Source organism: Pholis gunnellus (assembly GCF_910591455.1).
Source record: "Pholis gunnellus genome assembly, chromosome: 3".
NCBI lineage: Eukaryota > Metazoa > Chordata > Actinopteri > Perciformes > Pholidae > Pholis > Pholis gunnellus.
In genome coordinates this window covers 23,234,711-23,306,082 of record NC_136529.1, presented here as the reverse complement: position 1 = coordinate 23,306,082, position 71,372 = coordinate 23,234,711, and the positions used below count along the sequence as shown (strand labels likewise).

At 43.7% G+C, this 71,372-nt stretch overlaps 4 protein-coding genes across 4 annotated transcripts; 3 read left to right on the top strand and 1 right to left on the bottom strand.

The window, feature by feature from the left end:
- Window positions 1-19,919: 19,919 nt before the first annotated feature.
- Window positions 19,920-43,840, top strand: frmd4ba (FERM domain containing 4Ba; the record flags this gene model as incomplete). The annotated part of the gene is made up of 23 exons (XM_079156770.1): window positions 19,920-20,081; window positions 23,785-23,850; window positions 24,087-24,181; window positions 24,394-24,486; window positions 24,831-24,915; window positions 26,262-26,318; window positions 26,904-26,926; window positions 30,996-31,079; window positions 31,773-31,838; window positions 32,275-32,332; window positions 32,948-33,034; window positions 37,921-37,997; window positions 38,553-38,691; window positions 39,681-39,822; window positions 39,930-40,063; window positions 40,155-40,271; window positions 40,600-40,828; window positions 41,021-41,077; window positions 41,182-41,317; window positions 41,886-42,050; window positions 42,264-43,021; window positions 43,114-43,246; window positions 43,606-43,840. 23 exons carry the CDS (start codon window positions 19,920-19,922, stop codon window positions 43,838-43,840), a joined length of 3,198 nt encoding a protein of 1,065 aa, XP_079012896.1.
- Window positions 43,841-49,922: 6,082 nt separating this feature from the next.
- arl6ip5a (ADP-ribosylation factor-like 6 interacting protein 5a) lies at window positions 49,923-53,354 on the bottom strand. The gene is made up of 3 exons (XM_079186175.1): window positions 53,153-53,354; window positions 50,815-51,032; window positions 49,923-50,467 (listed from the first exon to the last, which is right to left on the bottom strand). The coding sequence occupies exons 1-3, from the start codon at window positions 53,329-53,331 to the stop codon at window positions 50,292-50,294; spliced, it is 573 nt and encodes a 190-aa protein (XP_079042301.1). The 5' UTR covers window positions 53,332-53,354; the 3' UTR covers window positions 49,923-50,291.
- A 159-nt stretch (window positions 53,355-53,513) lies between these two features.
- trnt1 (tRNA nucleotidyl transferase, CCA-adding, 1) lies at window positions 53,514-59,578 on the top strand. Its single transcript, XM_079157050.1, has 8 exons — window positions 53,514-53,592; window positions 53,783-53,912; window positions 54,791-54,984; window positions 55,449-55,587; window positions 55,684-55,810; window positions 55,920-56,113; window positions 57,300-57,553; window positions 58,846-59,578. Exons 2-8 carry the CDS (start codon window positions 53,783-53,785, stop codon window positions 59,089-59,091), a joined length of 1,284 nt encoding a protein of 427 aa, XP_079013176.1. The 5' UTR covers window positions 53,514-53,592; the 3' UTR covers window positions 59,092-59,578.
- A 272-nt stretch (window positions 59,579-59,850) lies between these two features.
- Window positions 59,851-61,790, top strand: avpr2b.1 (arginine vasopressin receptor 2b, tandem duplicate, 1; the record flags this gene model as incomplete). The annotated part of the gene is made up of 2 exons (XM_079157052.1): window positions 59,851-60,721; window positions 61,282-61,790. 2 exons carry the CDS (start codon window positions 59,851-59,853, stop codon window positions 61,482-61,484), a joined length of 1,074 nt encoding a protein of 357 aa, XP_079013178.1. The 3' UTR covers window positions 61,485-61,790.
- Window positions 61,791-71,372: the final 9,582 nt, after the last annotated feature.

The window sequence follows — 71,372 nt, the reverse complement described above, 5'->3', positions numbered from 1 at the left end:
TGTATGTAATTGTTTATGGGCTGGTCACATGTATCCAGAGCAGTGTTGAGTTCATCTCATAGTCAGCTATGACTGCAGGGCTTGTGTATGACAAAGGCAACAGAACTGTTTTAGAAAAGATAGCGGATAGGAAAATAGAGCTTTAACCATGATAATCAGTAGGACTCTATTTGCTCTCTCTTTCTCTTCGTTGTCTGGATGTTTGGGGTTCGCGGTCAGACAGACCTTGAACTTAGAGCTTATAGAATGTAGACTATCATGCAGCATGCAGTCAGCTCTTATCTGATTGGCTTGCCCTGATATTCTTACCCTTAATCTGATTTATCTCACTCCTCATGCCTAAACCTAACCAAACCCAGCCAAGGAAGACTACAAGTAGCCTCATTAGATGGAAAGTGCCATGCAAGCCAACTTTATTTATACAGCCCATTTCATTACAATGAAAAGTTAAAAGAAAAAGAAAAGAAGACATTTGATGGTGGGTCAGGCCTTCACTAGGAACCCAGGGAAGATTTTAGATGTAGTTTTATACTAACAAAATTATAGTCTGTTATGATTTAATTTGGCTATAAATATGTTTAATTGAGCATACTTCTTGTGTTCATATTTGATTGACATTCAAATGAAATAAAATCCCTCAGGGGGTCGTCTTATACCAGTTTTGGCTCAAGATCATGGATTGGGTTGAAATTGTATTTGGCATGAAATCCTACAATAGATACGTTTTACATTTGCAGCATGCTGTGTGTTTCTATTGTTGCTTTTTTCAGCTGACCATTGCCACGGCTAAACATGTTCACCAGAGGGAGCCAAATACAAATAAGAAGGCAAACACAATGAACGTCAACTTCACTTTGAGTTTCTTTTCTGGACATCATTAGAATATGAAATAATCACAATTACTAATGAATTTCAGTAAATGTTGTTGTTAGTCCCAAAACTGTTGGCTTTGATTTTATTTAAACTATATCAAAGACAGTAGTTCTAACCTTTTGACCGATTAATACGAAGCAATATGTCCTCGCAACCAGTCATCAAAAGTTGCCTGTCTATTAAGTTTTAATATATGATGAAAATAATAGTATAAGAAATGTTTTGAGCAATTCAATCAAAGTGTGTTTTCCCCCTCTCATGCTGTGTTCATCCTATTCATATGAATAAGAGAGGCCTGAAAGGGTAAAACTACAGAACTACACATCTTCTCCACACGGTGGTACTAACAGCTACTCACTGTACTGACAAGTGGCCTCAATATCCTGTTGTGTGAAATAGAGTTTAGGGCATTTATGTGGAGCATAGAGATGTAGTTACATAAGAAGAAGTCTAATACATGTATCTTGTGAAATACTACTTCAAGTCTATCTGACAAGACTAGTTCATAAAATTAATGAGATACTTGGAGATTTATCAAAAAAGAAAACACATGTGGGAATAAGGCTGAGAAATGTGAGCACAGCATCTTATTTTGTCCGATCTGTAGCGTCTTCTGGTTGGTTTACGAGTGACGCCATCCTTCCTCAGCTTCCTGATGACGTACAATGTCTTTCCAGCTGTGTCCCGATGTTCCCAAAACAAAATGTGTAAAAGGTTTCGATTCTCTCACAGTGTGATCACATTAGGTTTTGAGGCGAGCGGCCAAAGAGAAAGTCAAAGTCATGAGACTCGATTCTGTGGAAACCTCACATCTCGGTACAGTAGTCCTACGCACACCCTGTGCAGTCTGCCCTTTAGTTCTCCTTGCATGATAACCTAATTACACCAAGACAACGTGAGGAGTCAGGACACTCAACATACCGACTCAAGGTCCTCTCAGCAGCTATGCAAGGCAAAGTCGCTCAAAGGACGACACGCATTGTGAAAACACCACAGAACTACATTCTTATCTAGGACACAGATTGCAATAAATAGATGGAAGGGGAATGCTTACTTTATGATTTAGACTTCCACAATAGACGCTGCTTGAATTTGTGTTGCAGGATGATATTTGTCGAGACGATTTTCTTTATTTCACATACGATGTGTTTCGGATTGAGTTGAATATTGCAACAAAGTGAATTGTTTACAAGATAGGTCCCCCGCAGGAATGTCCTCCAGACAAGACATTAAAACCTTTGAGAGTATTGATATCTCCATATCTAGCGCTGAGATGAAGCATACTTCAAGGAAACCCAATGTTTTCCGGGCGTTTCCCTCCAAGAAGTCTTGGCATGTGTCCTGATGGTGATGTTTTCACAGGTAGTTATATATTTTTTTGATGTTATTACAATGTTATTGTATTGTATATTTGTTGAAATGATTACATCAGTATGACTTTTTTGTGATAGTTCCAATGACAATAGGTTGTTTAAATATAAGTCAGTGATGGTTTGTTGAAAACCACAGAATGATGATCCATCGGCCAGTGTGTTTTTTTGTGTTCATCTTCTTTCACATAAGCTGCAAATGTTAGCACGCCCAGCTTACCACTAGCTTGCTTGCTGGCTACATGGAAACCTACATTAGCTTACTTCCAAAAGCAAAGGGGCATGCTACGAGCTAAGGGAGGGTTTTTACAAGATGATACGGGGGGGGGGGGGGGGGGGGGGTGTAACACACGGTCAAGAGAACTACTTAATTCGTTCACCGTGACCTGGAAAATACTAAAGATGCACTGAAATGGCCAAGCTATCTGGAGGAATGAAGACTGGTGGCAAGAGGACAACGGCACAACAGCTGACCTGCTTAGAGGTCCGATGCGAGGATGAGATGGGATGGATGGGCCAGTGCTCACTTATTGTTGATGTTACTTATTGTCCTGCATCCTTTGTTTATGAAAAGCCATTCATGGATGCGTAAAGTTTGCTTTAAAAGGAAAGCATGAAAGTTGGCAAGAGTTAATGTCCGTCAAAGCACAAAAGAAGATGGCATACCAGTCCATCAAGGTCAAAACTGACGGGAGGGGGGCAGAGTTAATCTGTCCTGGGGGGGGTGGGGCAACTAAAGACCCTGAAGACAGGATGCACATTGACAATGGGCCAATGACTGTGGGACAGTGTATCAGTCAGGGCCCGCTGTCAGGAGGTTAGCCCTCTCCATGTTAACATCTGTTCCAATGCACAGCATAATCCCCTTGGACTGAAAATTCATAGTTTCCTCTCTCTGCACAAACAAAGGTCCCCTCACTTGGACCGTTTGCATTACCTTCTGTTTAACTTGAGCCTCAAATCTTTGGTTTTGTGTCGTGTTTCGTTAATTAAAGGACTTTAATGTTTTCTCATCATCTTCTGAGAAATAATACATCTAAATGCTAGCATCTTGCGAATAGATGTCACTAAAAGTTAGATCAATTAGATTATTTTTCTGTACTTCAAGTTTATTTGCACTGCATCAACCAATTCACAGAGAATACTAGATGTATTGGGGGGGGGGGGGGGGGGTAGTTGGTGCACACATGGCACTGGGGTGAGCCTAATCATGGGCTCGCAGAAATCCTCACAAATGGGGAGGGGGATGGGGTCTGTCCCCGGGGTGACTCATTTAGACTTGGAAGAAAGCATTTTGTTCCAGTAACAAACTCAATCTTTGCCGAGACGTGAAGATTCATCTTTTTGTTTTTTTTGTTGCACAGCTGAGATAGCTGAGGAAGCGTCACCTTGTGTCATGCCCACGCCGCTCGGTCCAGCTGGTTCATAATAAACGGGACAGTTACATTCCTCCCATTTCCTCACGGCTGCAGATTCTGTGGATTACTGATCTTTTCCATTGTTCAGCCTGTCATTGACCCACAACGGTGTGGCACTCCTTTCCTTCCCCTTACAGTGGAGTCACTGGAAAATCCACTATATGTCTAAATGTTACATGAAATGTTCTAACCAACCATTCTTGCAACTCACAATGATTCTGACTGTAAAGGTGCTTGTCGTACATTTTTTCTTTCAATGCATTCGGAGTATTTTGTGAATAGACAGACAGCTTATTTACAACAACTAATCAAAAAGCTTAGAATAGAGACTAAAAGCAGTAGCATAATCTGTAACTCTAACATACATCGAGTTAACACTTTACACTGACAGTGTTCGGTAAACTGTATATTGAACACAACGAAATGCAGGATTGTCCTTGAATATTAAAAGAACATTTGACTCACAGAAGTCTGTTAAACTATGTACTAAGTCGGGGTAAGGAGTAGCATAATAGATGCAAAGCACATTCTGGTATTAATAACAACGATTATACTTGTGCAATGTCCGATTCTTTTCATTTTTGGGCCACTTGGGGGCAGTGCACCAAGCTTTAAACATCAACATTAACATTGTATCACCTTATCAAGTTGAGATAGCAAATGCGTTAGCAAACAGTTGCCTATTTACACATCCAGCAGACGCGTCATTTAGGGTCGTGTTTCAGGTCAACTGATGAATGTAAATATACGTTTACAAGCTGGTCTTTATCTGTGTCTGTCTGCTGTTTGGTGAAGGTAGTGAACCGTAAAGCAGCGGCCTGCTGCTGCTGGAAATGACAGCGATGAACCGTGAGAGTGAAACTGATGACAAAGTGAAAATCATGAGTCAAGATGCTCGGTAGAGCTGTATGGTCGGGTGGTAATTCTCAGTGGGATTATCACTATAGAGAGAACCTCTTTGCTAATTTAAAAATATTGATTTTAAGCAGCTTTAAAAATATGGACGTTGTATTCCTTATAATGCAAATTTTTAAAAATGCACTGCAGGAATGTACTACTGTTATACTGTTATACTGTTATACTGTTATACTGTTATAAATGGGCTATGAAAACGAACTCGGTTGTGCATCCCTGTGTTGCATAATGACAGTAAATGATCCTTGATATTGGGCCATTTCGCCATCTCAAACTCATATTCTAATACATTTCCCCATCCAACAACAGAGCAACAGATAATATCTTATTACGACTGAGAAAGATATCCCATAATAAGTCTAAAAAACACATCCATGTTGAGCACATTACAATTTGAGGCACAGCAATATAAAAAAGATGGAGAAGGCACCAAATCCACACATCTTAAACTATAACACAGGACCAGACATTGTTGAATAGACAACAACTCTTGACAGCGGTGTTAAATTTAAATATTTAATTGATTTCCGCTGTCAGCAGAGAGCTCTCCTCCGCTGTTGGCCAACCGCCACGCGCTGAGCGGCGCCGGGGGACACGATGTCATCTGTCCCATCCTGGATCTATGGAGCAGCGGAGAGGAGGAGGAGGAGGAGGAGGAGTGTGTGTGGACGGATGGGACTGACTGGCTGACTGACTGTGTGGAGAGATACGGCTGTTATGGCAGCGGCTTCGCTTCCTGGACTTTGCGGATGAACTCCGCGGAACCACCTCTTCATCCACCACGAGCCTTTTTCTTTTTTTAATTCTGTGTCATACTCATCTTCTCAGTAGAGAGAAAGAGAGAGAGAGAGAGGTGGATTCGTTTCACTGACCCGGTGCCGGCTGCGACGCTCCGCGCGCACAGACAATAAGTGGGAGCGCTCACATCACAACAAAAGACGCGAGGTGAGACACGTTTCTATCTCGTTCAGATCACCTGTAACTGCTTTCATTTTCAATCACTTGCACACGTATTGCTCTTATTTGGTGCTTTAAAACGTACATTTGTGTTACATGTGCCAATTAAATGCTCTTATTTTAATAAGAATAATACATTTTATTTGTGGAGCCCTTTAAAAGGTACTTTACATGACAAAAACAGAGACAAGCAATGACAATGTAAACAAGGCCGATAGATGACGTTATAAAAGTAAGAAACAAAACATCACATTTCTGTGGAGAATCATGTATTTTGTGCTCATGCCTCAATCAACACCGCTCATTTCGCTCTATTTGAGTAGAAACGTGTTCACGCCTCCTGTGAACTGGCAGCCTACATGTCTTTTACTTGACTTCTGTTGCCTGAACGTCAGCATGTGTGTTGAACTGTTGACATGTCAACAGCAGTGCTTTCGCCGGTGGGAAACTCATATTTGAGTCTTGGACTGGTTATTTGGCCGGTGGGAGAACATCGAGACTGATGTGGACGCCACAGTGATGCACCTTAAACTGAAAGGACGGGAGGACAAAGATGTACTTCTGGTCTGTTTTTAAAGTAAAAACAAAAGAGAATCCTCTTTCTGTCGCTCTGTGGTCAGCTGGTCTGCTCTCCTCTGTGTGAATATCCTGTTTCCTGGACAAAACAAACAATGGGGAGGCAGGCATGGCAGGCATATGATATCCTGTGTGTGTGTGTGTGTGTGTGTGTGTGTGTGTGTGTTTGTGTGTGTGTGTGTGTGTGTCTGTGTGTCTGTGTGTGTTGGGGTCGGCAAAAAAACCAGGATGAATACTTTCATACAGAGCTTTAGAAATATATATCATACATTCAAAAAAAGAAAGTAATGACACACAAAGAAACCCAGTGACACCAGTCGTGTGAGTGACAAAGAACAAAGACACAGCACTGGTTTGTGTCGGTGATGATATTAAATTTGTTCCTCATGAGAGCAACATGTGCTGTGTCCCTTTCTGACAGGCACACACAAAGAGAGAGAGAGAGAGAGACGAACTGCAAAGGCAGCGCTGCTTTGTGTTGACTTTGGTTCTGGGATGTTCAGCTGCTTTTAATGGGGTCAGCTCTTCCGATTCAATAAAGCTATTAACCGCCACAGAATATTCCAACGCCGCTGCTCGGCCCCGGCACAGATACGAGCGATTTGCCAATCAGGGTCCATTAACGACCTCATCCACACGCGACCTTTCGTGAGAGCAAACCAGATTAAACATCCACATCCAGTTGACCTGGGGGAGAGTGTGACCTGAGCTGTCGACGAGTTCCCACCTCTCCTCGATGCCCCTGTTTTGTGTTCAAAGTTGTTCGTCAGCATTTTTCTTCTTCTTTTCCCACACATCTTTATGATGCCTCTCTCCGCAGAGAGATGAATGAGAGCATGAGTCAGTTAGGCTACGTGATACTGTTGTCACGCCGGTTCGTAATACGAAATCGACGCTTCTGCTAGAAAACGAGATCCTGCCGGACTGGTTCTGACAACAGATCTCCTCCGCTCACAAAGATCAAACCCTTGATCAAAGTCTAGCATGTGACAGGGGTAAGTGGGAATCCTTGCAAGATACACATCCTGTTTGTACAGGTAGCAGTATGTACATATTGTATATTTACTTCTATTAAGATCATGAAAATAACATAAAAACTTAAAGGGGTACTTCAGTGATATACTATTACACTTACATAAAGTTAATATACGCTCAAGGGACAAATTAAAACAAAGAATAATCAAAATTTAAGAAGCAGAGTCCAGGAAATCTTGACTTTTAGCCTCGGTATGAGTTAAGCTCCAAAATATTGAACCCTTCAGTCTCACCCTGATGACATCATCAGGGTGAGACTCCAGAGCCACAGAGTACATCACTCAACTCCCTGTGAAATTGGTGGAGTGACCCTCTTCATAGCAAGACCGCGTCACTGTTGCAGAAGAGCAGCCCCTGCTTAATGCTAAGCTACCGCGAAAATGCTAAGCTATTGTAACAGGGACACAAGTGGAAAAGAGTCATAAAAGCAAACTGAATCAAATAAGGCTGGGTTTTATTGCTCATGAATTATACTGTTAATTTGTAAGAGGACAAATCTCTAAATTCTTCTCTCTAAAGCTTTAAGCGGCTATATAGCAAAAAGATGATTGACAAGTGGTGATGAGAAAAACACCAGTTCACCGAGTGCGTAGCTGTTGACAGAAGGAGGTTATTGAATGCCACTTTAATATATGTAAACAGGCTTGGTGCCCGAGGCCTCATTGAGGGTCAGGCAGGGGAGTGTTTTCTAGATACTGTGTTTGTGGGTCATCACTAATCAATAGGCCTAGCAGTGGAAATCAATTCATTTCAGTCCAGAAGGGACGTCTGCAGCCTCGCTCGTCGAGTGTGTTTAGGAACACGATTTAGTCCATAAAGTTAGCTGTTAATGTCGCCGCTGCTTCCAGTTCCTTCTGTAACATAATCACTGCAAACGTGGTTCACACCGAAAGTTGAGTCAACAGGAATCTGTTCCTCGTTGGCTGCGAACCAACTCAGCAGAGCGTAGGCACTACATCTCTTTTCCTTGTTTCATGTCTGCTTCGTCCCCTCAGACAGGACATCCTGAGTAAAACAAAGAGTCTGGCCCTCGGTTTCTCGTGCAAATCACAGACATTGCGAAACACGGCACTTTCATTGTGTGTTTACGAAATTTATGATTCTTGCATACAAAAGAAATACCGCATGGAAAGTGTTTTATGGGAAAATGCTGTTGTGTTTTGTTTGATTTTGCGGGGTTTGGTCCTTTAATGTGGTGCTGTAGTGAATAATGATGTTGAGGGTTGGTTTTTGTGTTTATTCCCCTTCAGAATACAACAGAAAACATTAGCATCAGCCCCGGAGAGCGGCTCTCAGCTGGTTGCTAATTCCTCTGGGAGCTGGTTTCCATATAATTTCGATGAAAGAGACTGCATTAAAACAAGCTCCAATCTGTTTAAGGACAGACAAATTCCCCTCAAAATGCAGCGCCCAAACCCGCTTCCTTATGAATTATGTAAAGAATGGACACAAGGATGGATTTATAGGTTACCCATGTGTATCAGTGGCTATTGACCCGAGCACTTCAGAGTAAAAGCCCCTTGTCCCGGGGGAATGCTAGTGGGAAATTAATCACAATTCCAACAGTGCATGCTTTATGTCAGTACAACAACCTTTACAAATTAGTTTAAACACAAGGCTGGTTATACATAATCACTTGTGACAACTGGCTTAATGACACTGAAAGCAAATATAGTAGACTATTTTTAGCGCTTCACTCTTCAATAGAAATATTTATTTGTGATTTCTGAAGATGTTAATGTGTAGAGGTTATGTTCAGCTTTGATAGCAACATAATATGTATTCAATTTAAGTGACAACATTTTCTTCACACACATACAAAATGAAATAAAGACGTAAAGTGTGAAAAGTCAAATACAGCTGCTTACACCTTATTAAACAATATTTCAAACTGAAGATGGAGAAATAATTATTCACGATAGATCCTGTAAAAAACATGACGTCCGGTTTCTGTTCCAGAAGAAAACCACATTCAAAATGTCATTGGCATTCATGTCAATCATTAAAAATGCAGCTGTAAGACATAAGGTTCACTCAAAGTGTCTCTACAGGAATGGTACATTTTATAAAAACATTGTAATATTGTCATTTATTTGATATTTATTACAGAGCAGCCTAACTCCCACAAACCTAAGACTGGTGGGGTCAAAGGTTAGAAATTGCAGTGAATAACTTGGCGTGAATGTCAGATTGTCAGGAAAGTTACTAGAAATTGCAGCCCTTGCAATTCTGATGTCGGAAAGGTGTGGGAGGAAATGTTTGACAATCTGACCCGCATTTGATGGAGTCTGCCGGCCCTTAAGTCCCTGAGTATGCCTCAAACAACGTGCTTGTCGGATCGGACCCCTCACCTCTCTGACACCAGTATCCCGTCTGCGTCCATGGTGTGAAGAAATAAAAAAAAATTCAAGAATTGTACTTCTTTCTCAAGCTTTCGTTTTTCATTCTTCACACAACTTTTTACCCCCGTTGGTACGATTAATCGTGTCCCGCTACTCGCCGTGACAGCAGGCTTTTTTCGCCCCGAGTGTGGCCTTTCAGAGCAGGTACAAACTCTTTTACCTCACCTTTACGACTTAGTACTTATATTTGAGTCTCCTGTCATGTTTTTTTACCTGCAAAGTTACAGTATATGAGTTTAAGGCAAAGCTGTAGGTTAAAACAGGGGAGGACAGATTTTAAGGAACAAAAAAGTATTTTGTTTTTCAAAGGAAACATCCTAATTAAAAACAATTGTTGAGTCCCTCCTGATGTTCACCATCTACATTTCCTTGTTAACCCAACTATTCAGCATCTAAAAATCTAAATGCGGTGCGCTGCTGCACAGGCAAGTGAGGTATAGATCCCAGCAGGGGGGAGCACCTGCTTTCTGGTGGGTTCATCCACAACCTCAGGCAGCAGAGGCAGCCTTGAACCCAACAGATCTGTGCAGCGTTTCACTCCAGAGCAGAAAATCCCTCTTTTTGTTGTTTGTTTGTGTTCTCCTCCTCCTCATGTGTCTCTGGGATGTAATTGCTGTGAGGCTGAGAAAATGAAAATCACAACAAAGCAAAAACCCTCCACCACCCTGTTCTCTGTCTGTGCTGCTGTTGGCCTGCCTGCGAGGGTTTCGGAAAGAGGAAGGGAGGAGGAGGAGGAGGAGGAGGGTCTTCGCTGTAATTATGCTGCTTGTGTGCCTCTATCCATCCATCCCTCTCTAGTGATCGCTCTCCAATTTTTTTATTTTTTTTTTACCCATTTTCCTCTTAAACTTACACAAACCTACACAGATCACATGCACACACACACACACACACACACACACACACACACACACACACACACACACACACACACACACAGCAGGAGAGCTGTGTGGTGAGGATGCTGAGGGGATGTTTGAAAGCCTGAATGGTAATGACCGGAATGAGACTCCCTCCACTGTGAGCGTGGGTGTGTGTAAGGTAAAGGAGGAGGGGGGGGGGGGGGGGGGAGGGCTGGACAGAAAGGGCCCGAGCTGCTATTATTACCCTCTCAGGCACGAACGGAAAAGGTACCAAAAAAAAATGTGCAGACGTACCCCACAGCCTCGGATCCACAGTGATCGATAGTGCTCGACTTTGTTTCACATGTTTAGAGCCAGAAGCGATGGGGGCACGGTGAGGAGAAACACTTCTCTGAATGTGCGATGCTCACAAACCCCCCACAAAGTCATTTCCTGTTTCTTTATCATTTTCCACCCTTGCCTCAATGTTTAAGTCCTATTGCCCCCGCAGGTGTCATTAAGGTGTGGCGCGTATAGGTGCTCATCATTAATGGAGTGTTGTGTGAGCTTCCTTTTTCACTGGGTTAATACTGTAAACCAACACCTAGGCCGACACTCACTCACATCCCCTGCAGTTTAGAAAGAAAGAAATCATCCAGCTGCAGTCACCTTCACTGCTGCAGTTTTGGGACGAGGAGGAGAAGCAGGAGGGGGGGGGGGGGGGGGGGGGGGGGGGGGGGGGAGTCATTATCACCTGCCCTGTGGACCGAAACCGAGCACCCCGCTGGTCCGCTCAGGCCGCTCTGAGCTCTGTGACAGGGACGGAGAGAGAGACTGCATGTTAGCCGTAACATGGTGGACAGACGTAGGTGTGTGGTGATACAATGGCGAGGAGACTGTAGGAAAGGCAGTCTTTGAACTTGGTTGCATCTTGTTTCCTAAGAGGCTCGGCTACTTCCTTTTGAAATACATAGATTACCTATATGAGTGTGTGTGTACCCTTTCATCTACTGTACTGCAGTCCATTGTGCAATGTATCCTCAATAGGTTCTGGCAACAAAACCACTTGGTTAGGTTTAGGAAAAGATCTTTGTTGGGGTTAAAATAACCACGGAAGTGGCTTTACTTTAGTACGGAAGTTAGGTGACAAAATAAATCAAGGTTGACTTCTTGTTTCACAACGGGAACTAACAGCGACCGCGGTTTTGGTTTGACCCATTCACCTCCCACCACAACTGTGTGGGTCTTTACACTTCCTGCTTCATGATGAAGTGGATTACATACTAATGTGGATGTTCTGGACAGTGTTTGGTGATACTGCGCACGGGACTGGAGGTGGTTTGCAGGGCGCTGCTGTAACAGGTGTCAAGCACACCGGGAGGAAAGATAATACTGTATCCCCAGGGGAAGGCAGTGGTTGGTTAGGCTGGGGGATATGGGCAGATACATTCATTTGTGTCTTCCAAACCAGATTGGGAATGTTTACTTGACAGAAAAATTAAATTAGTTGATTAATTTAAGTCGATCGACTGAAAATGTATCGAATTTTGAGTTATCATAAATCTCCTTTTCCAAGCAGAATGCCACACATTTATTGCTCCAGCTTTCAAATGTGATCATTTGATGCTTTTCTCGGTAAATTCATCGTAAATTCAATATATTTGGACTATTGGTTTAGATAAATGTAATATGAAATTACTATCATTAGTCGCAGCCCTACTCGACAAATTGGATAGCTAAATGGATGTATGAAAAAATAATTGCCAGCAAACACAACGCAACATTAGCGTTCATTTGGCGTTGTGAGTTTAAGTCCAACATTCACTCACCTTTTAGCTCTGTTTTGGTCTCCTCCAACTCCTGATGAAATTGTCTGGCTCTTTTGTTGATACCTAGATTGTCCAATTTGTTTCACTCTGTAGTTGCTGTAGTTTGTCTGTGTGACATTTGGTGATGGGGCATAAAACAGCTGCCTGCTGCGAGTTGAAAATAACTTGATGAGAGCCGTGAACAAGAACCAAAAGACCAAATAACTAAGTTGCGAGCCTGAAAACCAAAACAACGAGCTCAAAAATACTAAAACGCTCCGTAGAGCAGCTGGGGAAAACTCGGTCACTAAGTCAGGCGATAATTCTCTGGGTTTGTTTTGAACGACATTTATATTATTACATACTGATTTAGACCATTGTAAATATGGAAATATTTGTGTGAAGCTTTAAGTTCCTATAGCCTGTTGTTTTCAGCCTCTTTCGTTGGATCTTTACCTACTTTACCATAAAAACTGTCTTTTCTAACCAATAAAATATTGAAAAGCAGTGAGACGTGTTTTCCATCTGCAGTGTAGCAGCTGTCTCAGAATATGTGATGGTGTAGTCACAGTAAAAGTACTGAATTAGACTTTCTAGCAGCAGTAAAGCAGGAACAGATGCTCTGTTTCCAGGCCCTTTCTTCTACAGGCTCTACTTATAAATCCCCATTTGACTCCCAGCGAACTCACCCGCCCTTCGAATCATGGCACCTCCTGAAATCACTCTGACAGAGCTGGAATCTTTGAGAGCTTTCAGTCCACCGAGAGTTTTTGTGTTCATACACAGCAGGACAAAAATAGAGGTTTTCTGCCATATTGGTGGCTTAATAATACTGACATGAAAGCGGCAAGGTACACGGGGCTTTTACACGTTTTGTTTCAAAGTGATGTCTGCTTGTGCCACACGGGTTCTGCAGTGTGTCTACACACAGCACATTGGCTACCGGAGTGCAGTTTTCAACATACAGTATTTGGATCAGTGGTTCTCTGTTGTCTGGCCATAAGGCCATGTTTTTGATCTGATTATCAAGTCAGTAAATTGGATTGAGAGTGATAAGCCAGGGGTGCTCATTACTGCACATCATCTAAATGCAGATATCAACTACCAGAACTCTGCTAATTGCTGAGGTGAAATGGATTTAGACACTCCAGTGTGTCTATACAGCATGTAAATGTAGTGGCTTAATTGAAGGGGGCTATAACCCTTGCAGCCCCTTAACATGTGTGAAGGGCTCAATTTCTGGTATCAGATGAAACCAATTTCCTCAGTTCTAAAACCAGATTACAAAGAGCCTATATGCAACATGTTACCAATCAAAGTGAACAGCCACAAATAGGATTTTATACTTTTACAGTGAAGCAAAACAGGGAGTACCTTATGTTTTTAGCCACGGTAGCAGTGTGGCTCTAGAGATGGCAACTATTGGACAAATATAGATAAAATCGGACTCTTCATCAGGTCGGTGAGCCTTCGGTTCACAAGCAAATATCTGCAAAACTAATGACACTAATGGCCCATCCCATCTGGCAGGAGGCTGAGGTCCATCAGGACCAAGACCTCACGCCACATGAACAGCTTCTTCCCATCCGCAGTCGGGCTCATTAACAGAGCCCGGGACCCCCACTGACAAATTCCTACCGGTCACTCCCCTGCATCCCTTCTATCCCTTCTATACACTCGACACTTTACACTACACTCTCACTTGTTTATAGTCCTGTTATCTGTTCGTTGTTTATAATCCTGTTATCTGTTCGTTTGTGCACTTTATTATATACTTCACTTTATTATATGTCATGTCAAATTCCTTGTATGTTCAACATACCATGGCAATAAATTCTGATTCTGATTCTGATTCTGATTCTGATTGTGACACCGCCATCAGCCTTATTTGTTCTTTTGTGTGTAGCGCTAGGTAGCAAATGTTAACATACTAACATGCCAAACCAAAATGGTGAACATCGTAAACAATATAGCTGCTAAACGTCAACTAAACATGAGAATGTTAGCATTTAGCTCAAAGCAGCACTGTGCCTTAGTGGTCTAACCGCCTCACAGAGCAGTTAGCATGGCTTTACACTCGTTCAGCTAAAAGTTGAGGTTCAGTTTTCGCTGTGTGCTCTGTAAACTGGTATATTAGGAAGCTTGATATAAACTGAGGTCTTTTCCTGGATCCCCACACAGTCTCCCTGAGGCATCATTTACAATCATGATAGAAATGAAATTTACATCACTTCTGTTTTTCAAGGGTTGTAAATCTTCTGCATTTACTAATTCCCAGCATAGCTCACACAGCTTTATGCTGGTATTCACAGTAACCTATAGATAGTTTGTCACATGACAGATCATTTATAAAAGTTATTATTAATAAACATGCTTTTTAAATATCTCCTCAATCTCAGATCTTAAGCCCTCTTTGTATTTATTCTTTCAGAGACAACATCAGTTTAATACTCCAAACAATCTTAAATCCTTCTTTATTTTTTCTCTCCCTGCAATAATTTCACCCCCTCCGCCGCCTCAAGGCTCATTAAAGCCCCTCACTGGTGGTGTCTCTTCCCCTCCCCCTCCTCTGCTTCATCTCCCTCGCTTTCTCTTTGTTTCATTCGCACGCCCGTGGAGATGCCCACAGTGGCCATTCATATTTCCCATCACTTGGCTATGATATTGAAAACTAATGACAGAGGCTCTTTGTGCTCCTTCTAAGAAATGTCTGAACAAATCTGAGCACCCACTGTCCCTCGGGGAAACATTTTGTTGCGGCAGACAGTGTGAGGCTGCTACTCTGGCCTCTGCCCCCCCCCGCTTGCTCCCCACTCTGACCTCCTCCTCTCCATAGCATCTGGTTTATACACACACGCATGGTTTGTCACGGCCTGTGGCCTGCAGCGAGCCCCTGAGCGCCGTCCCGTACAGCAAGAGGAGCTGACCACAAGTCCCCAGACGCGACTGACGAGCCTATATGGGTGGATGGCAGCAGCCGGGCCCTCGCCTCTTTCCCTGCCCTCTTTTCTTTTTCTACCCCCCGCCTGGCCACACAAAGCTGGGCTTGACTGTGTCGCCGAAACACACAAAAAGCTTTTCTGTCTCGCCATTCATTTGCCAAATGGAGTTCTATCACATGGTGTTAATTGGCTGTAATTAAGATGTTTTGTGTTTTTTTTTTTTTGTTGCTTTTTTTTAACAGATGCAGTGAAAATTTTCTGTCAAGATGTATAATGGCAACCATTCACTCACTGGCACGGCTGTCGAAAAATCCGACGACCTCAGGGTAGACGTATTGTAAAAAGGAATTGTAGTTCCTTTTGTGTTGATTTAATGCCGTCAAAGCATGTGTCTAGGAGAGAATTAGCGACGGCAAAAGCAGACAGAAGCCATGGTATTTTATTTTCTGGCTTGTCACACGTCAGGCTTGCAGTATACCAAAGCTCATTACGTAAAGAAAATGTGGGACATAATCTATACATGAGCAGAGATGGCCCTCTTTCATGTTTTATGAACATAATCTATTCATCTATAATGTATGACTACAAATCGCCCTCCCAGTTTCGTGATTTCTGACAGCTGTGTCCACCTGCTCCATTTCTAACCACGAGTGACAGTCAGGGAGCATGACAAGCGAGCAGGCAGGGTCCTGTAAGGCAAGCACGTTATGACTTACCACAGTCCTGCATGTGTGTGTGTGTGTGTGTGTGTTAGGGAGCGTGCCGGGCACACTGCACAGAACAGCTTCCATTCAGCGTGTCAGCTGCAGCCTCAGTATGTGGCGTAGCTCGTCAGCTGCAGGGCTGTGTGGGTGACAGCTGTTCTCCCCGCTCCGCTATGATCACTCGGAGGCCTTCCCCTTTTAGACAATTAATCTACCGCTTACTGTACATGGTAATTGCCGTCCCATGTTGAAGTGAGCCCAGGGACGGGGGAAGTGTGATGATCTTGGCAGCGTGGCTGCCCCTGTCATGCCCTGCCTTGTATTCTCAACAGATTCGGGCCTATTAATACCCAACTTCTGGGACTGAACAAAGCAGTGGGCTAAATTGTAACAGCCTGCCTGTCTGTATTCCTATTAAAACTTTCAATTCAGGCATCGCAAGTAGAATGAGGCCCTTCTGTTAGGGAGAAAGGGCATGACATTGGCATAAAGATAATGAGAAACCCCTCCAGGCAGCATCATTTACCAAACAATTTCCAGCACTAAATGTATTTCCCCTTTTTAGTCCCAGAGGGTCGTGTGAGACACTCGATTTCCCCATCTGCTGGCTGTAAAGGGGCACTGCAGCGTGAGCAATAAGTATGTCAGCCGCCACCGCACACCCACAACAATTGGTTGTGCTCAGCCAAAGGGGGAAAGTATAACAACAACTGGAAAAGAATGAGCCTTTAAGTGAGCACAGTCTTGGAGTGACACCCGAGTGACATCAGAGGGGGTGACGGGACTGCGGTGTGAGGTCATGGTGTTTACAGCCGTGGTGCCAGGCTGGAGACAAAGAGACGACGGAGACAGCAGCCATGTATACTGAGTTACAATGAACGCTGCCTGTATAAAGATATTCATAAGAAGAGCACTTCAGCCCCCCCCAAAAAGCTGGATGTCAGGTGACGTAGCACAAACAGCGACAATGTTCGCATGGGGAGGAGGTTCAGTTTTGTTTCAATTCACAATGTTACAATAGTGATACACATAACACATGTTATGAGTAAAAGATGCTAAAGAGAGCACTGAGACATGGACACTTGTAAACAGGCGACTTGAGGATCAGACAGCGCTTATTGTGCGTCTCTCAGAGTTAGAGCAGGCAGTTAATTCCCACTTTCCCATGGGACGCCCTCTCTGAGCGTAGACTCCCACAGATTGATTCTAGTCGAGGTCGTTGCCTCTTCCTACATCTTCACCCCACCGAAACCCCCCCAGTATGGAGCGTGGAAATCAACTGGGATTATCTGCCGCCTGCAGGCATTTGGCATACGTGCCTGTGTGTCAGTTCACTAGAAATGTGCGCGGCTCCAGAGACAATGCCTGCATGCCCTTACATTGAAATATAACCAATGTTTTGTTTGTTTCCTTACACTGCATAGATTATATTCAAGTCATTTCACAGATTTTTTTTTAAATCTTACTTTTCATTTGAATGTTAATTGCTTATTTATAAATGCAATACATAAATCATACAGGTGGAATGTTGGCAGCTATTTAAAAAAAATCTTTTTACGACTGCATGCAAGCTCAACTCAGAAATACTGTGCTGCAGATGCACCAGAAACCCTGTGTTTATGAACATTGTGTGGACCAGAACACGTGGCGATCGTGTGTACGATCAGCGGCTTGTGTCCACCATATGTTTGGCTGTCTTGGCCACTGTTGCTCCAGGCGGCTGTGGCCTCACACATCTGTCCATGTTTATCATGGTTTGCTGGTTGCGCTCTATCTATATACCTTCAAATCGGGTCTCTGGTGATGAATCCTCTTTTCCAGAAATAGATCCATCCAGTTCTTGCAGTGGTGGATTACAGCATCAATAGTATTTAATCCTGTTAGGACATTTTCTACACTCCAAAGGAATGAACTTCTAACAGCACATTTGCTGTGTCAGTATTATTTCTGGTTTAACTCTGTACATTATTTTTCTTAAAACGGCCGCCAGTATATATTAAAAAGCTTTCAATGTCTATTGGATTTAAGATAAAGAGTATGTCAGGAGATTCACTGCCAACAGAGAGTGGGATTTATTTTCCAAAGATTTAAAGGAATCTGGCAATTGAGTTGCTAGAAGAAGAAGAAGAATTACAGACATTGTGTTTTTCAGAGCTGATGATGGAAATATCTACGCAGTGAGCCTCCTTGTATGCTGTATTGTAGTTTTCCATTGTTTTTAAATGTGCTCTATAAATATGCTAAACTTGAAACTTGAGCCATCTCCCTTTCTTCTCATTTCTGTTCTGAATTACACATGCACAGTTCTGATCGGGCACTTGAGACAAACATGGCGTCGGGTAAAGATCGAGTTTATGAGCTGTAGTGCAGAGTTTAGTTGGGTGGCGTTAGTGAGGATGTGGGTAAGCTCCAACAATTGTTTTGAGTTTGAGAACAAGGTGAATAAAACATGACAATTAACTAAATTGGTCCTCCAATTAATTTTAGCATCTGTCTTGCAGTTTGAGCCATTCCACAACATTCTAACATGGCTGCTGTCAAAGATCTCTTTTGAACTGTTGCTTTAATGTCACTGGATTCATATTTTACAAGTTGGGGCTGAAATCATATTGTCTGCGTCTGCTTCAGCCATGAGGGTGGCAGCATATCGATATCCTCAAATGTATTCTTGGCAAGCAAGCAAAATAAGCGTATTGCACGAAATGCAGAACTATTTTTTTGAGAGTACAGCACATACCCGATCCGTTTGTGCCCGGATGAATTTGATAACTGCTCATAATACCTTTTTTTTAAAGACTCAATGTCCCAGCTGCCACAGCTCAGTATAGCCAGTTCACTGCCTGCATCGGTAATTGATGTGCTCATTTCCAGATTTATACGCTCACATGCATTACTGCATGCACAGAAGCAATTAGATGCCTGACGGGCGCTGTTGCTTTTGTGTATTATTTGTTTGTGTATAGCGCTGGGTGACTGAGCACATACGGAGAGTTCTGGAACTGACTGTAACAGCTTGTCACTGTCTGAGCAGCTCCACTGCCCCTTAATAATGGTTGAGCCAGAAAGCATCACTCATTTACTGTCCTTGCCATGTTTTGGGGAATTATTGATTCAAAAACAACAAGTCTGCTCGTCTAACCTCAAGTCTACATCCTCTGAGACAATTCAATGAAACAGCCCCATTGGGACTGAGGACACTCAATAATCAAACAGCAGGATATTGTTTCCACTGAGAGCTGTTCCATCTTCTGCTTTTCTCAGTATTCTCTGACTTGTTTATCTGAGTCAGGTGTTCGGTCCGTGTGCCACGTTTGCTGATTGCTCGCAGCTGTGCAAAGGAAGACGTCTGGTCGCGAGTCTCAAGCCTCCGTGTTCTTACATCAATGCCTCTCTTTAACGTTTCTCCCCCCTGCAGTTTCACTTTTAGTTTTTTATCCCCGTCAGTTCTGCCGTCCAAATAGGACTAATTATTTTGAGTGTTGCTGCACAATATGATGGGTGGAGATGTCTGGCCTCCTCAGGAAATTGCTCTCACATCCCAGACAAAGTGACAGACCGTTCCCACTCACGTTTGCAGACAATGCATTTGAAAATTGTGCTGAAATTAAACAACAAAGTAAAAGATGAAGTCATTTGCCTTAGCTGAGCAAAATGTAGGGAGCAACGGAGGAAAGTGTTTATGACTTTAGAGGTTGAGTGGCACGGCCGAAGTTTGTTGTGTTTGTGTGTTTATGGGGGAGACGGAGCCTCTGCAGCAGGGGCCTTGTGGTTCTGTCCTGCCCTCCCCTGCACTCCCCTCACTATGAGGCAGTGTTTTGGACCAGGGCCCAGGACCAAGCCTGAGGCACGCTGCTGCACTCCAGCCTCTCCGGAGCGCCGACTCTCACTGACATCACATCAGCTGGTGAGACATAGTGGACTGTGTGTGTGTGCGCGCGCTGGGGTCTAGCAGCTCCTTTCAGCTTGTTGCATCCGAAAGCAAAACAAAGTGGTCTGCGGATCATCCTCTCTCTGGTTTTCCCGAGCTGTGAGCCGCCGTCAGTAGAGGCCGTCAGGGAGAAAAAGGGTTGGCCAACCATGGCCGTGCGCATCATACGAGGGATGGAGGACCTGGTGGCATCGGGCAGCCAGCTCGTCTGGAGCCTGGCGCATCAGACCCTGAGGAGGTGGTACAGTCGTGGGATGATGCCATGCAGACGCTTACTAGAAGCCTGGTTCAGGATTGGAAAGTGCTACCAGGTATGACAGCAGCATGGATGCTTTCTGTAAAAAGTAAATGAATTTAACTATAGCAAGTTTAATCGATTGCTTTAGTGACAGCATGTGGGATTAATTACTGAGCCCCAGATGGATTTCTTTAATCACCCATTGCATTTTTATGGCTTCGATTGCGCGTAACCTCCCTTCAACTTTCTCTCGAGTTAAGTGAGCTTTTTTTCTCATCTGGCTCATTAGTGTATGCATGTGTTTGTTTGTGTGAATATGAAGACACGCAGGCTGCCTCTTGGTGAGTCACCAAGCCTGTTTTTCTTAACGAGGGTCTTTCCCGCAGCACATATGGCAATCATTAAAAAAAAAGCAGCATGACCAGCCGTTTGATCTCACTGTCTGGCTGATGAGGAGAACTTTTAAGGTTGTCTTTGAAATGCATTGTTGCTGGAGCACCTGAACACCGTCAGGGCGTATGCTAGTTGAATGCCTTCTGTGTAAACTTGAAAGTGTTCAGGTTCCTCTTCTTTGCTTTTTTTCCAGCACTGCCACCTGCATATCTTTGGTAAAAGATGGCACTTGGGTCTTTTTTTACTAGTTAATTACAAAGGAATAAAGGAACAAAAAGCTAGAAATATTAACATGGTGACATGTAAGAACAATGACAATATTTAGATCATTTCTCTCAGGTATGCAATACCCTTTAAAAGCTCTTGAAAAGAGTTCTAAGAAGTACCACAAGTACCAAATCAGTTTAATCTGTTTTCCCTTTTCTACCTTTCAGAATTACCTACACATTAGTAGAAGAAGGCCTGTTGTAGATGCATTAACGTCATATTGTAGTTGGTCAAGTTGGGGCTAATTGTAACTAATTGTTTTGTTTGTAAAATCTTCATTTAAAAAAATGAGTTCTATCTAAAGATAAATATAGTAAAAATATACAAAATGCCTTTCTGAAACGTAGCGGAGTAGAAGTTTGAAGCAGTTTTAAATGCAGGGTGGGCCCGGCTCAGCCTGAGCAGGTCAGTGTGGCTGGAGGGGTCATGTGAAGAGGGAACCCATCGGGGCCCGTAATGACAGAGCTTAAGGGGGATGACCTCCCTGACACAGTCGCAACCTTTTCTTTTCATCATCTGGGACCTGGGAAGGTCCGCTCTCTTCAGCTGGTCTGAGGGCAGCGATCTCTGTCAGCCCTTTGAAAAAAAAAGAAAATTGGATAAAAGTGTCTTTGAAAAGTATAGCGGCTTTGCCAGTGCTGCTTATATTGAACAGTAGATTCCCATCAAAGTGTTTTAAGAACTCATTTCATGTTTTGGGAATTTTTTGAAAGGTGTTCAGGAGGCGTTCAGGAGAGAAGACTTGGATTTGCACAGATTTTGAAGGTGAATCTGAAATGCAATGGCTGGCTGTGAGCTTGACATCAGACTGATAACTAGAGGCCTTTGTCCATTTATGTTTTGATGTCACTGCCCTGCAACAATGCAGCATTGATAGATGGGAAAAGATTGTGCCATGGGACAGTCACAACAATGAAAGGGGTACATTAGTGATTAATCCCAGATTAAACTATGGAACACATAGCCACATTTATTTTCCTTATCAAGACGAATCAAGGTGTGCATTTCACTGAGGTGAGCTTCAGTAGTTCTTTATTTTTCCTTGTTTACATTTTTTTGTCAGCAACAAAGATTCCTGCCTCTTCTGGACCAGTGAGATATGGAGCTTAACAGAGTCCCGCTGTGCAGCCGGGTATGGTGCTGAAATATGCGGGGGGCTTCAGTGCAAAAGTTAGCACAACAGCAAATTAGCGTGACTGCAAATAAAACCCTTTTGTTGAGAAGTACAGCTCTACCCCCAGAACCGTAAATCACACTGCGGTTTGGGGCGTCGAAACACAACACAGTGGAAAAGTAGCTTGTGCAGTTTAAAAGTGAAACGGCATGCTCTGTTGTGGTGCAGAGAACAATGTGTCCTCGTAGAGAGTGAGGCTTAACGCCATGCCAGAAGGCGTCTTCCCGCCCCGCGGTCACGCCGGACGTTGACGTGACCCTCACTTTCCAACGCAGAGGCCAAGCAGTTGGATGCCACATGTTTTTCTCTGAAGTCGCAGAAACAAAAAAAAAAAAGGGTTGTCCCGGACACATTCCAACAACAGACCATTTAGGCTCTGCTCAGTGTCACAGAGCTCAGACAGTAAAATACTCGAAGATAAAGTTCACAGAGGGATGGAATAGGATTGTGCCTTTTTTATAGCATGAGCAAGCTCCTTTTCCGGACTCTGCACTAATCTCTCATCTACTGAAAAGCATATTTTAACACATCAAAACTGCTCTGTGTAGAATTAAAAAATGATTACAAAGCATTTTCTAAAACTGTCTCATAGAATAAGTGTTGATTTACAACACAGTACAAATGAAGATTGTGCTTTTAGCTCACTGTTGTCTGCCTTTGTCTCCTTTTTGATACTGCCACTAGGGGGTGCCAGAATCAAGGATATAAAGATTCATATAGTGGCTTTAAGTATGTGAATTTTTTCTTTTATATTAGACCAGACTTTGTCTCTACCCATGTGGTGAGTTGGTGGACCATTACCACTGATGTGGTATTCAACAAAAGATGTGGTACAATACATCAAACATGTCATACTATCACTTTTGAGAGTGGAAATGACACAAATGAAAACTTCAAATCCAGGGGTTTTGCCGGGTTCATTCTTTCTTACTTGGTCTGGTATAACCAGTAGCTGATGGTGGCTAATGTCAGCTAACGTCAGCAAACTTCATACAAATGTTGAACTATTTCTTGAAACTTAAGAATGCTGTGGTACTGAATTTAATTTAACCGACAGCAGGATTGAGTGAACAGCGTATGCAAATGTAAAATGGGTTTAGCCTGCTTGTCCAACTCTGGTGATAAATGCCTCAGGCACAAACTTTTATTAACACAGAGAACAATAAATTCACAATGCTACATTACATATGATTTCCTAAGTGATTTATGACATTTAGTATTGACACTACGTTTCACCCACAGCACTGAAACAGATTATATAAACACCACGACATCTGAATTTGTATAAAGGAGTTAGAATATTGTAAAATATCACCTTGGATTGTTCACACACTGAAATATGACTTGACTAATATTCATCACCACAATAATATTTCTACCTCGTCCTGCAGTGAAAGGCAGTTCTGCTGACTGCAGCGGGATGAATCCTGAAGCCATTCATCTTAAACAATGCAGCGGGAATTCAATTAAACCAGGACTTCATTGTCTTTCGGTTTTGTTTCTTACCGGCAGAGGAACACGTTGGATGTTGACATTTCAGGGATTTTCATTAGACCGGCATTGCTGCAGAGGAAGGATATGTGGGCGAGAAAGACAATAGCATGTGTGGAGCCTTAACTTCAGAGTCTTTGTTTATGACTCACGGTGCTCCTATAAAGAGCTGATTTATGAGTCTTCACCGTTTTTTTTTCTTCTTTCATTCTTACAAATAAGGACGATGATGTCAGCAATGACTTTGATGTTTGGAAGCGTGCGTCCCATATGGACACCTAACGGATCCTCTTATTCATTCAGCACAAAGTCATTTTATTCTCTGGGCTACAATAGAGGAAGAATGCACAGTTTTGAGTGGAGAAGTGGAGGTGGAGGTGGAGACAGTGTGCTTTACCAGCGACCCTGTTGCTTTGCAGGAATTGTCTTAACGTTGTCCGTCCTCCTCTAGATGACCGAGGGCCGCCTGTGTCAGGTTCACCTCCTCGATGGCAGGAAGCTGGAGCTGCTGGTTCAGGTAGAGGACACTTACACTGTTGGCCTCCTCAGGCCCCCTGCAAGATTATGTTGATGTATTGAAATTCTGTTGGATTTGATGACGTGTGTTGTTGGATTATTGTAAAGAATCTGGCTCCTGCATTGCTTTTATTTCTTGTCAGTGTCACATGTGCACTTGCTTTACATGTCATACCTGTTTACCTTTTAGCATTTATATCTAAGCTGAACTCCTGTGTTTTAATCTCTACTTTCCAGCCCAAGCTGTTGTCCCGCGAGCTGTTAGATCTGGTGGCCTCGCATTTTAACCTGAAGGAGAAAGAATACTTTGGGTTGTGCTTCATAGATGACACGTAAGTGCATTTCCTAATACTTTTGGCATTTTAAAGACAAAAAAAGTGCAACGTCCAAGTGGTGCGTGTGTTTGGTTTTATTACTTCTTCTATTAATCAAAAGGGTTGGGTTGATTTAGAACCGACGCCTTAAGAGAGGACAAAAAAAAGAAGAGAGTAAAATTACGATAGCAGTATTCCAGCACATGATTTGTTCTTCTACCCCTGACCAGTGGCCAGAGTAACTGGCTCCAGCTGGATCGTAAAGTCCTTGATCATGACTTCTCCAAGACTTCGGGGCCTTTGGAACTCAAGTTCCTGGTGAGGTGAGTGTTCTCACTGCAAAAGCTTGCCAAATGAGGAATACTGCTTTATTAGAAACACCAGCCTATACTGAGGATTGTAAATGTCAATGTTTTGTGTATTAGACTGAGTTGTGAATAGTATATGGACCTAATATGAAACAAGTTAGTGTCGAGAGCTTCATGGCCTCAGAGGCTGGTCCTGACCAGCAGGTGGCAGTGATGGAACACAGTTTACACAGTCTTGCTGTGTGATTGTTAAACTATATTTGACACATTGTGAATAACGCTGAGGCATCAGCAGAATGCATTGATGTTCTATCTCAAGTGAACGACCTTGCTGACCCGATAAAAACAACTTTTCACAGGTTTTATATTGAGAAGATCACCTTCTTGAAAGACAACACGACAGTGGAGCTGTTCTTCCTGAACGCTAAATCGTTAGTGTTTAATGTAAGTGTTTTTAAACATTTATTTTCTACAAAACTTGAATGGGATATAGGCCTACATCTTTTTATATAGTCCTTGTAACCAAATTCGGCATGTCCTTGAGTTCCAGATCATTGAACACAACTGTTTGCCTTATGAGGAGAAGTCTAATCCAACTATTGATCTGCCATCATTCTTGATTTATCATTGACTCATAAGACTTCATTCTGCTGGGGGTTGAGAGTCAGATGATCAATATCTTGCAAATTGTTTTTTGTACTATATTTCTGTATTACACACAACGTTTATTCTAAATGCGTATTGTTCATCTCCTCTATTTTCACAACTTCATAGCCTAATCTGGCCTCTTTTATCTTTATACTGAATTATTGTGCATACATAACGTTTGTAATGCAGTATTTGATTCATTCATAACATGCTATTTATTGAGGAAATGCACGTCTTTTTAACCTCACAACATTTACATTTTGAAAAACTCTTGACTGCATATATTAGATCTCAAACGGTTATCCTGTATGCTGCATTCAAATGCTGTTGGAAATATTATAGTTTTACTTAAAGTTCATGTTCACTGCCATACAAGCAATATGTTATTGTTTAATGAAGTTGTTTGGCATTGCTTTTAAAATATCCTACACTATAGTAACAGCATAGCGAATAGTTACAGGTTCAGGTTGTCATTTAGATAAGATTAGGTAAAATGAGGTTTTATATTACAAAATCAATTTGTTTAAAATGTATTGCGTATTATAATTATCATAATAGAGTGTAAAAGCAAAGTTAGATCATTCAAATGAGGGTATTGGCAGGACCACTGATTCCAAGTGTTCCCTGTAAACACTTTGATAGGTCGGCAGGTAGTTGTTTTAGGAGCATTTAGGATTGTTCCAACCGTCCGAGGAGCACGTGAATGCACCATGTGATCAGACGTTGCCGTGTAGGTTTTTTTTTCGCGGGTGAGAGCAGACTGGTCACCATGGGAGACGGAGACAGTTGAACCTGCTTTCGGACTGTACCACTTTACCGAGGGAGGGGGGCTGTAGCTTCAGGCAGGAATCTCCAACTAGCCTTCCTATTCAACCACTGTGTGTTTTGTCGCATATAGAAAGTGTAATGCTCACTCGGGTGCTGGAGTAACTGGAGTAAACACACTTCACGGACAGTTTCACACACACACACCGTATTGTGTCTCTTCGGCATTGGTTCAGTCGGTAACGGTGGTGGGACCAAGAGGTACGGGACGGGAAGATTTTCTCTCTCCAAGTCAAGTGTTTCGGACACAGGGAGTGCACTTTGTGTGTGCGTGTTGTTTTAAAAAGACTACGTTAATTTTACCTATTTTACAACAGGAGACCATCGAAGTGGAGAGTGAAAATGTTTTCAAGTTAGCCGCATTCGCATTGCAGGTAAGAAAGAGTTTGTGTCGCATGCTTCCTAGACTAGATATTTTGTGAATGAAGACTCAACATTTGAAAATGTCTCCTGCTTTGGTCGGGACTATTGTTAAATATATTTTCTCTTTTATATTACTATCGGCCTCTTTAATGTACTTTTGCTTCGAGGCAGTGCTAACTTGAGTTATGAGATAAATTAAAACGTATTTAAATGATCTTATCGTGTTACGTTAACCCCTTGTTGCAGATTGTGCCTGAGGGTAACGTTAGCTAACATTAGCATAACAGTTAAGTTAAGATAAAATAAAATAATATAATTCTTTATTAGTCCCACAGTGGGGACATTTACAGTATTACAGCAGCATAGTGGATAGTGCAAACAAGAGACATAGTAAAAACAAGAACAAAACAAGTATTATAAATAAGTAATAAAACAGTAAAGAAGATATACTAAGTAAAAAAACTATACAGATATACAGACAGAATCATTTTTATTGCACGGTGTAATTATATTGCACAGATTTTTACTGGGTCATTTTGTAAGTTGTGCATTTTCTCATAGTGCTTTTTACTAACTGCAGTGTTTCTCTTTTTAAGGAGTTCAAAGGAGAATACACCAGGTAAGAAGTTATCAATCTTAAAACCTCTTTATGAGATACACGTAGAAAGGTGTGTGTTACCCAAAAGGTTTTTGTAACAACACCAAGTTGTTGTGTCATTAAAAACATGTTTAGAAGGAGCACATTCAGGGTAAATTAGCTGAGAAGGAAAAGTAGTGTCAATGAATGTCAGGTACAAAATGCTATGGTAAAGGTAAAGTTACATGTAATAACATTTTAGGATATTTTTTGCCAGCAGTCATCCATACACCTTTTCATAAACTCGTGCAGTTGAATGTGTTTGTTTCTGTACTGTGACAAAGAAGGCAGGGTTTGTCAAGTTGTTTGGTCAGTGCTCAGTCCACAGAAGATAAACTGTACAGCGAGTTAATGTTCAACTTGACTTGGTCGGATTTTTATTTTAACGCTGTACTTCCCTGAGATAATAATTCCCTTGATGTGCTCGTGTGACATTGAACTGAACGCCCCCCACCCCCGGCTGGCTCGCTGCCATCCCCTCACGGTCCAAACATTGCCTTTAAAATCAAAACACTCTTGTTCTCTTGTCACACCGTTGACTATCAAGGCAGACGCATCGTGTTGACACTTTCAACAAAGGCAGACATGTTGTGACTGCATGGCCTTCTTTATAAATGTACTCTCAAACACAGCATGTGTGCCGGTGGACACTGGTGGGAGAATTTGTACAAAACCTGGAGAATCTGTGCACTAGTGGAGAGATAATGTTTTCATTGTGGGCCGTGCTCTCAGAGGCTTGACCTGCCGATAAGGTGCGCTGCTTTTTTTTTTGTTGAAGGGCATTGGCTGTGATTAGTAAACACTGCTCAGTCTGTGAGCGACCGACTGACTGAGCAGGTTGAAGCAGCACAACCTGTGTGTTTTTCCCAGTGCTCTGCCTCTAAAGGCCTCTCAGTCCATTATGTGCACACAAAGATTTGTGCCCTGTGAGGAATTGCACGTGAATGGTTTGAATGGCCATACCAGGCAATGCTGAAAATGCAGTTTGACCCCCTTGTCAATCCATTGCCTTTGTTCTGCTGCAAAAATAACCAAAAAAAATAACCTGGTTTCACCTGCTTGTGCTCTCATTGACCGATATTTACAGGCTAGATGGATCTGATACATGTTGGCCGTTATTCTTTTGTACGGTTTTATGCCCGGGTGTTTTGATTTAAAGCTGCTTCAGCCTGAAGTGTACTGTACAGTCTGAACTTTCAGTTCATGTGGGAGTGGGGATGGGCTGTACTTTGTACTGACTCTGAAAGCACAATAAAAGACAACCTGCCAACAACTCTGGTAGAATCAGCGTGGAGGGGAGTGTGTCCAAATCAAGTTGTCTTTTTCTTTATTTCCGCAAATACTACTTCCCCCCTGCGCATTCTGATTATAGTTTCTACATACTAGGTTTTAGGACACTTTATAGCTCACAATGAAGTTGTTTTCCTCAACACTGCTCTACTTGAATGTACCGGCACCAAACTCTAACACTCTTATCGTAGCGATGCATCCCCCCCGCTGTCCCGTGGCAGTATTTCTCATTCCTGTCTGCAGTGTCCTTTTAACTAGTTCTTTGAGAGAACAGGCCCAGTAAATCCCCTCATAAAGCATATAATATAAATGTGTCTCCTCTCCACTGTATCAGCAAAGGGCCCTGGAGCAGTGAGATTAGCTGTGGAGGAGTCAGGGAGACCTCCTCCTCCTACAGTCAGCTGCCTTAAGAGGGATGAGCCACGGCCCACTGTCCAATGGCAGACAACTTGGCGTCAGGAGGACTCACTGTTATTGTGGTGGTGTGGGCCAACCCCCCTGCTGTGCATTGAATACATGCGCCATCAGGTTTCACATTGTACTCGTATCAGAATTCTCCTCCCTCAGTCAGTATTGCATTGTGTCTTTACAGTACTGAGTCACACCACCTGCAGGTTTAATCCACAGCTGATTGCCACAAGTTACAAGCTGAAAGTTGATGAAAGAGTTTGTGGAAATCACTGAATTGCTTGTTGTCTTTAGTTATGCGTCAGAGTAACCGAGCAGGAATTATTCTTGTGATTGTCGTGGGGCGACTGGCTGAGTGGAGAGCAGGGCCGTCTTTCAATCAGAGGGTTGGTGGTTCAAACCCTGGCTCTGTCTCTGGCACCACTAGTTGCAAGTCGATGTGTCCTTGAGCAAGACACTTAACCCCGAAAATTGCTCCCGTAGCTGTGCCTACGGTATGATAGCATCTGAAATGTAAGTCGCTTTGGATAAAAGCGTCAGCTAAATGACTGTAATGTAATGTAATCAACTTTAAAAGTGAGCTAGAGACATTGTCTTTCCAGCTATGAATACACTTTTGTAGTTTTAAATCCACTGTGATTTACACAATGTCAGTTGTGTTCAAATGTTCCCCACACTGACCAATACTACACCCGGACAGTTTTAGTCCTCGGTTCTATTTGCAGGTGTAGCCTGTAGTTAGTGGTTCATTCACAGCAACAGGCTCTCTCATTGTGCTCCCTCCACAGTCACCACTTCTCAGCCCCGCGGAATATAGCTGACACATGAGTATTATCTCTCCCCACGCTGGGTAGGCTGCGCCTGGGCCGGGTGTAGGAGTTGCCCCCGCGCTGCAGGCTGCAGGGGAGATAACCCACGTAGTAATGAGTTCCAGATTGCTGACGGGGCAGCGCGGCTTTCGGAGTAGATCACCCAGACAACGCCAGGCCCCTGCCTTCGCCATAAAACGTACGCCATCAAACACGCGGCAAAAAGTGCCGTGGCAGCAGAAGTCAGTCAACCCTAGGAGAGGTAGCTACAGGGAAGAGTGATTCAAGTGCCTCTGCCCTTACAGCGCAGCGGCTCACCCTTGTTTTTGTTTAGTAAGCTGCTTCACATAACTGGAGCATTATGGGTCTGTCCTACCATGTCAGCGGCCGTTAAATTCCATTCATCTTTAAAGAGCAGGACTTAAATTGATGTCCGATACGTGTTTGGGGGTTGCTGGTAGAATACCTGAGAGTTTATATCATGTACAGTCTGACCTACACATCTGCGTTCCGTCTCAGAGGCCACCGACTGTTTTGTAACCGCGCTTGGGGCTCGTACAATGCTTTTCAACACAGGGAGAGGCTGCCAAGTGCTTGTTGAATGGCTTTTGTTCAGGTCTCCAGTGGACTGGCCCGCCAAGCCAGAGCCCTTTCTTTTTGTCCAGCAGAGAACTGTAGATCCAGTACTCCCTCCTACACGATGTTCGAGTGACCCATAGTTCACTGTCGAAGAGCTTGACGGTGACAAACAACACAATGTGTCTGAACAGATAGGATGGCCAGTTTCTCTGTTTACTACTTAGAGTTTGTGGGTGACACCGATCGAACCCGTTGCATCCGTCATGGTGTGAATCAATACAAAGTAGTTTACCTCCCAGTACAGAGAATAGCTGTGTGGAGTGCGTCGCTGCTGAGAACCTACATAAAATGGCTTTGATGTATATATTTTTTAAGATATCTTGCCAGGCCCCCTTTTCTTTAAAAGGCTCCCTATGATTTAATGGCCCTGCATGTGCTGTTATAAGTCAAGTCTGGCAAGACATGAGTGAAGCTCATGTTTAGTCTCTTGGCAAGTAGTCCTACTATTTATAGACAAGAAAGATAAAAACAATGTCCTGACACTGCACCTTTTTCTAAAGGTTTTTTTCAAACATGAATTATCGCTGCCATGCCTTAAGACAGAAGTTCAAAACACACTGAAAATACGAATGTGAAGAAATGTCCTCTACACATTTTTGGGCTTTGAGTTGGGATTCCTGTGTAAACAGCTACCTTCACTTTCCTTATGGTCCACATGCTGGTGTGAAGCACTCTGTTCAGCTCATAACAGGGTAATATAGTTGTCTAAATGTAGAGCTTATCATTGTATAGGGGAGTCAGTAATTACACCATGATAACCTGTCTCTCATCAATCAATGTATTTTAGGTGTTGTGTCTCACCCAGCTAAAGCACAGATGAGTAACTAGAAAGAACTCTTTTCTTTGTGAATGAATACATTTGCTGTTTCTTAACGTGTGTGTATGATATTTTCTTCTGTTGTCAGTGCTGAGACTGCCAGATCAGACCTGAAGCAGCTCCCGGTTCTGCCCACTCGAGTATTAAGAGAGCACCCGTCTCTCAATTACTGGTAAGTTTAGCCCTTTTCTCCACAAGATACTCTTACAATTCAGTCGTCAAATAGCCTCAGTGGTCAGCACCACTTCTTTCCCCAGAACAGCAGCTTTGAGTGGAACAGTGTCAACAGAACGGTCTGGTACTTGGCAGATGGTTTTTCCTCTGATGAGGTGACTAATTAATGCCCTGGGTTGTGTTAATTACGTTTGCCCATTAGCCCTTGTGAGCGCACAGAGAGGTGCTGACAGCCACCGGCTATCTAACGGATTGCTGTCTGTCTCTTCAATCCACACTCACTGCTGTTTTGTTTTTTTCCTCTCCTCTGCTTGTCCTCGCTTCATCTGGCTAAATGCTCATCCGAGGCTGCTACATTCATTTTAATATCATAGTCTTTTAGTGCACATGAACACGTCTCTCTCTCTCTCTCTCTCTCTCGCTCTGTCTCTTTCTGCCTGTTAAGCCGTGCTTGGTTTGCAGCCTCGCTATGCTATTAAAAGGGATGATTACAGTGGCGAGTAAATGGGATGCATTTGCAGGGGAGGTAGATGAGAGCCATCAGCGGGCCAGTAGGCCAGACGGCATTTTCTGCATGAGCAGACAGAATGTGTGTCAAAGAAAGAGCCCTCTCACAAAACCCCTCTGTGGCTGGAATGTGCAACACTTTGATGGATTCTTCATTAAATTATTTATCTCTCCATTTTTGCAGCGAGGACAAAGTGATTGAACGTTACAAGAAACTGAAGGGACTGACCAGAGGACAAGCCATTGTGCAGTAAGTTTAAAAACAACTACATTTATGTGTTTTTTTTTTTGATGAACCTGTGTACTCCAGGCCTTCCTGTTTAACCTCGCGCGTCTGCACCGTGGTGCCTGTTGTTGTAAGAGGTGGCTGTCACCGCGCCAGAATGTGTCATTAATTAGGGGAGGTGCTCTTAGACTCGGCACCCAGCCAGCCTCGGTCCTCCGCTGTGCTTTTCGTGGTACTGTAACTCAGCGCAGCCCTGGGTCATTTAGTCCGGGATGATTTGTGCCCTTGAACTGATCAATGGACTCTCCCTCCCTCTGTCACTGACCTGAAACAAATCGATCATCTTGCCATTGCAAATGACTGCGGCTTAAATCCCACTCCGTCTGTTGTTAAACAGCCACCGGTTGACAGTGATGGAGTGTGAATGTTAAGTGTTAACCGGTTCCCTTCTTCTCTCAAGGTATCTGGCCCTGGTGGAGTCCCTGCCGACATACGGAGTCCATTATTACGCAGTGAAGGTAAGAGCGGTGCCAAAGTAGCTTAACCTCTGAACAAGCTGCTGTCAACGTGCCGTCTTCATTTCTTTCTGCTTAAAATTTAGCTCAGCAATCTGACCTTTATTCACCTAAATGTTTAGCGTAAAGCTTTGATCGTGAGGCCTTTTCCTTTAAAACGCTGTGCTGCAGCTAAAGCTGTAACACATGTTACTGTAGTAACAAACAGGACTATGCTCTACCTGCTTGGGTGGGATAGAAAAATACAAACTGGCTCTGTACAGAATGGCACCTTGAATATTAAAAAAAATAATACATCCAGTAAACCACGGTAGCAAATTTAGTTAGCATGTTTTAGATGATTCCTCCAACCTTCCTTACTTTTACTTGCTTCCTCTGACTTTCCCAACCAAGCCTTATTAAATCAAGGTGTCTGAGGAGATCAAACAGTGGTGTTAAAGTGACTCAGGCAGGCTTGCAGAGATTTGAAGGCCTTCAGTGTATTTGATCTCTTCTTTTGTTGCTATTGCTGTGAACCTAATGGGATAATTGCTTTTGTAACAGGCCTTTCTCAAACTCCCACCAATAAAGCTACCTCTAATGAGTGGTGGTGTGATTTGTGCGTGTGCTTTCATGCAGGACAAGCAAGGACTACCGTGGTGGCTGGGGGTCAGCTACAAAGGGATCGGCCAGTTCGATTTGCAGGATAAACTGAAGCCGAGAAAGGTAGGCTGACCTCTTTTTACAGCTGCACTGTTAACGCTAAATTCCTCCAGTTAAAACATATTTAGTTGTTTCTTTTTGTGGAGTATGTTGTACAAATTGTAAAGCCCTCTGGGACTAACTTGAGGTTTGGACTCGAAACTCAACATGGTTTTCTTACAGTGACATTTAATACTCGCATAAGAAAAAACAAATAATCCTTTAAAGTTATTGGCTTTTAACTTCCTTGTGGAAGTATTTCGGATTGAGCACTGTTTGTGAATATCCTTGCTAATTGAAAGCCCAGCTTTCATCTCCATGCCTCTTGTTAGCTGGTTAATGATCCATCACACTGTAAATAAGTGTAAGGAAGACCCTGGTTCCCATGTCAGTCAGGAGAACGAGGAGGACAGATGGGAAAATATGTTGGAGTATCAGTATGTGCAGCGTGCAGTCAAGGCTGTAGGTATAAGAGCAGATACAGTACATTACTGTCAACAGTGGAGGGAATTGTTACCGGGTTGTAAAACAGCTCAACAAAGTTTAAAGTGTACTTACACACAGCATAGAATAGTGTAGAATGTATTCTTTTGATTCATTTGGGCAGTGTTCTATAAAGTATAGTAAAATACCATTTCTTGCAGGTACGTTTGTATACTATAACTGAAAAACTTTGTACCCCAGGTGTCAAAACTGTACCCTTTTAAACAAGTAGCATTCATTTCACATTGAAGGAAAATAAATCAGACACAACTTTCTTAACTTGATGTTTATTAAGCTACTCTTCTAGTCTGTAGAAGGCCCATCGTGTGCCTTTCATGGTGAGTCTATGTGAAGTACTTCCAGTCCCATGCACTACTACTGTTTTAAGTTGGTACTTTGTACTGAACCTTGTTATGTGATCGTGTTACTCACCAGCCTCTTTCATTAGCCTCGCCGTAGCTGCTGTTACATTGGTAGGGACCTGTTGACTTAGCAGGGTGTGCTGTTTCTCTGAGGCATTAACGGGCACAGCCCCACCATGTCTCTCCCCGACCCTCCCGTGGAAGCTGTAATTATGCTTCTCTGTGGGGAGCAGCAGACCTTCTGGGACTCTGGGGGGGTTGGGGCTGTGCCAGTCAGGTGGGTGGGCGTTTAAAGGTTGGGGACAAGATAGTGGGTGTTGGATGAGTTTTTCACTTACTGATAATTAGAAATGTATGGCTACTTTCCGTTTGCCTCTCAGGGAGTCCTCTATATCTGGAGGATATTGATAGTGCTCCCTGCCTCAGTTCACAGCCCCTGTATTCACCCCAGCCCAGCCCTTCTCAGCATGCTGCCTTCATTATGGTAATCTATGTGTCTGTGTGTCTTGGAGGGAACACAATTGATCAAACAATACAAAACAGTAATCTGCGTATGGGGGCTGGGGTTTAGAGGTAGTACTGGTGGGAGGACGGCAGTTGTGTTGATTCTTTATTTTATTTTTTCTATATATTTTTTTATTTAGTGAAAATCATTGACAGCAGCTACACTAGCTTAACCTCACATTATCTCCCCCTGCATGCATGCCAGTTTCATCACTCTATATTGAATAGCCCGGCCCTCAAAAGCCCACTCGGCCTGCTGTGTTTTAGGAATAGTGGCACATTTAGTATCGTTGAATACTGTCGTTTCCATCACGCATTAGATGCAGTGTATGTAAGTGAGCACTTTCTACATAGACAAAAGGCATAGGCGAAGTATTCCAAAGATCTGCAGGGGACAAAGAATGAATAGAAGATGCCGAGAGGAGAAGCAACATGTCGTGTAGGAAGAGTATAAGTTCAGCTATTTAGTGTAAGGAACACAAACGGAGGAACTCAACAGGGCTTGGACTAGAAAAGTGTGTTTCCGGGACTGAAGCAGATGGCCAGTCGAGACTTAATTCTCCCTGAATCAAACCAGGACACTCGTCTGTTCCTCTTCCTCTCTCTGTGTCTCTCTCCCAGTGGGTGTTGGGACACTCTGTGAGACCACATGCTGGTCCGCACATATGATGAGCCAGCTGAACCAAAATACATCTTCAGTTTATTATCGGGTGACAGTGTCAGCCTGAAAGAAGTGTCTTAGTTGCGAGCAAAGAAGTTTAAATGAAAACTGAACAGATCCTCTTCTCTGTCATTTTTTATTCTGATTAAACTCGCCTAACGGCGTCGTCTTCTTATCACGTTTTCCCAACTTGCAGCAATGTGTCATGTTGTGGAATAGTACAGTGTGGCCCGAGCGTGACGTGTTATGCGAAGGGCGTGGCAGATCTTTTCTCTGTGAAGGCGTGTGAGTCTGAGCCTTCTGACACGTTTTCATCCATGTCAGATTTTGCGGAATCGTGGGCCCTGGGGGTTCCTCGGGTTGTGGGTGTGTGAGCTGGATGTGAACAGCCTGATCCCATCTGAAACCACAGGCATTTTCTGGTTCACTTCCACCCGCCTGTAATGAAATGTTTGGCAAAAACAAGGGAGATGAAATACGAAAATGCTAAAGATAGAAGATACAGAAAATCCAGTGCATTCACTCAAATCTTGAGTGCACTATAAAGCTGCCGTGTTTGCTGCTTTAAGGAAATGGCTACTTTTGTGTTCTCTCCCTGAGAGTTGAATTGATGAGTCACTGCTTCACATAGATGCAGAGTAAGTCAACTTGCTTGCGTGCACAATGATTCCTCTTGAAGGGTTGGCGACCACAGTGAATCACTGAGTAGGAAAACAATGTAGAGACTTGATTTTTGAGAAAAATAATACATCTATAAACTACAGTAACAGCTGGAGTCATATGTTAAATGAGATCAAGTTTAACAATAATTAATATGAATCTCAAAGTTGAAGAGCTTGTAAATCTACATTCATACACAGATGATGGACCGCAGCCGTATAAGTATGAGACCAGGAACTAAAAAAAGTTGGAAGTTCAAGCTGCAAGACTTGCAGTCTTGTGATTTTAGGAGACTGAGGTGTGTCACATCCTTGAAATATTTTGGCCGTGGCTTCATGAGTGGTCGCAGGAGAGTCCTGTAGCAGTTTCATGTAGGTGCTGGCACACAGGTGTGGAGTTTCTCTAATGGGGAGGGGATGATCCTGTGAACGTGTGTTTAATGTCCTCATAGACCTTTGTTCCACATCTGTTGTTACAATGTAAATGATGCTGGTGGTTGTGACTGGAGGGTGTGAATTGGCCCTGGGTCCCCTCTGCAGTGGGGTGAGCTTTGGGTGGTTCCCATTGTTCATTTAGTACCATGCGCTGCAGACAATGTTGGTTATACTTTGACAATAAATCCAACTTTCTCATTCATTGTTATCGTGCATATCGAGGCAGATTAAACATGTAGCTTGAGACTATCGGGGGTCATGCGTGTCGGCACAGTGTTTTCTTTTTGCCTGGTTAGCGGACAGAGTGCTCCCTTTGCCACATGACCCCCCCCCCCCCGCTTAATGATTAGACTATAGTAACAGATTCCTAACATGTTTGCCCCGGTGGGGGAGATGGTTATAGTAGGTTCAGCCTCACCGCAGTGCTTTGTGTGGTATTTACAATACAAAAAGCAGAGAGAACTTCCCAGATGGAAGTGGAGTATTTAAAGGGATCGATGACTTATCTGTGACTGGAAGTGGAGCAGAACCTAGCCCTGCAAAATGTTTTGTGTACAACCTGCTCATCTTGTCTGACTGAAAAGGAAGTGAGCTGTGAGAGAGAGAGAGAGAGATAGAGAGAGAGATATAGAGAGAGAGAGAGAGAGAGAGAGAGAGAGATCCTTGAAGGCAGCCTGAGGTATCTGTGATGCATCTGTGACGTCAGAGGAGGCGGGGGTGGTGAAGGGGGCGTGGCCAGCTCAGCTGAAACTCTTGCAACACCTATCTGGCTCCCTGAGAGCAGACAAGAGAGCGTATTGTTCGAGGAAGCTCTAGCCCTGTGGGAAGCTCAAAGTCAAGGGATTCAATACAAACCCCAAGAGAACTCAACAGGGAGTTGATAAGCACAGAAATACCCTTCTACGGTAAGCCTCTTCATTGTGTCCAACTATTACCTGTCCGGCTGTTTTTAAATAGACAACAGGGTTTAATGCTGTATTTGCTCCTGAATGCTCTCTGTAGTGTGGTGTTGTACCGGCTCTGTGGGATCTAGAGACATGCGCTCTGTCACGGTGTGAGCCGGTCTGTTGTAAATGTGTAATGTGTTATAGTTAGTTTGCTCGGTATAAATTAAGCAAATTATGTTTGTCTCGGTGGAAGTGGAGATGAGTTCACTTATCGTGATTTCTTACCCGCGGCATGGTTTCTCTCATGTATAACCATATCCTTACAGGACAGTAACAGGTAAAACAATGGTTTTACATTTTCTCCTACATTAGTCTTAAGTCGAGTAAAGACCTTTTTTCTTATTTATCAAAGCGAGCGCAGGGAAAAGCTGCTCACAGACAAAATGCTCCAGATCTGTTCAGTGAGCCCAGTATCAGTGGAGCAGATGTTTCATTCTGACACACAGAAGTCCCGCCTCTGTCTCCCTCCACAGCACGGTGCAATGAGGAACTGGCCTGCTGCCTGGCACGATTTTGCTCCATGCAGTCGCAGCAGCAGCAGCAGCATAATGATTGCACCTGTGTTAGCCCCCCAAAACCTACACTTGACCGGCTGCTGGCCCGTCGAGCCCCATTCACAGCCTCAGCTGTTCTGTTGTGTTTCTGCTAATGTTGCTAAAGTTAAAAGATATGGCGCTTAAAGGAAAGCTTCTCTGAGTAAATTGATGCAGTCCTTTGTGTGTCATATGACTGTTTTATGGAGTGCAAATGGGCATTTTAATTGTAGCTCTGTGTTGGCTTGTGCACTCACTGATGTGTCATGCCTCTCTACCTCTCCTCCCCCCCCTTTCTCTGCCAAACTGTCTCGTTCTCTCCACAGCTGTACCAGTGGAAGCAGTTAGAGAATTTGTATTTCCGAGAGAAGAAATTCGCTGTTGAAGTGAACGACCCACACAGGTCAGAGAAGGCAACCCGCTTAATCTATCTGAACTGATCCTAATAGGTCCTTTTTACTGTTTTAAAATGTTCCCATTGTAGCTGCTGCTTGCTTCAGATGTCCTTATCCTACACCTTACACAGTGTGAAGGGCATCTGCAGCCAGTGGCCCACTTAGGACACCATGTTAATAGCTGTAGCTTTATGTTCAATGAGTGTTTTCTTGCTGTATAAAGTCGACTTCATTACTGTAATGTTGCTATAAGACCTCTGCCCCTCACCCAAGCTTTAATGTGGCACTTTAAGCCTCCAAAGCTGTTATTAAATCCCACTGTCTGTTTCAAAAAGGAGCTTGATGTCACCGCTCGTCGCTCTTCACTATATTATTACACAAACACCCACAAATTTAATTGGCCAAAGATTCTAATCTTCTTTTCTAAATCTTTGATTTGCACATCTTAATGAAAGCCTTTGTTAATCCACCGTCAACTGTTTCGTGTTGGTATGCAGCTGTTGCACAGACTTGCCTCTTGGATGAGCACGAGCGCTGAACCTTTGTCTTGTTATCCTCTGCAGAAGAACAGTAACCAAGAGAACTTTCGGACAGACTGGTCTGGTTATTCACACATGGTATGCCAGCCACGCTCTGATTAAAACCATCTGGGTGATGGCCATCAGTCAGCACCAGTTCTACCTGGACAGGAAGACAAGCAAAGTGAGTGTCTGTTCACTTTACTTCGTTCACACCTCTTGCCAACTTAAATATTGTTAAAAACAGCTTCATAGTCTGTAATGCTCATTTAAACAGGCTGTAACAAACTTCCTCTCTTTCTTCTCCAGTTTGATTATGGACAGAAGTTCAGTATAAAAGGTTATTGTGCAAGTGTCACAGCGTGGTGTAATGGTGACTGTTCATCATGTGAGGCGCTGCCTGATCCGTGTCCCATGCCCGTGACTTGTGTAAATAAAGACATATGACAGGTTTGATGTAAATAGTTCCTGAGCCTTGTGTTGAGAAATCGTCGCGTCTATTGAAGCTGAGCTAACAGGCGGTTGGGTAGCTTCAATTGAAAATGCACCAGAGCTTGTTATTAAGTAAAATATTTGTATCGCTCTGCAGATATAGCAGGCAGAATGGTTGCAGAGGGAGTGCCTAATATTATGCCTATTTTTGCATTGCCTGTGCCCTAAGAAGAACCATATCCAACCCAAAGTAAACAAAAATCTGCCACATGAAGTTATTAGTGTGGAAGGGATACATGTATTTTTACGACCGCACCATTGAGAATGAATAGGAAAAGGCCCAATGTGTTCACAGCCTGGGTCCTGGTTCCAGTGTTGAACGTTGTCCGAATACGCTGAAGGTACGCTCGTGTTTGTGTTTATGATGCGTATTTGCTGAGCATCGGGGTTTATCATACAGTATAAGTGTTGTGTGATGAGCACTTTGTGGCGGAGATGGATGAGCGTGTGGCTGCAGTCAAATGAGGTTATTCAGCCGCTGTCTCCCTCAAAGGCAGATGGCGTGTCAGTGCTCATCCAGGAATAGAGCCCGCACTGATTGATGAGAGAGCAGCGCACTCGGGGTACCGAGCATGCAAATGGCGCCGCTGCTATCATTAAAATGAAGTACTCACAATCCCTCCTTCACTGCTTCTTGCCTTCCTTCTCCTCCCTGTTTCCTCCCCCTTCCCCCTCTTACAGTCAAACATGGCCAAAACCAGGAGTTCAGGAGACATCGCCATAGACCTCACAGAGCTCTGCGCCCCGCGGATCACTAAACTGTCCAGCATCGAGAGCAGGGACCAGCTTATCATGGCCAGCAACGGCAGTCTCATCTCAGCCGGTAAGCGGAGAGTTAATCGGTTAGCGGCTTCTGCTCCACATCATGAACGATGAGTGATGATTGAGTGCTGTAATTTGCAGTTAATCAGATGTGTGTGTGTGTTCCAGGTTCCGCCGACTCTGAAGTCAGCGAGGAGCAGAAGAAAGAGAAGGCTGCCGAGTTGAAAAAGAAAGAGAAACACCTTCAAGACACGCTGACACAGAAAATTGAGGAACTGAAGAAGATCTGCATGAGAGAAGCGGTGAGTCATCTCTCTCATTCTGTTGCTTTCCGACGCCGTTTGTAAAGGTCCACACTCCCAGCTGACTGTTGGTTGTGGTTGTCATTTGCAGGAGCTTACGGGCAGATTGCCTGACGAGTACCCGTTGGCCACAGGGGAGAAGGCACCTCATGTACGACGGCGTGTCGGGACAACCTTCAAGCTGGATGACCTTTTCCCCTATGATGAGGTCAGTACAGCTGTTGTTGTGTTGTGATATGTCTGTGTTGTGATATGTCTCTGTTGTGAAATTATGAACGTTACACAGATCTCTGTTAGACATTAGATCATTTGACTTTTTGAAACAAGGCTTTAAGAGTTTAACATGTGGTTTGAGGCTTATATTGCAAAATGCTTTGCGTGAAAAACTTGTTGTCAATTGGGAAAATTAACTTGAATCAGAATATAAATGTAAATATGAATCTGTCAGCACACTGAAAATGAAGTGTTTTGAAGTTTCTCTGTTCTTTATTGTCGGGAAATTCCCTGCTCACTGCGTGTTGCGTGTTCCCCCGCAGGACCCACATCTGAGGAATCTGGAGAGCAGGTTCGCCTTGCAGCAGAAGATTGTGGAAGCGGCCATCAAGTTGTCCAACGAGGGCGACCTCGGCAAGACGGTGAAGAAAAAGAGGAGAAACAACTGTCTGGATGCAATGAGGAAGCTGGAGGAGATCGAGAAGGAGATCAACGCCTACAGGATCAAGAAAGGAAGGAAGCCCACCCAGAGAGCCTCGCTGATCTTAGCAGGTAGACGTCATCAACAACAGCAGTGAAAACTCTAGAAAGCCTACGCTTTGCTTGTAAAATAAAGCTTGAAATTCACTTTTAAGAGCTGAGCATTATTGATTAGTGGTAGTTGAGTTAAAAAGTCTGTCACTTTCTATGAAAGTGGAATATCGGAGGTGTCTCTGAGGGCCGTTTTCTCTCTTCTGTTACCAGATGATGTCAACCTTTCAGAACTCAGCTCTCTGTCGGACAGCCTCACTCTGGATGATGGTATGTTCCCAGGCATAGCCGTGCTCAGTGTGTCATGTGTTCACTCCCCTATTTGCTGCATTTTAGATCCATTTTAACCAATCACAATCGCTTTTATCTCCCAGAGGATGAGCTCAGTTCCCAGAGGCAGCGGTCCAGATCGATTCAGTATTCCCCCAGACCACACCATGCTGATACTCTGGACATCCACTACAACAATGACAGACGGGGCTCTGCCAATGACCAGCATGCAGACAGCAGGTATACAGCTAGCACTGACACCCATTGAATGTATATGAATTTTCCGTGTCTGGCGGTTGTTTTTGTAGACGCACTAAGCATGGAGCTAGTACAGACCTGTAGAGTCGATCCAGAGCTACATTCCTGCCAGTCTCCTCCTCCTCCCTCCTTTTCCTGCCTCTCCAACAATCTCCCTCTTATCAGCCCAACGCACCAACTTTAAAAATAGATGGAAAAGAACATGTCGCTGCCTGTGAAGGAGCAGACAACAATTCCAAGAAGAGAGCAGAGAAGAAAGGGGGAAACAGGAAAGTGGCCCTGGAGACGTAGTTTAAATGGCAACTACTTCAGGGCTGTTTACAAAAATGATGTGGGTGATTTAACCTCATTTTAAACCGCCATAATGCTTGCTGTTGCGTGAAAAGAAAGACCAAAGGACTTTGTAATGGCAGTCATTCAGGTGTGAGAGTTTTTTTCTTCTTCTTCTGCTTCAGTTTTAAGAGCAAATGAAGAGACGGTAGAGGTGTTTTATCTCAATAACAAGCTCTTCTGACCTAAAGAGAAAACATTGTTCTTATCTGTGTTCCAGATTACAATACGGCCAAGTCCAGGAATCACTCCACTACAGTCACCGCGAGGCCTTATCAAGCCACTGCAGTCCGTTTAAACCGGCTTCCAGACAGCCACGTGATGCCCGCAGCATGCCCCCCACCCCCATCCTGACCCGCAACGCCTACAGCAGCACCCAGCTCAGGTAGGGCCCTGATTCAGCACTCTTATTTGTTTTCTCTCGAATGTCTGCCTCATCGACAGCTCATGGAGCCAGTTACGCATCAGTCGTGCCATTCACATCTTGGTTGTGCACGTGTATCTACGAGAAACCGCAATCCATCTGCTAATAGCTAAATGAATGAAGACAACATATAGATACAACATACAGCTTTTAATTATTGTTTCTAAATCACAGATCAGAGGATGCTCCACAGCATTTCCGCCAGCGCAGCGGCAGTCTGGAGTCCCAGTCTCAGCTCACGACGGAGACCGAAGCTCCCGCGCCGACGTTCACCTTTTCCCCGGCCCAACGCAGCAACAGCACGGAGGTCCTCGATGACGGCTCGTCCTACACGAGCCAGTCCAGCGTCGAGTACAGCGTCCCCGGGAACCACGCGCACCGGCGCAGAGCTCGCGGCCGCCACAGAAAAGACCTGTACGCCAACACGGGCAGCATGCCCAACCTGGCTCAGCCGGACACCCGCTGCTACGCCAACCAACCGCGGGCCAGACCCACCACGACAGCCTACTACGTGACGGGCTATCCCAGCTACGCGGAACCGGAGCCTTGCTCCAACGGAGTCTACATGTACGAAAACGAGATGGAAGGGCACTATAACGTCAATCCCTCGTACCACCACGCCCCGGCAGCTTACTACGGCCACGGCATGCACTACGGCGCTGACGAGATGGACGCCATGGCCCAGAACCCGTACGCCACGCTGAGGCCCCCCAGGAACCGGCAGGCGCCCCGCGGCAACGAGCCGGTCGTCAAGAACGTCCAGAAGGCAATGGTGGCCGAGCACTTGAGGGGCTGGTACCAACGCAACGCAGCGCACAAACAGGCGGCATACAACTACGACTACGACAGAGGCTCTCAGCAGAGCCTGGGCTATCAGACCATGCCTGCACCGCACAACAGCCACAACGGCAGGAACATGTCCTACTCCACAAGTGAGATCACTGCACCCTGTATTACACACTTCAGTGCGTTATGTTGTTATGTGGGTGGGTCGGTTGCTGACCATTTTTTTTTCCTTCTCCAGTGTCCTCAGTGTCCTCTAGCGCAAACTGGCGAGGCCACATGAGTGTCGGTGGTGGTATGTCGGAATACGACATGCCCGTGCACGCGCCCCAGTCCTACTCCTACAGCACAGCCCCCTACAGCCACTCCGCCAGGTGAGAAAACAAAAACAACTCATGTCCTTATCCAATAAGCCACTCCCTGATCCTTCTTATCCTAACCTAAGCACTACTGTTTAATTACCTAGAATGGATGGCTACAGAATATATAAGCTGCCATTTGGTTTTGTTATCCCCCTTTACACGCAACAATACTGTGGACTGATGTATAGCCGTTGTTACCTTTTCTTCAACCGTAAATTAGGAAATGAGAAAACATGAGTCTGCTTAACATGACAACCTGGCTCAGCGGTAGGATTAAAGGATCTGTGCAGCCTGCGGTCAGTTCTTCCTCAGAGCTTAAGACCGGTCCTGCTCTCCTCCTTAACTGTCCACTGGCCCCTGCTTTCTTATAGATATGGCGCCTCCGGGACTTTTAGGGGCCCCTGGCACAGCCCCGATGGCCGGAGGCGCTGTGCCGTTTTCCCTACTAGTTCTTCCCCCCCAGCTTCCTCCTCCTCCTCTCCCCCCTTATCCTCCACCTACTCCCCCAGCTGTCGGGTCAGGCAGGTGGCCTCCAGCCCCGCGCAGCCTCAATCCTCCAGAGGGCACAGGCTCAATAAGGTGTCCTTTGCTAAAGGTAGTTCATAGTAAGTAAACAGCAGCGGCCCGGAGCCTGTGCGTTTGCTTCTCTCAGTTTGTCTGCAACGTGACGCCGTAGTCTGCTTGTTGATGTTTTTGAAGTGAACTTTGCATTTTTGAGATGTTTGACTCGTCTTTCTTTCATTGTCATGTATGATGAAGTAACTGCATGGCTTCAAAATATACACGCCTGCCCTACTTCCACTTCCAGCTGGCATAATGTCATCCAGTGGTCACATTTCTCTGCCGTGTGCCTTCCACAGTTTGTTTTGCGCTCTGCTGTTTGCCTTCCTCTCGGCCCGTGCAGAGACTCCCTGCCCATGTGCTGCCACTCACCCATTGATCTTTGCCCCCCCCCCTCTCATACGCAGATGTCCCACAGAGTTTGAGTGGCGGAGCCGTGATAGGATGGCGCGCCCTGCGAGGCCTTTAGAGAGGTGTGGTGCTGTTGCCTATGCTACTGACCAGAATTACCCCCCCCTCCCCCCCAATTAACAGTCACAGCACAGAAGAAAGGGTGAGAGACGAGAATTTAAAAACTTCCCCACACGGTTATCATGGTGATGGTGGTGTGGCTTTTTTCTTTTTTGTAAATATATGTGGCAGGGACTAACAGAAAGCTCCAAATCATTTCACATTGCTCTGGCTGATTTGTGCTTCATTGCTCTGGGTGTGCTGCGGTGGTGGGAGAGCACTTGTGTGGCAGAGGATCAAATGTGACCCCTGAATATCGTCGCATCTGAAGGCTATGCGTGTGTTTCGTGTCTGTGTGCATCTGCTGTGTTGTTGGGTGGGAATGTTTGACCCTGGGTTTGCCTTCTTCTGAAACAGATTCATATTAACACGCCTGAAACACATGAAGTAACTCGGTACATGGCTTATATTCCTTCTTTCGTTTAGTTGCCTGAACTTGGCACTACAAAGCCGATTTGACAGCCCAGGGTTGATTCATTCTACGTAGTTAACCAGTCACAAGTTACATTCAGTTTGTTACCTTGTCTAACTTGTTTCAATCCGGTGTGTTTTTTACAGATCCTACATAGACGTCAGCCAAATGGACTCACACAGCAGTCACCAAATGCACACTGACCTGGAGCCCGAGGACCAGATTTGCTGGCACGAGGACTCAAAACCAGGAACAATAGTGTAGCCGCCTGTCAGTCAGTGCGCTGTATTAACTCTTTCACCGTGACGAGTTGTCATCGTGCCTTAGACTGCACTTACCTGTTTTTCTTTACGAGAGGATCCAAAGAATGAAGGAACTTGACCCTAAAGGAACTGGAGTTCTGTTCTCTTGAAATGCAATAGCCACAAACCGACCCACAGCCTTGTGATCAGAACTGAACCCAACGCCGGGCATCACTGCTGGATTGCGAGTGTTTGTGGTGATGGCACTTGTGCACTGAAACTATACCAGGACCTGCTGTGGACCGTGTGGACTAAAGATCTCCGGTGTTTCTCTGTAGAGATTCACAAACCAAGGACTAGGACTGTCTCTGTGAGAGCGCAGTGAGCCACGATGAACAACGCTCTGCCACACACACACACACACACACACACACACACACACACACACGTATGAACACTGTAACCATGAAGGATTGGAGGAGCTTTGATTTGAGCTTTGACATTAGCAAAAAAATGAAGGATTAAACTCGTTGAAAATGAGTCAGAAAGACGGCTACTTCCTGGAACATCCCGCAGTCAGTTTTATCATCGCATAGCTTGTAACTACCACAGTGTACTCTTGATTGTCATTTACAAAGTATTCAGTCTGTCAGTACTTACAATACAATTGAGCCAAATACTTGTCACCGTTTGAGTATTACCTGAAGTCACAAACTTTGATATCACTGCCACATCCGATCAGTCACTGCAGGAAAAAGGAAATTTCCGTTTTTTGAATTTTTTATTGTAACATGGTTATTTCATCCATGCTGGACATCATGGAGTGGTGCTCCCAGTTTCTCTCAAGAGAAGGAAGCTGTATGTAAATGTTGGTATTGTAAATACACTGGTTCCGTCTTTTTTTTTTAGAGCATTTTTATGTATTTGAAAAGCATGTAATATATAGTAAGCAACTGATTTTTAAGCTGGTTCTTAGTAATTTGTAAAATTGCATTTGTTTGAATAAAAAAAAGAAATTCTGCATTTGAATCGGTTCAGTTTGAGGGTCACAATTATTCATGAGAACAGTCTATACATACTTTAAAACCTTTAAATCTTGCACTGGGAGTGCAGGAAAACAGGATTTAAATCCAAATCCATTAAATTAGGTAATTGAACGTTTGTTCAGACGGTTTCAATTAATTAAATGAGGTTTGAAGGAACCACAATTACTGTCACCAAATAACCTCGAGTCTCATTTAGATTGCATTGCTCTGAAAAACAGGCGTTAGAATGGTGTTCTTGGTAAACTGGAACACATGAATACATTCTCCAATGCGGTGCATTCAAGGAGGCAGATTATAGTTGGAAAGATAACTGAAGAGTTTTCTTTTTTAGTGTGTGCTTGTATGCTGAGCTGCAATCAGTGGTGATGAGAGCTGATTATGAATAAATGATCGTCTTTTAGAGACGCTCTGCTGCTGCAGAGCTCTGCTGCTCTGCTCCGTGGTCCCACCAGCTGCTGCGTCGCCTCGTTTTCTGCGCCGTTGAGCCGTAAAAACCGACCGAACCGGTCTTTAAAAGCTGTCACACCCATTATGGGCTATAACCTGTTCTTCTGTCCTCCCTGTGAATGACAAGCTAGTGGTTATAACACCGAACCCTCCCTGCAGGCATCCATGTTGTAAAACCTGCTATACACATGCATTACCCCCCACCCCCCCCACCCACCTACCCTGTAGATTATCCTATAACCCTTCACCTCGTTTCCCTTCCTTCCTTCCTTCCCTAGCCGGGACACATTTTCTATTAGAGTGTCCTGCCTCTGCTTCCTTCTCTGTGAAGGCCACAGTTGAGCAGCTTTACTCTGTGTTTTTTGCTTCTTGAGCGAGCTCAGGGGAGGTCTCGGACACTTTCAGCTCCTTGGCTTTACCGGAGGCAGTGTGTGGGGTTGGGTTGGGTTGGGTTGGGTTGGGTTGGGGGGGGTTGGGTAGTGTTTTGTATCCAGCTGTCTCCCTCTGTCTCTGCTGCTTCACACCAGCTGCAGCCAGACATCAGGCGAGGCTGCTCCAGCTGACACTCCACTACATAAACAATGGGCTCCTATCTACTTTCCTCCTCATCTAACACACTACAGAACACAACAAATCATTGAGTGCTGCTTTTTCCAGTAAAAAAAAAATGATACAGTTGCCCGTGTTTCAACATTAGCATTTGGGACTTTTTTTGTTAAAGGAACAGCATGAAGCATTTATGTGGATCTATCTAGAAAGGGAACATAATATAAGTATGTCAGCCGCCATGTTTCTACAGTAGCCCTGAACGGACAAACTCTGGAGAGGGCCCGTCGCGCTTTCACTTGGGCCACCGTAGTTCTCTTACACACTTTGCACAAGGTAGAAATTTTACCGTTAGATGCTTCCACTAGTCCTTTAAAAGTTTTTGTAGAGTAACATGTTTTGTCAAATAAGGTATTGAAATAAGTATTGTTTTGGTGTCAGTATTGAAACTCCTGATACGGCATATTTTAAACAACATAGAGCACACGGGATGTCAACCCAGCCATAGGACACCAAACTCAGATTAAAGTGATCAGCACACTTACCTTGATCCAAGGGAGTAATGGCTCAGACAAGTTATGAAGGGTGAATAGTTGGATTAGCTGAGCGGTCACGTGGGCTACTACGGATGACCTTCTGTCGGGGAGGCAGTGAACGCATGGGACAAGCCCGCAGGAAGAGCACCAGGCTTTTGAAGCAAACTCTACATAGTGGCCAAACGGTGGAATGAAAGTTTCCAGGTCCATCACGCACGTGATGCCATCGCCGGGCCCATAAGGACTTTTCCCCATAGACTTACATTGGGAAGGAGAGGTCCGTAATGATTTATTAGGTCGCCATGTTGTTTTTTCTCACAGTAAGCCCAACCTAAAGCATACCATTATGGTCTGTTTGACTCTAAATGGACCACCATTTACAAAATGAACATCAAGATGTATTGAAGAAGACTTGAAGCTAGCAATTGAGACCATAAACTCATGTTTACAATGTTTACTGAGGTCATAAATCAAGTGAGAAGTAGAGTCGTTTCCCATAGACTTCTATAGAAACAGACTTCTTTTTGCAACCATAGGAGTCGCCCCCTGCTGGTCAATAGAGAGAATGCACGTTTTAAGACACGCATTGGCTTCACCCGGCAGAACCGCCTGGGCTGGACCATAGACTGTGGGCTGGACCGAGGTCAAGGAGGCGGAGTTACATGCTCTATGGGTCCATTGCCAGAAGATCATCTGATTTTTATTGTGCTTCATGCGCCTCTGAGCAACTATCAAAGGAAAAGCATGGGGAGTCCGCCTCCAACGCTGCATCTATTTCTCTTTAAACATGCATGGTCGAAGAGCTAACCTAAGGAGACTGCAAAGGTCACAGCCTGTCATCGTTAATGTGTCACATGATCAGCTGGAGTGAAGGCCCAAGCAGCCACATCTGCTCACTGACAGGCTGGCTTGAGTTATGAGGCCAGCTAACAGGCTAGGCCGGCCAAAAGCCGAAGCCTCTCAGGCAAGCTGAAGGATGAAGGGGTCAACCCAAAAGGGTTCAACCCAGAGGCGGCGGGCTGTGTTTATCACCAACAACATGAATGTATGAAACTAGATGACTCCCTGTCCCACGCCTCGTTTTGTTTGTGGTTGAATCTAAACAGATGTTGCAAGTCAAAAAGCATGCACGGTGCCGTTACTTAGCAGCTAGTGCAGTTTGTTTTTGTGTCGCATCCACTGACTTCTATTGCCTCACCGACGGTTACCTGTGGAAGCAATTATGGTTGTTTCACAATGACAACTTGGGTTAAGTTGTGTCGACTCGTGCAAAAACACCAAGAAAGGTTAAGTATTGTTTTGTGTGTGTGTGTGTGTGTGTGTGTGTGTTTGTGACTTCCTCTCCTGGATTACACGTCCGTCGAGGAGAAATCACGCACCTGTTGGGCGTGCGGCAGCGCACACGTGTTGGTCGGATCCTAACAGCAGCTGCAGCTGAACAAGGGCCTCCACTGTGCCCCGGGAGACATGACTTCACTTGAGTTTATGGCCACCAGCAATCTGGTTCACTCCTTCAAGTTGCACAATATGGATGGAGATGAGGCACCGCAGGAGAGGACATCAATCACCACTGTAGCACAGAGGCGGGAAAACCTTGCAGCTGAAGTCAAAGTTAACCCGGAGAGCCCGAGTATGCAGAGGTCATCAGAAGATAAATACCTTACGGTTGAAATGATGCTGCCTTAAAGTGTCATTTTGAAAGCAAAGGGTTAACGTGGACACTCTTGAAAAAACATCACAGCCCTCTGAAGTCATTACTCTTTTTAATGCCCATCATTCTTATCGTCATGTTGCCACATAACCAAATAACAGGGCTCTACGTTCCACATGGATTGTCGTTATCTGCAGCCAATTTCAAATGGAATCCAATAAATAAAAAAAAAGCAGCTGGAAGAAGCTGACGCAGCGACTAACTCTGGGTTTTTGGAGGTGAATGACTGCAGATGAATCCACTCTGTCACTGTGCAGCGCTCAGCTCTCTATAATCTACTGCAGCCCATTGATTAGCATTGGGGTAAGTGGAGTTAGCCAATCCATCACCCTGGGGGTGGGGGGTGCATTGTCAAGATTAAACAGTCAAGAGGTTCAGGAGGAATACTGATGGCCGCGGGTTAAGACCTCGCACGCCTTTGAAGTCTTCCTTTATATTGACACAGTGATCAGTGTTTGAAGTCACATGTATTCCACAGCTCTAGACAAAGCAGCGCTTTCTCTTCAAATGCATACTTCAGTCAACTTTGAGAATTTTAAGTGAGGAGACATTAATCAAAAGCGTCCAACAGTACAGACCCGGCAGTGATGCGTGTTGACTGTGTAATGTTTTTTTTTATTCTTTGTTACAAAGCAACACTTGCATTGCTTTCACAATTTTGGCCGACGAGACCGACGGCTGTTTCTCAGACTAAGATTAAACACAGATTTCATACCGAGAAAAAAAAAAAAAAAAAAGGAGTCCGCAGCTGTGCTTCACATGAACACTGACACATTGCATAGCGGAGATGTGAGATGTCTGTCATCACCGTTTGAGAAAAGTGCCCCGACAAGTTCTGAGTGGAATGACAGATACCCTGAAGGAAAAGATAAAAGATTAGTCTTTCTTCTCAAAACACACACACACACACACACACACACCCACACACACACACACAGGCGGGTGAACACGCACACACACAGTATATGAAACAAACTTTAAGAGGTTTGGATTGAGACAAAAAGTCAAGATCTTTTGGCGAAAAAGAAGAACACACGAGTGCACAATCACTCCTTCAGTTTCCCCTCCAGGAAGCTCTGGATCTTCTGTAAGTTCTCCTCTTGCTGGCCCAGAGCCTCCAGCAAGATGCCCATGGGGGACCTCTTCAGACCGGCTCCCTCGATCTTGTTCTCCAGTTTATTCTTCATGTTGCGGAGGCGAAAGGAAGCGTGTGCAAATATCACTGAAAAAAAAAAAAGCAGATGAGAAAAAGATGTTAATGTTTTAAGAAGCTTGGCAAAAACAAACCTGTAAAACCTTTGTTCAAGTCAAACTAAGAGCATCGGTTCTTTGAAGATCTGAAAGATTTCAGTCCAAAACATGTTTCATTGATTTAGAAAGAAATGTGAAGCCTACGGTTCAAATGCACTGATCACAATCCTCTAACTACGAATCTATTAAGTCATAAAACATGTTTATTCAACTAATCAGTTTAATATGTGTCTGTTTACCTTTTTGTTGCCAGAAATGATATTGCAGTAACGTGTGTGTGTATTATATTTGCGTGCTACAGTATCATCGTGAACTCACAAGCCAGAGGTAAAGTGATGGCCGTCATAAACACCATGACGCTCCCCAGCAGAGAGATCAACATGTAGCTGGCGACCATGACGGCGATCACGAAGGCCGCGGGGTTGTGCCTCTTGAAGTCGCTGATCGCAGCTCTGTTCTCTCCGGCCCACACCGAGGCCGCGAAGACGCCCGACACCACGGCCACGGCTGTGAACATCCCCAGAGGGTTCAGGAACCTGCGGGGCAGCAACACAGGACACGAGAGGAGCAGAGGGGTCGGTTTGAAACTGCTCTGGTTCAAGTGGAGTGTGTGTGTGTGTGTGTGTGTGTGGTCACTGGCTCCCCCAAGTGGTTAGACGTCGTTTGGACAACAACAAGAAGCCTATTAGCATGAGTCTGTTCTCATACTAACAGGACTGGACCACAGGTGAACATCTGATAAGGACATAAATAAAAGGTGCTCCTTGGGAAATTATTATTTTCGCTATTTTATAATATTTTAAATGATTAATCCACTAATCATGAATACAATGAAAACAGGCTTCAGTTGTAGCTCTGAAACCCCCCCAAACCTTATTTATTTCCAAAACAATCACAATAATTTAGTTGGGACACAAAAAAAAATAAAAAAATAAAAAATCAGCCTCATATTGCACACAGTCATTTACATCAGGCCATAGATTTGAAGCCAGCATCACATCTACTGTTGTGATCTCCCTGCCTGGACAGACGCCTTGGATAGAAAAGCTTTGTGCGATAAAATCAGACTCGGCACGACTACGGTGATGTCATCAAACCGAGTCCGTGACCTCACAGATCAACTCACTCAGGCTCGTCTTCATGAACGCCGGCGATCCTGGAAAACACGTCTAACAAAGCTGAAGAAAACTCACAGACATTGATATTTTAAAGGCCAATCACAGCCTGCCTCTGGGACACTGATTTGTGTACTTGGCATTATATTATTTAGTTTATAGAATCATGTTCTACTCAAAAGTTGCCTCATAAACATGTAAAATATCTTTGGCATTTCTGTACTGCAATTTGTGGTTGACTTATTTGCTGATATCAATATATATTTAATAAGCTCATGTCAGCTTATGCCATGCCCTTATTAGTCAGGTCTACCTCTGTATAGTATTGTATCTGTGTTACTGACACTACATAAAACTCTCTCCCTGAAGAGGGACATCGATTGTGCTGTAAACATTTACAATATGATATTTCCATGTCATGCAAAGTCTCTTGTAAACAAACAGAAAGAGACGGTTAGCTTTGCCTTTACTACCAGTCCTGCTTTCAGATACAAATCCTCACTCGCACTGTGTCATGGCGAGCATGTAGGAAGTGTCGGATGTGTGTGAAACCTCTCCTGAACCGCTGCATCTGATGGAACCTCTCGCATCATCACATACGACCCTGCAACAAAGAAACTAGTGTTGCCTCTTCATAGATGTATCGAACCATAAAACAAACACAAACTATCACCTCTGCCTGCTTTCTAATGACGCGCAGCAGGCGGCCAACCTGGCGTGTCCTTTTACATGTGACATGTCACAAGTTTTGGTCCTCTATATCACAAACAGAGTGAATGTGCCGACACAGCAGAAAGCGTAACAGTAACTACATATAGTGGGAGATCTCCCCAATCGGCTGATTAAAGTTTTCTCTGTGCTCTCCAACAGCTGACTAAGACACAGGGCTTATGAGGCCTTCATGACCAGAGCAACAATATGTCATCATGCAGGTCAGCGGGCAGACCGTGACAGGGCACCGCTATTTTTAGGAAACTGGGATTTAGATGAAAGTGCCAACTTAAAGCCAAGATGCTTCCTAGATTTAACCGTGTGTGTTCTCTGGTCTGATTGAATCTACCTGGTATCTATTATCAGATAATAGACAGACTTGTGGAAATCCTGATTCATTTCAATGTGCTTCCACATGAGTACATCACAGGAGCCTCACTTTTATATTAATAATCAATGAATGTGGGTTTCTACATGAGGGGCACAAACTGGATACATGTTGTTGGCTTTGGTTCCCATGTTGAGAAAGAAGACAGTTCACACATAACAGTGCGTCACTTTATAGGAGGAACAATATCTTTCCATTCATTCCTATGGGACTCCTTTCACCTCTTCCTCACATAACAGTCTGCATCCCGTCAGCACCATTATCTTTAATCCCTTAAAAGGAGGCCACATCCAAGTTGACACTAACAGGGCAACGGTAATGACAACAAAAGGTGACGAGCAACCCCCAAACAACCTGAAAAGTTTAACGATAATAACCAAAAACAAGCGCCTGACAGCTGTTGTATTGCTGTTGTATATCATAGAGTTACAATGTAACTTACCCTACAACCAGGAAAACAGCGATGGCCAGAGCCAAATAGTTAGTTTGATAATAAAGCAGGTTGCTGATAACCCTGTTGTTCCATCTCGCCAAATCCTTCCCGTCCGGTTTGGCGAATCTTTCCGAGCCGGGGTAGAAGTCGTCCCACGTTCTGAGCGCTGTCAGCTGCACTTCAGCCATTTGTTCCCGTTCACTAATCTTGACAGTGCAGTGTACCCGCTTCATCAGCCGGAAAAAGTCATCGAACTAAACTCTCGCGAGAAGCTGTTGAAAGCTGTTGAAAGCTCGTTCTCTTAAGCCCCGCCTCCTCAGCGCCGGGTGAAACCTCACGCTATTGGTCAGTTACCGAAACACTTCCTGCCAAGCTTTCACAGCAGAAAGAGGGATACCATGAAGTGACAACAGTAGTCTGGTTATAACAGCTCCTTGTTTAAGTCGCAGGTCAGTTCTGTCTGTTATGTTTGGTGTGTTTACATTGACACGTGGATGTTGCGCGTGTGTTGGAGATGTGTGACACACGGCGTGGACACCGTGACAAGTGCACGCGGACCTCTTAACGACCGCTTGGACTGGCAACGAGATGTAGCTCAAATGATGTAATACGGTGACTTTTTGCTTCATGTTGTTACAGATGTGGAGCAGAGTATTGAGGCCTCGTGTGATTGGTAGAACATTTGTCTGTTGGAGGAGTCTCTTCACCATGAAGCTGAAGACCAGTGAGTTCCAGTCTCTGTTCTCGGATGGGCTGAATGCACTAGCAGGTGAGATGTGGTCCCAAACGACTCACAGGCATGGCAGCAAAGGTAGTGTGTGTGGTCTACAAAGGAGACTTTGCAGTACACAGGGATGTAAGAGAGGAAGAGATTTAGGAAATTATTCAGAAACATTGTCACCAGAGTGCACTGACGTGTTGTACTATGTTCTGCTTTAAAATGTGTGTTAAACAGATATCAACTCTTAAATATCAATACCAGTAATGGCCAGGCTCAATGAAATCCAAATATAAAGTCATGTCGGAAAGGCTTTTTAATCCCAATTTTTAGATAATTGCCCATGGAATGTTGTATGCGTTTCAGGTGGTTAGTATTGCACTAACATGAAGTTGGGGTTCTGGGCCGGAGACACATTAAAATTGTCAATTTTTATGCAGCAGAGGCTGAAATATTCTGACTTTTATTAAAAAAAACAGATAGATCTTTTATTTCTCATCGTGCAACCAATGTAATATTTTGTGTAAGACCCTCTTTGTCTGGTAAATATACACTCTACAGCTCCACTTTGGAACAGGCTCTATTCATTTTATTTTTAAGGCCAGCCATTATAATCCGAGTGAACATGGATGATTTTGTGATTGTTGGTTTAACTGCCACTTCACACGCATTAAAAGGCTAAAACACGTTTCCAAAATAGCTCCAGAATAAGAGGTGATGATGTCATTGTTTCAGTGAAAAAATCCTCAGGCGGAGTCAAAAAGACTGAAAGAGAAAAAATAATAATTGGGATGTTTCGGAAAGCTTCTTCTCCAGCTCTGTCCCTCCAGGTTTGATTCACCCAGTGAGATTGTTTGTGCCTCCTGACTCCCTTCCTCTGAAAAGTTACCCAGCTCCTGTAAGCGTGCATGTGCGTTTGTTCTCTCCAGAGGTTTTCGAGAAGCACCAGCATGAGCTGAGGATCGCCGGAGGTGCTGTACGAGACCTGCTCTCTGGGAAGCGGCCTGAAGACGTGGACTTCGCCACCACGGCCACTCCAGAGGAGATGAAGCAGATGTTCCAAAAAGCTGGCATCAGGATGATCAACAACAAAGGAGAGGCGCATGGCACCATCACCGCAAGGGTAAGAGGCATACAAGATCATTGGTGTAGGACCAGCCGGTTGCATCACGGGAGGCTATAGCACTAAATGGGTCATTTTCTTCTTACACATGCTGTCTGATCGATCAAATAAGCGGGTCTGACGTCTTGATTTGAAGAAGTTAATGGCTCAGCCATTCTGATGGATTGTGGGAAAACACCACACAGATTAGCAGCCCAGCAAGGCAGGAAGCTCTAACATTTTATTTTATTCCATAAGGTTGGATAAATAGAAAACACCTACGCTGTTCTAATGGTATCAGGTAGCTTTACAGCTTGTCACACAGCTATTTATTTCTGACATACTGCACTACCTGGAAGTGAGAGTTGGTTGAGTTCAGAATGAGGGACTATGTTCAACGTCACTGAGGGCATTATGGGAGTCTTTGCTGAGCCTCTCGTAATCTGTGTTTTGCTTACTGGGCGTTTTTTTGTATTTTTTCATAGCTACACAATGAGAACTTCGAGGTGACCACGTTGCGCGTGGATGTTGAGACGGATGGACGTCATGCAGAGGTGGAGTTCACCACTGACTGGCAGAAAGACGCTGAGCGGAGAGACCTCACCATCAATTCCATGTTCTTAGGTATTTGTGTGTTTGTGCATGTGGTATCAGTTCAGGGGACATTGTCACTCATTTTATTGCACTTGTGGTTTGTTGACTGTTTTTTGTCTTTTATAGGGCTTGATGGCACATTATATGACTATTTCAAAGGATACGAAGACCTGCAGAATCGTGAAGTTCGGTTCGTTGGCAGCGCTGAACAAAGAATCCAAGAGGACTACTTGAGAATACTGCGCTATTTTAGGTGGGCTTACTCTACTTTCAACTTAGTTGAAATAGCGAAAGAAGAAAATCATTGAATATGATTGTCTGAGCTGATTTGTTTGACCTGAACCGTCTCTATTCACTCCAAGGTTCTACGGCAGGGTGGCCCTGGAGCCCGACGGCCACGAGGCCGAGACGCTGGCTGCTATTAAGGAGAACGGTCGGGGACTTGCAGCCATATCAGGAGAACGGATTTGGATGGAACTGAAGAAGATGGTTGTTGGTAGCCACGCTGCTCATCTGCTGGAGCTGATGTACAGTCTGGAACTGGCCCAGTACATAGGTGAGAGGGGGGGAGGAGGGGGGGGAGGAAATGAAAGGATTTTAAAAGTTTTTTTTTCTTCTGGCATCTGAGGAGGAAAGAGGAAGGATAACACGGGACAGAACAAAACAATGATACTCTTTAGATTAGCTTTAAGTGTTCAGCCCTTTTAAAAAGCCCCATATATGAATATTCCGAATATGAAGCTGGAGCTAGGAGACAACTGGCTCACCTCAGCATAAAGACTATAAGCAGAGGAGGAAATGGGAATACGTATTATGTGTTTTTTAAACATTAAGTCCAATCTCAATGTCCACACTCACAGACTTCGAGGAGCGTTGCCGTTAAATCGGCGAGGGCTCAGGTCTGTCCCACTGTCAATTTGTCATGTGCACGAGGGCTCTCTCGCAGACAATTTGAGCCCTTTATGCACACTTTCCGTATATCTTTATTTCTGCAGACTTTGCCTGAGGGAATTACCTCCAATTCATAGTGTTGTGGTGTTAAACACAAAACCTGGTAAACAAGAAGGACAGGCACATGGGTGTTCAGCCTGGCATACTTATATATTGGGTGCGCCGCTGTGCCTCAATGTACAAAGAAACAATTGATTGATTCACGATGACCTCTTGTCCGTTCTTTAAGTAAAGAGACTGGAAGAAGTTAAAATCAGGAGCCGGCCCCTTATTAAACGCCTTGGCCGTTAAAAAAACTAATAACAATAATAAAGTGTCAAACCCACACATGTGCATGACATGTTTTGTCACAGCGTTGTCTCAGCACTGTGATATGTCACAGAGAGCCGTCCCATTCTTGTCCCTTGCAGCCTCTCACACTCCAGCACTTACCAGATGTTTAGTCCCTGAGGGTCCAATGCTCTGGGTCTAGAGGTGACGTTAGGATTGGGCTTTTGTTTGCAAAGTACAGGCTTTAGTAAGTGGAATCAGTAATGTCAACACTCAACAATTCTCAAGAACCGGACAATTTGGAGCTGTTTCTAAATGAGGAAAGATTCAATTTCCATCCTGGAGATAGAGAGGATTCAATGCCTCTTAATGATGAAACTCCTCTCAGGCTATTTAGCGACCGCAGAAGACATCTGCCAGGATACCAATACATGTCATCAACAGTAAAATGTGTTTGAGTCCTTTGTCGTGCTTGGTTTCTGTCGTTGTTTTAAGTCCCTCCCGTCTCCGCACCTCCTCAGGTTTACCTCCAGATGGCAACGTCGAGGAGATGAAGAGAGTGTGGCAGAAAGCCAAAGACCACTCTCCCAAGCCCATGACCGTCCTGACTGCTCTCTTCCGCCGCCCAGAGGAGGTGGAAAAGATGGACATCCGGCTGAAGGTGTCCAGGGAGGAGAAGACTCTGGCTCTGTTCCTGGTCAAACACCGACGGGAGCTCAGCAAGAGCGGCGACGAGCCGGACAGCCTCAAACCCTTCACTGACTTTATCTTCGACGTAAGTCTCAGACTCCTCCAGTTGGCGATCGTTCTTGTGGGGTTTTTTTTAGGATTAAAAAGGGAAGAAGAGATTTATATTTGGGACACTTACCAGAACAATGTGGTCCTTGATAACACATGCTTTGAACTAGAGCTGAAACGATCTGTGGATTTATAGTTTTTTAGTCCGTCAAAAGATTGATAAATCTATAATTATTTTTTCTTAGGAAAGATACAAAAACATTTATATATATATTTGCTTGTTTTCTTCGTCTTCTATGACAGTAAGCAGACAGAAAACGCTATTTAAAGATGTAACCTTGGGCTCTGTGAAAATTAACGAGTCAAATAATCAGCTGATTAACCAACTGTGACATTAATTGTAATTACAGCTCCACTTTAAATGCAGGAATCGCACTCTTTAACTTGCCTCCTACATCCATCACCCACATCTGATTGCAACATGTTCCCTCTCATACTAATGTGGCCCGGTGGAAGGCTTTCTATGAAGTGTTCGTCATCACTAACAAGGATTGAGTTCGCAAAGACAAATCAGGATGGCTCTGTTTCCAAGTGCTTGGATCCAACAAATGTCTTTTTGAATAATCGTCTCTGCTTTTTTGTATGATTATTAGCAACAAGCACTTACCACCGTTTTCTGGCTCTCATTTATCTTAATAACAAGTACGTTAGCCGTTTTGCATACATTTTAGTTATTTCCCTGGCTATGTTGAAGTTTAATTTCTTAGTTTCGTACTTTTCTCATAACGGTTGAAATCTTAACATAAATATCTTAGCTTAAATGAATTGGAAAGGATTCAGATGTTGAGTTGGACGAAGCAGGATGAGTGAGTTTGTCAAAAAAGAAAGAGACATCTCTCTACAGAATAACTGGAATCCTTCAAAGGCTTCACATTCGTCTTGTTATTACAGGTCAAGTGGTCCTACATGTGTACACACTGTTCATGAACACACACCGCGTATGTGTCTGTATTTTTCCCACTGTGCTCTTCGTACTGATTTGAAGTGGGCCGAGCTCAGCTGGAAAAATGTGATGTCACAAATTACTGTGAACCAATCAGGATCCAGGAATGATCAAAGGGGGACGACAGTGAGGGGGATTTTCTGCTTCGGTCGTCAGCCGCTGTCAATCAAATCTGATCAGACAGCACTCTGCAAATTAGCTGAGTGTAATAATACCGTAATATACGTTTTTTTAAGTTATGATTAGTTTATGTTATAGAAAAATACTTAAAATCTAAAACCAAGTTTTCAGGGGCTTTAATTCCCACACATGCTGTATGTTTTCAGAGCCGGGAGCTGGACTCCCAGAGTAAAGTGTGTGAGCTGCTGAAGTATCAAGGCGAGGACAAGCTGCTGGCAGAGCTCAGCAGGTGGTCCGTCCCTCGCTTCCCCGTCAGCGGTCACGATCTGAGGCGGCTCGGGGTCACGTCGGGCAAGGAGATAGGCGCCGCCTTACAGAAGCTCCGGGACATCTGGAAGAAGAGTCGTTACCAGATGGACAAAGATGAACTCCTCAGTTACATCAAGCCTTAAATGAGGAGGAAAGTGGGCCTCATTACAGATATTGATTGAGCAAATTGCTCCCTATTGTTGAGAAAGGACACTGCAAGAACTGGGAAATGCGTAGCCGCCGATGAATGCAATTTCGTTCTAAATGAGCCCAGTGCCAATTTTGTTTTTCCTGCGACGCCATGTAAAGAGATCACGGGCAATATATTCTCGGCAACACAGCTGCCACCTTATGAGAAAATGTGTATAATGACCTCCGATTTCACTAAATGTGTTATTACAGAGCTCTGTGCAAATCCATTGGCTGAGCAGCTGTTATGCTCAGTTACTACAGAAAATATTCATTGTTAAAACAACAATGAAAAGCAGAAGATTGGTTTTTGATTGTTTTGGTTTTCTCCTCAGTCTAACTGCGGTTGTGTATCATTTATTCGCTGTGTTTTCTGTAAAGAGAATGTTGTACTTTTTATTGAAAAGACTCTTTTTGTTGAAGTGAATGTACCGCAGAATACAAAGCTCTATGTTTACATCCTCTCATGTGTTTTGTCGCTGTGAGAAATGCGTTGTGTGGGGTGAGGTTGCTCCTCCTTCCTGAGATGAGGAGATATAAAGCCCTCCGCTGTCCTTTACCAACACTGCAGTTTGTGCCTGGAGTCTCTCAACACTTGTTGCTTACTGGACACTCACCCACACTAAACTCCCACAACAAGTTTGTTGTTTCTAGGAACTTCCGCAGGATTCAGCTAGAATATAACTGTTCAGCTCTTTATTTGTGGAGAAATCATGTCTTGGTTCATTGTCAACGTCAGTAACACCACTTTGGGGAGTACACTTTCTGGGGATGAGCCGCGAGATGAGCGCTTGGCTCAAGTGGAGATATCTCTTCTGTCCGTCATCTTCATCACCGCAGGACTCCTAAACTCTGCGCTCTTGTCGGTGCTGTGGAAGCGGAGGAAGCAGCTCTCCCGGATGCGCGTCTTCGTCTTCCACCTGTGCGTCGCCGATCTCGTGGTCACACTCTTCCAAGTGTGTCCCCAACTCATGTGGGACATCACCGACCGATTCGTCGGGCCCGACATACTGTGTCGCGTAGTGAAGTACCTGCAGGTGGTCGGGATGTTCGCCTCCAGTTACATGATCGTAGCGATGACTATAGACCGGTATCAAGCCATCTGCAAACCCATGGTGACTTTCCAGAGGCGCAGGGCGCGCTGGAACGGTCCGGTGTGCGCCGTCTGGTGCGTCTCGTTCGTCGGCAGCCTGCCGCAGATCTTCATCTTCTCTCGGGTCGAGGTCGCTTCCGGTGTGTACGACTGCTGGGCGCAGTTCGTCAAGCCGTGGGGACTCAGAGCCTACGTGACCTGGACGACTCTGGTGATATTCGCACTGCCCGTTCTCGTGGTGATCGTGTGCCAGGTGCGCATCTGCCACACCGTGCGCAGCAACTTTCACATGAAGACGCAGCACGTCGCGGAGGCGGCACCGGCGGGTCAGCCGCTGTCCTCCAGAGCCAGCAGCGTGGCAGGGGTGTCCAAGGCGAGGGTGAAGACGGTGAAGATGACCGTGGTCATCGTGCTCGCCTACATCATCTGCTGGACGCCTTTCTTCACCGTGCAGCTCTGGTCCGTGTGGGACGTTGATGCGCCCACTCAGAGTAAGAGGACAGGGTTTGGGATGTCACTTGAAAAACAGACACATTCTTGCTGGGAATATTTAATTCAGCTTTTCCAAAACAAACATCTCTCAAACTGAGATGAGAATGCACGGCATGCCAAATCTTTACTGTCATCACTGCACACCATCACTGTGATGATGAAAAACACTTTCAGAGAAAAGAAATGAGTCTTATATCCTCGGTTATTGAATGGCAATACTGCAAAAATAATTTTAATTGATTTAATGTTGGAATCCTAATTCCCTGTGAATGAGTTTAGGTAGAGTAACATCTTCCTCTTAACATTTTTGTATCTAATAATACTACTACTACTAATACAAATATTAAGGGGTCATCTCCACATGAACTCACACTGATAGAAAATAGTGCAATACATTAGATATTGCTCCTCATTCCTTGAAATTTAAATTTGGGGAAATGGAGTCTAATTGATGACACTTCAAAGTTAGAAATTGGTCCTTCATAGTAAAATGGCTCAAAATGTCAGAGTTAAAGGCACAGTTGATTCTTTTTCTCACTTGCTCCTCTGTTGTTTCCAGCTGTTACCTTCACCATCTTGATGCTGCTGGCCAGTCTGAACAGCTGTGCGAACCCCTGCATTTACATGCTGTTCAGTGGGAAACTGCCCAAGACGCTCGTGGCCCTGGATTGTGTGCGTCAGCCCGATCGGAAGGAGTCCATCCTGGAGGAGGCCACCATGGTCAGCTCCCTTTACATCAGCCTCAAGAGTCTGTCGGATTAAAGGCGCTGACGCCTCAGATGCTTATCTCCCCTCAAGCCTGCCTGTTGAACACATAGATGGTACAGATGGACGACGCGTCTCCATTTCCTCCCACTGTGCAAAAATGAAGCCAATACATTGTGGATACAGACGCTGCCATCTTGGTTTTTTGACCTCATTTGGAGTCGGAGTCTGCTCAGTTACCGCAGAGGTCAGGCACAAACAGCGGCTCGTCCAAACGCAGCTAGCTGCTGCGCTACCACCACGGTAGCGGTTAAACTGGAAAGACACAGCAACTTACCACAATATCTCTAGAAATATATAAAATTGAAGCATATTCTATTACACAGATTTGTGTTATTTGCGTGTCACACGCGAAGGTCTGATGGCCCTGGCTTCAATGGAAATGTTGCTAAGGTAGCTGGCAACACCATCAGTGACTGTATGAAGATTTATATGTAGGTTTATTATAGTTAGACCACATTGTGGAAATGAACAATCAATGAAAGGCTTTCATGTAGAAACTCACACACTAGTCCTGAGAGAGGATATTACAGTGAAGTCTTGAGTATGATAGGGTTTCTATGGAGTCACTGTCACATAACGGATACTTTTCAAATATCAAATGATTTTTAAAGATCTCTTTAGCCATGTTAAAAAAAATATTTGGTCCAGCCTGAAATACCTCAACAGCTACAGGATGGATTGCCATGACATTTTGTACAGACATTCATGGTTCCCAGAGGATGAATCCTACTGACTTTGTTGATCCCCAAACTTCTCCTCCAGCACCAACATGAGGTGAACAACTATTGGATGGATTGCCATGGTATTTGTCTCAGGCTTTTATCATCCCCAGAGGATAATTTTTAATAACTTTGGCGATCCCCTAACTTCCCCTCTAAGAGCATCATCGGGTCACATTTGGTCCATTTCTTTGGTTTATGACCAAATACCTGCAAAACTAATGACATTCCCATTTCCCACTAGCCTCAGCTGTGTTTAGTTCTACTTAGCAAATGTTAGCACGCTAACACAGGGAACTAAGATGGTAAACGTCATACCTGCTAAACATCAGCATGTTAGCATTGTTATTATGCAAATGTTTGCATGCTGACATTAGCCCGGTGTACAGCATCACAGAGCCACTAATTGCTTTATACTTTAATTACTTAGTCAACTAATTGTATTTAGTCACAGGACAATATGGATCAGGTTATTTTCTTAGAGAGACAAATATGAACAAGAATCCTGAAATGGACAGAACATTTGCATTAAAGTTATTACGTCTATTTCCTTGAATGTAATCTTTTTGTGTCAAAGATTCATGTAACTGTGATGTGAACGTGTTTTACTCAAATATAAGTGTTGTTTTTCCTGTAAATATGTAATAGTTCGCATGTGTCGTATGTCCTCTGAATGTGATTCTTCAGTCTATTTTAAAATCTGTGTGTACGATCATATGTATGATAATGCTATATCTGTTGGTTTAAATAGTCATATCGCACAACAGATGGGTCTGTGTTAAGTATCTTCAAATATGCAGCTCGATGCTCGGTGATCAATGTCGCAACATGTTTACATTCTTCCACCTTTACGATGATCTCTGAGGTGTTAGCAAATAAACTGACCTTTTCACATGTCTGTCCTCTTTCTTCTCAACAGCACTGTCTATGTTTTACTAGACAAATTGTATTAAACAAGAGGAATCATCAAGAATACTTTGGATTCCATTCAAATTACTGTCTAGATATTTAGTACAAATGAAAGACTAACTGAGTTCTTCGGTTCATACACAGAAAGACGTTTAGAGGAAAGCTAGGAATTAATTTCACAATAATTAGATGTAGAGAATGTTTTGAGCAATTCAGAGTGCTGCAGTTTCCTCCGTGGGGACTTTAATGCCTCAAATCAAATATAAACTCACCAGGTGACTTCGTTTGTGACATTATGTGTGTCTCAGTCACCGCAGTGTATTCTTCTTTGAGGAGAAGCCACTCTCCTGTTCTGTAACACAGAGACTGATAGAATGGAAATAGGGATTTCTTTTGTCCCATTTCTGAGTGCTTTTTCATTTTCAATTTTTAAGTCTTCCTTAACAACAGACAAGGCAAAGGATTTTGCGAAATATTGACTGGATAAATGCATAATAATAAGTGAGATGTGTACCGTCTCTACTGATGACCAGCTGTGTGTGGATGAAAAGGGTTCTACGTAGGAAACAGTTTGTGCTGACATTTATATCCAATCAGCAGTGGCTGCACCATTGAGAACATATTGTACTATCGCTGAACCCTACAATTAGGACAACAATATCTGAGAACGCTGGCTTCAAAGCACATTTACGGGCTTGCACTCTAATTTTGCAAGAGCCTAACTCCTCGTAAAATGCTTCGATATCACACAGGGCAAAGTTAAATAGTCTCATGTTTAAGAAAAAATATGTATTTTTATTTATTCAGAGACAACTCCACGACTGCATTTTTAATATCCGTGACAGTTAGCTCAACGATCAGCAGACTGAGCATGTCTGGTAACTTCTGTGTTTACACTGCAATGACGACTTACAGCAATCATCTTCAGTAGACAGTGGGTGGACAGTTAATTAATATGACCCAATGCAATATATGACTTTTTTTTTTGGGATAACAATGGAGTACTATATACATACGCAGAAGTAATACAAGAATGTGCTACGCAGACACAGTTAGTTGGTGGGATGAATTCGCTGTTGTTTCTGTTTCAATGGAATTTATTAATAAGAATAAAAAGACAAATACAATCGGAACCTCTCAAATCAAGTGGCAGGTCTCTACACAAACGCTATGCTGTAAAAAGTGTGTTTCAACCAGCATTTCTTTCGAGATGTAAGCCTATATTTGCAGTCATGATCAGAAGAAAATATACCTCACACTCTTTAATTATGTATGTGACCTACGTCTGTGGTCAGAAAGCAATTTATTGAGGCTTAAAGATGATGCATGTTCAACTGCAAATGATTTCTGAAGGTGTCACTGCTGTGAACATAAGAGGCCTCTTATACATAATATATGCTTTTATTATTCCTCGATCAGGAATACAATAGATCAGGAAAAAAAGTGCAATAATGTAGATGTAAATGAGAGCCGCTGTCAAAGTAGAAACGTTTGCTGATTTCTAAATGAGTAGACACCGGTTGATACAAAGCATATTAAAAATGATACAAGCACGAAGTTAGTTTATTTATGCATGCAAGTGCTGTCAATATGTTAAATACCGAATTGCTTGACCCGCTTAATATTCATACAAAGATCTTCTAGTGGCACTTCACCTTTAATGGAAAAACACTTCTGACGGAGGAATATGAACCAGAAAGTGTTGCCATGTTTTCATAACACCAAAGCCATCTGCACCCCTCCTTGTCTGTGTGATCTGCTCCTTAGCAGAAACAACAATAGCTTGCAATGTTTTACGGTGTAAAGACTTTGCTGCCATTCGTGCTGAACTTCACCCTGAAGTCAATAAACACGACATGCAGAGCACATGTTGCTCAGTGTCCGGAAAGATAAGCTGCGCATGTCATGCAGAGGAAGCGTTCATTAGCATGCCATAAATAATCAAACGGATGTCTATTGTAATGATAGGAATCATGGCACATGATGCATAATGTATATTTTCCATATTGGATGATTGGATTGTTTACACTAAAGACATATTCAATAACAGACAAGGGGGGGGGGGGGGAATACACCAAAGCTGCTGTTATACAGATGTTTTACTGAGGGGCTTTAATGTCGTGCAAGACTGAATTTCTCATGACATTTTTAAGAGGTTGCAAAGATGAATAAAGACCGGTATAATTTATGGTCCTGACCTCGGCTTAATTAAAATGAAATGGGGCTTTGAGCTCATGATGGCTTCCAGTCCCAGGAATAGGTCTGACTCCTTATTATCTGCCGGGTCTGAGGGATGTGTTCATTTATCAGAGCTGGCCCAGATGTAGAGACTCTGAGGTATTTCTACATGTAGCTTTGAGCTGAGGAAAGGTTGGGAAGTGACAAGCGTGTGCACGACTATATTTCACAAAGCGGTATCATGTTTCATTGGTTCACAACAGTAACTGACCATTTGTTAAGCTCCACATCCCTGAGTTGCTGTTGCTATATGTCTGTCAAGCTTTCTGTTCACATATATGAAGTTTACAATGATAAATATAAAATGTAAATAAATACACATTTTGATTACACTCACAGTATGATATCGTGCCAAAAGACTAAAGCTAAACCTGTCCCAGGCTAAAAGTCAGCATCCTCACCAGTTAAAGGTGCAAGACACGAGGATTGGAGCCTTTCGATTGCCCCTAAACGGCTCTCAACATGGCGGCGCCTGAGCCAGCGACAAAGCTGAAACTACAGCAAATGGGCTGCAGAGCACTCAGTGTTCTGCAGCAAAAGCAAAGAGAGAGAGGAGAGTGTGAAATCCAAAGTGCCAAAGAAGAAACAGAGATAGAGGGGTGGAAAGGAACGCACGACAACAAGAGGAGGTGAAGGTGGCGATGAGGAGACAGAGACAGTGGGGGGAGGGTTAAAGGATGATGAGAGAGTGGGCCGGAAAACTTCTGAGGCACTTCAATCAGCAGCTATGCAGCAGGTGTTGCTCAATAGAATACATAAGTGAGGTGGGGAAAAAAACGACTGGTGCCTGTGGTCTTTTCCTTTCAAAGCAGCTTCATGGTGCTTTGGCTAGTGCTCTGAGTTTGTATGCTGGAAAACTATTCGGAAAAAGTTGCATTTATTTCAATTTTCCTGTCTTTTCTGAAGAATGAATGAATGAATGAATGAATGGTGAACCCACCAAGTAGATAATAAGTGTATCTAAATGTGTTAATTCAACTCCCGGGGGGTTGGTGAAGTGGTCGTTTATCAGAGCGGGGTGAAGAACTCCATTTGGCTTTTGGTGCACAGTGTGTAGACATGAGCTGGAGTGCATGGAAATAATTATTGTTTACTGTAAATATTTCTCCTGTCAAAACTGTGTCACGAATCCCTGCTGATCCGTCGCTCATTCATTCGTTCGGCCCGGTTTACCATGTCACTAACTCTCTTGTCGTTCCAGACCCGGCCACTCTCTCCTGTTCCGCCGACACCTTCATTTATATATAAGTGATATGTTTAGTGGAATGCTTATTGAAAGGTAAAATCACTTCAGCAAAAAAAAAACAGAAAAAAAGCTGTTATGACTTCAACACAACAATGTGAATGTCCCGGAGTGGCAATTCACTCGAACATCCGTGGCAGGAGACTTTCGCTTCACTTACGAACCACAATCACTTTAGCCGCTGTGCAAAGAATATTGAGGAAAAAGCAGAGGTGATACAGACCTGTCCGCTGTAATCAAATATTGATTTACCTAAATGTGTGTGAGATTTAGAAAGTATTCTTCAATCGGTTAAAGAAATCACAATGGGAAGTTCAACCAGGTTAAATACTTACTTCTGTATATGAGGAGGAAGAGAGGCGCACTGACATCCTGATGTCTTCCAGTTCTTGTACCTCAGCCAGAACCATCGGGGGACAATCATCACAAGCTCTTAGAGCCAACGTTCAGAGTAATGTTAGTGTCAGCGGCTGTATGAGAGAAGGCAGTATAGGAGATGGGTCTGTTGGCAGATTGATAGGAGAATGTTTGCTGCCTTGACGTCAGGCAAGCTGACAGTCGACCTCGGGACTGACATGAAAGAACCGTGTCTAGTAGCACGGTGAATTTCTCAGCTGCATCTAAAACCTCTTTTTCAACAGACAATTTGTACATTTTGCCGATTGAATAAAATAAATCATTGGAAGATAAACAAAACATCCCTAAAAAGAACATATAAAGCGTTCCAAACAAGAAAGATATTAAAGCTTTTTTTTCTTGTTCGTATGTCCAGATCCAGATTCCATTGTAGATATTGATCTGGAGCAAACACAAGCTTCATCTATTCTACCATTTCATGACTTCTTCTCAAAGTGACTGGATCTAACATCATTGTGTTAAGAGCGAGGCAATATTGATGTTGATCTTGTCACAGCACAGGAGAGAATAGATGATCAATACTGGAACAGCATGGAGACTTCGAACCACACTCGAGTGTTGTAGACTTAGCGAGACCAGCTGTGTCTGACGCTGTGATTCCTTCCAAATGAGATTCATTCAGCTTCATTTATTATGTTTCATCTACATACCTGAAAGCCGTATGATCGTGAAGGGAAAACCTTTCTTACACTGGGGTCTCATGAAAAAATAATGGAAGTCACTCTCTAGTTTACTGTCACCCACATATTAATTGTTTTTTAATTATACATCGACTATTCCAGCACTGTGGAGGATGAACTTACCAGTAAAGTAAAGTTACAGTTTTCAACAAGTGAAGGAGGAATCCCATCATTATGAGCTACAAGTTCACCTCAGATTATTTTAAAAGAAATCTTCTTATCACCAAAAGATAAAAGTCATATACAGACTGCAGCTGTTTTTTTAAATTACTGTATTAATTGTATGTGACTGAGTCATCTTATAGTTATATTTATACAGCGTGAATGAATATGTCTTCATAGTTTCGGGTTACCTGTTGCAGCGGGGGTGGGGGTGGGGGGGGGGGGGGGTCTCTAATTAATGACACACAAAATACACGCGTGACGTAGCTGCAAATACCCGGAAATAGCGTGTGTTGTGATGCTCTCCTCCCTTTGGTTAAGCTAGCATGTCTAAAAGTAATTGCGAATGTGCCATTGCTGTCGGTCGGCAAAAATGGACATTATATCTGTTAATTTGGACCCTAAGCCTTTTTTTTCTAATTCATTGAAGCTGAACCACCTAAGATGCACCAGCACAGGTCGCCTGCAACCCAACAGTGATAATTTCACCTCATGCCTAAGGCACTTATCAGACTCATCACCCCAGGATATCTTCATCTTGATGGCAAGCTGCACCTGCTAATGTCGTGGCATTTTTTAAAGCTTTTAAGTTATTCACTTGAATTTGCATGTTTTAATTTTATGATTTATTTTGGGTTTTATCAGTAGGCCCGTTTATACATATTTTACATTGGGTTTCATTGATTTTGATATGTGTTCAGGTTTTGTTACGGACAAACCAAACACTGGCTTTTCACGTTTTTTACATTACCTGAAGGCCACCGTAGCTCTCCGACACACTTGAAAAGATTCAGTTTAATGCAATCTGCAACCCCACCACCAGATGCCACTAAATCCTACACACCATCCCTTCAGGTGTCGTGAGACCGTAAACTGTATAACAATGTGAGACAGGTGAGAAGAGGAGAGAGAGTTTGGAGTGGGTCAAACTAAATATGGCCCAGGACAGAGGCAGAGGGACTTGGTTCAACGCCTACTATCAGCTAAGTGAAGGAAAGTGACCAACCAAAGGGAAACAGAATAACTACCCCGTTAAGTAGTAGACGAGAAGTAGATTTGTACTAGTAGTAGATCTATACTTATGCCAGATACATAGTTTAGTTATGTTAGACTTTTTCTTTTACCACTGTGGGGTTTTATTGGTGTTTTATTGGTGTTTTATTGGTATTGGTGTAAACAAGAGGGAGAGAGAGAGAGACGGTGGTTGAGCGAGATAAAGAGTGAATTCACGGCAGTTACCTTCCAAAGCACAAATAAACACATCCGCACCTCCTCACAAATCTGTGGGACGATGCCGGATTTTTGAATGAATGCAGCCGAAGGCACGCGTCACCCTGCTGTGGCCTGTCTACTCTCTCCGTCTGTGTGAGGCCTGTGAGCCTCAGTAGGCCGAGAGGCGGGTCAAAGCGGCGGTGTTTGACCTGGGAATTAGAACGGGGCTGCACACCCTGCTGGGGGGGGGGGGCGTAACGATGATGAAGGAGCTCAGGAGAACACAAGTTTATTGTATTTATTTATTAACTGTGGATGCTGGGAGCCATGTGCACAGCTGGGACACGGAGATGTTCCTTTTGTTCTCCCTGGGAACAAACAAATGGACAACTGCAGTGACTGATTGAACAGACCAGATTGTAATAATGTCTAATTAGTTATGTGGCAGAACAATAGAGAGTGCGTGTATATATATTGCCAAGCTAAGGATAAAAGTTAGCATAAATATTGCAACTTCTCAACTCTGCCTGTTTCCTCTTCCCAGGGTGTTCGGGCAAAATACTTCCCCCGGGGCTCGAGCACCCATTTATCGTTCCGGGAAGTACCAACCACAGGAAGCAGGTAGGGGGGAAGTCAAAATATGTGTTGCTCTGTTTATTTAGATACATTGTGTGTTTATAATTTACTCTATTTATAGGGATTGTAAATATTTGTAAATTATTATTGATATCTTTGGGTTGGTGAAATCATTTTAATATTGTTTGTACATATATTGTTGGTATCTATACTTACCTGTAGATGGTATGTCTGGGCTAATTAGAGTGACAAGATGTATATGATCAGCTTCTTTTGTTTGTGTAGGGAGACTGGTGGGTACTTTAGTGTGACATTAGAATGTAAAAAACACAATACCTAGACTGAATTAGTAGTAGTTTGACCAGTGTTTTCATCTCTTAAAGGCGCCATTCTGCGCAAAAGCAAAGTGCTCGAGGGAGGAAGCAGTGTGAGCGGAGGCTGCATGTAAATGAACAACCTGTGCCTTGCGGGGAACAGGATCATTAGCGCACATGTGATCGTGTACTTGAGTATTAATTCAAATCAAACTTCACACAATTAATGCTTGACAGGACTAATGTTTCATAAAAAATTATCACTTTTTGTTTTTGATTTTGTTTTTTGCACACACTTATGGCTGTTTTTTTACACGACACATCATTACACAATGTGTGCATTCTGTACGGTACATACAACAGCATTATTATGTGCCTCTTACAATGAAATAGGCAGACAGGTAGGTAGGTAGACTAGCAGGTTGGTAGACAGTCTACCTACCTGCTAGTCTACCTACCTACCTGCTATTGACACACGCAGCCTGAGCGGCAGCAGCTTGGCAAGCAGAGTGTTCTCTACCGCAGGTCTGCTTTGGAAGCAACGTCGCACAAAATAACACATTGCTTAAGATGGCAAATGATTGAACTTACCTTATAGCTTGGTCCTGCTCGGTCTGTCAGAATCTGATTAAAATGCCAAGTCCACACTCAGAGTTCACGTGTCACGTCGGTGAAGTGACTTTCCTTACGCAGAGCGTCATTTTATGATTCAGTCAAGTAAAAAGTACTTGATTTGACTACATTCAGGTTATTCTAAAGCATATTTACATAATGTTTAAGTGTTTGAATGAATAGACTTTTGATTTCATACATTTCAGTTACATTTTACTTCAAAATATTATTTAATGTTTATTAGGGCCAAGAATTGTTTTTTTGAGTGGAGACATATTTCCGGTTGATAATGATCCAACAGTCTGATGATTGAAAGCCTGGCAGAAACTAGGGATGTGTAAATGAAAGAAAGAAAGAAAGGAAAAAAAATATCCACAGTGGCAATACCTTGATGTGTTCAAAAAGGAAAAAATGCACCCTGATCAAAGATAGCATATCCGAGCATGAGGCTAGTGTCTAAATAATGCATTAAAGGCTGAAACAGTGTTGAGAGATATATATATATAGATATAATATATATCTATATATATATATATATATATGAGCCCGACGGGGACTCTCCATCTCGCGGAGATGTGCATGGGCTCGGACAACTGACTTGATTGCCACAATTGTCAGGTTCAGGACACCCTCACGTATCATTCGCACACAGACAGTCGAACCCCTGTGATGCGCACGGCAGCAAGACGAGGCAGAAGGGAGCATATGGCTCTTTCCCGCTTGTCAAAAGGAGGCAATGTTCAAGGAGGCGTAATGCAACAGCCACGTTTGGGAACAGCAGACTGAAATGTTCTCGTCAA

Excerpts from the sequence above, each read along its gene's own strand:
- arl6ip5a (XM_079186175.1), bottom strand. The coding sequence starts at position 53,331 with ATGGCTGAAGTGCAGCTGACAGCGCTCAGAACGTGGGACGACTTCTAC. Across the intron at positions 51,033-53,152 it reads GCTGTTTTCCTGGTTGTAGG|GTTCCTGAACCCTCTGGGGA; the intron begins GTAAGTTACATT and ends GCTGCCCCGCAG. Across the intron at positions 50,468-50,814 it reads CATCACTTTACCTCTGGCTT|TGATATTTGCACACGCTTCC; the intron begins GTGAGTTCACGA and ends TTTTTTTTTCAG.
- trnt1 (XM_079157050.1), top strand. The coding sequence starts at position 53,783 with ATGTGGAGCAGAGTATTGAGGCCTCGTGTGATTGGTAGAACATTTGTC. Across the intron at positions 53,913-54,790 it reads TGGGCTGAATGCACTAGCAG|AGGTTTTCGAGAAGCACCAG; the intron begins GTGAGATGTGGT and ends TGTTCTCTCCAG. Across the intron at positions 55,588-55,683 it reads CATCAATTCCATGTTCTTAG|GGCTTGATGGCACATTATAT; the intron begins GTATTTGTGTGT and ends TGTCTTTTATAG.